The following is a 72089-nucleotide window of genomic DNA, read 5'->3' as shown; positions in this document are numbered from 1 at the left end:
GCAATTCAAATCCTATTCTTTGGCGAAACTGGTGGGCATCCTAAAATCTCAAGAAAAGATCGTGTTGCAGGAGAAAAATGTGGTTTCAAGCCTAGGTTCGTTGGCCCTCCTGTCCAAAAGCAAAGCGGTGATGGAGGACGAAGACCTCAACTTGGATGACTATGACCTCACTTCTGAGGACTATGCTATGATGGTGTCAAACCCCAAGAGGTTCATCAAGAAGAGATTCCCCACTAACAAGAACCGAAATTGGCAAGGGAGTTACAGTTCTGAAAAGGTCAAAGATGAACTGAAGGCTGAAGAGTCAAAGAAGGAACCGAAGGCTGAAGGAGATTCGGGAGTGAGCTGCTATTATTATGGAGGAAAGAACCACTATGCAAAAGATTGTGTCCTCAAAAAGATGGCAGAAAAGGATGAGGAAAAGGATGAAGAAGCTTTGTTGCAGAAAAAGCTAGATGAAATCAGGAAGAAGAAATCTACTGCTAACCCTCCTATGAATGCGTTAATTGTGCAGGGTTCGGTAGCTGATGATGAGTTCGGTGGCGTGGAGGTCTGGTCAACCGACTCTGAAGATGATGAAGTGAGGAAGCCTTCTCATGGAAAGGCTTATGTGGCGAAAGAAGATAGCAGTGGAGGAAGATGCTTGATGGTGTCCGACGTATCTTAGATGAGGGGATACAACACTGATCGTGGGAATGATGACACGAAGGAGCAACAGAACTTGTGCTTTACAGCCAAACCGCTCAGCATGCAGTTCAACGAGCTTGATGAACTGATCAAGAAGGTACAATCAGTTTTTGTCTCATTTAAAGTCCCACAATGTTCATATGAAAAAGAATTAAAAAGTGTTAATTCAAGAATCTCTCATCTAGATAGTAGTTTAACTCAAACTCGAGTTACCAATTCTAACCTAACTGACCAATTAAGCAGGGTGTCTTCGAAGAGTGAGGAACGGCAGATGTGGATTGAACTGAAGGAGTCGGAATTAATCAAAATAAAAGATGAAAACATTTATTTGCAAAGAGACAATTTAAAGCTTTTGAAACAGCGAAATGTTTTTGTTTGATTGCCAAACGTCTTTATAGTAATATTACTCAGCTTCATTTGGATTGTGAAATAGGACAAAAGATTCATCGCATGATTTTACCCTTCCTTGAGTTTAAGGAGGATGAAATTGATGCTGAAGCATATAATTGTGAGAGTGTTATTTCATCTAAGGATGTTAATCCAACGTATATGTATGGACTGGACAAAATCGAATCTTTCATTAAGTCCAAGGACCATAAGGACATGCTTAAAAACCTTTTGGATGAAAATGATAAACTGAAACTGAGAACCGAAACCATACAAAAATTTGACTCATTGAATGCCAACTTGAGCTCAGAAAATAAAATTGATGTTGAAAATGCATCTGAGCTTAATGAGGACGACAATATGAGTGAAATTTCTGTAGAGGACACAGTTGATTGTTCAGAATTTGTCAAGAGCGAACCCGAGAACCAAAAAAATCTCATTTCAGAAAATTCAGTGGAGTTCGCTCGTATGTCCCAACAAAAGTCCCCGATCCTTGCAGAGAAGGCAGTCGTATACCAAAAGGTTAGAACCACTCCAAATCAGGTGTACAAGGTAACAGACGTAACCGAACATCAGACTGCTGAATTCACAGCCATTGTAAACGAAGACAATGCTGATGGTTGTGACGAGTTCTTCTGGTCAGCTCCCATTGACAATGCTGATGAAACGGTAGGTTTGTCCGAAAGGACTTCATGGAAAAGCAAAGGCAGATATGTGCCAAAACCTTTGAATAAACCTGATAGCTTCAATGTGCCAAGTACTAGTGGTACGAAAGATGTTCCTCAAGAAAAAGAAATTCCTGCAAAATAAGTCATATCCCCAAGTGAAACTTCATCAGTTCAGAGTGAACCAGCTAAAGAAAAACAAAAACCGAAAGCTAACATCCATCATCAACCGAAGCAGATGAGAAATCAAAAACGAGAAAGGAATCAGAGATACAGGAAGAATCTCTCTGAAAGAAAACAGTTTTGGCAATCTCAGAATGCCTATTTCTCACATCAAGACAGGAACTTAAAATCAGAGAAAATTCCTGTTGGATCGAAAGAGAGCAACAGCAACCGAAAGCAGAGGTTCGGTTCGGAGAAAAACATCAACCGAAAGCAAAGGTTCGGTTCAGAAAATGATTCCAACCGAAAGCAAAGGTTTGGTTCTGAGAATGATTACAACCGAAAGCAGAAGTTAGGTTCAGCGAACTACATCAACCGAAAGCAAAGGTTTGGTTTGGAAATCAAAAGAGATCAAAACTCTAGGGTCGGTCCCACTGATGATCAAAAGCAACAGGGTCACCTAGAATCTTCAACCAAGAAGTCATCTCAATCTAAGCTCTCTCATTCTAATTCTTCTAATTCTTCAAACTCTTCTATCTCTTCTCCACCTCGTCCTAAATACCATTCTGTTCCTTCTCAAAAATCTCAATCATCAGCTGAACAAAAAGGAAAACAGAAGGTTTCAGTGGTTAAACCAGAGTCAAAACCGAAAGCATCGAATCCCAACAAAATTAAAGTTTTTACCATCAAAAATTAAAGTTTTTACCATCAAAAAAACAACACTAATAAAAAGAACATATTTAGTTGACATCTCTCTTACTATTCCTGTTCCTGTGAAAGGCTCACGTGGACCCAAGAAGCCTTGGGTTCCTAAATCTGCTTAATTTTTGCAGGTTATCAGTGACGAGCAGTTTGACGAAGAATGGTACATTGATAGTGGCTGCTCGCGTCACATGATAGGAAGGAAGGACGAGCTAAGGGAATACAGGTCTCTTTCAAATGGTGGAAACGTCAAGTTCGGGAACAACTCCTTCGGCACCATAAAAGGCTATGGAATGATTACAAACGGTGATTTCACGATAAGGAAGGTTGCATACGTGGAAGGACTACAACACAACCTCATCAGTGTATCTCAGCTTGTTGGAGGTACCGGTCTCAAAGTCTCATTCGACGATGAGGGTTCTGAAATAATTGAGAAGAAGACGAAAAGAGTTATTCTCAAATCGGAGCGTAAAGCAAAATGTTTCCTTTAAACCTCAAACCCATCAAAGGAAACCCAGCTATCTGTCTTTTATCCAAAGCACAATCTGACGAAAGCTGGCTGTGGCACTGAAGACTCTCTCATCTCAACTTTAAAGATATCAACAAACTTGTTACTGGAGGTCATGTTCGAGGTCTTCCATTGCTCAAATACGATAGAGATCATTTGTGTGTTGCATGTGAAATGGGGAAGTAGAGTCGTCAAAGTCATCCATCTATAATAAACACTAAAGTTGTTGAACCACTACAATTACTTCATATTGATTTGTGTGGTCCATCATCTATCGAAAGCATCGGTGGTAGCAAGTATATTCTTGTTATTGTTGATGACTTTTCGCGTTTTACATGGGTGTTCTTTCTGAAGCTTAAATCTGAAGCGACTCACAAGCTAAAAGTGTTCATCAAGCAGATTGAAGTACAGCTGAAGAAGGTCGTTCGCAACATCAGGAGCGACAATAGATTGGAGTTCAAAAATAGAGAATTCGAAGAATTCCTGGCAGAAAAGGGAATCAGTCACAACTTCTCAGCTCCCTACACACCTCAACAGAACGGAATTGTCGAAAGACAAAACCGATCCTTATGTGAAGCAGCCCGAACCATGCTAAGTTTCGCTTCCTTACCTTTATATTTTTGGGCTGATGCTATTTCTGCTGCTTGTTATACACAGAATAGGTCATATCTCAACAAGCGCTTCACTCTCACTCCTTATGAGATCATCAACAACAGGAAGCCAAATGTGAAGTTTTTCCATGTGTTCGGTTCAAGGTGTTTTATCTTCAATTCTAAAGAACACCGCAACAAGTTCGATGTCAAAGCTGACGAAGGGATATTTATGGGCTATTCTCTCACTTCTAAAGCGTATAGGGTATTAAACAAGCGTTCGAGGAAAATAGAAGAAACTTAGTACGTGACTTTTGATGATAGCTATGTCAAAAAGCTAAAGGCCAACGAAGACACAGCTGGAGAAATCTTTCCTCAAACTGGCCAAGTCACAGCCTCGATCGCTAATCTATTCGAGAAGTTCATGGAGCTTTTTGATGAACCAGAGAAGGCCACTCTTTCTGAAGCCAGTGCAGCAGAAATAGGGTAGATCACTTAAAGCAACTTGTCGATGATGTTGCAAGGAGAATGAATGAAGGAGAATCAGGTTCTGAAGACCCTCCGCAACACAATGCTTCAGTCGAGGGGGAGGATCCACCATCATCATCCCAGCCGAGCTCACAAGTTGAGGGGGAGCTAAAGTCTCAAACTACTCCCAAAAGCACTTTGCCAACCGAAAGCATTGTGCCTCACCATCCGAAGGTGCATCAACGCCCGAAAGCTCAGCACCACAAGAAACCACTGTAGCTCAAGATTCTCAAGACATTCCTGTAAGATCATCTATCGAGAGGGAGCATGCTGATATGTCTTACGACTATGAAAGCCAGTCCGAACCAGAAGAAATGATAAACGCTGAATTAGATCCAACCTTTGATCCAAACTACCCTCCTCTTACCAAATGGACCAGAGATCATCCTGTCTCTCAAGTTGTTGGTGATGTATCTGAAAAAGTTCTGACTCGATCACAACTCAAGGCAAAACAGACTTCCTTGTTTTCAAAAGTCGAATTCTGCATGTTTAACTCATTCGTATCAAAAGTTGAACCAAAGACAGTTAACACTGCTCTCGATCACTCCGATTGGGTTCAAGCTATGCAAGACGAACTGAATGAATTTGAAAGGAACAAAGTTTGGCGACTTATTCCAACTCCTCCAGATGCCTCGGTTGTTGGTCTCAAATGGGTCTTCAGGAACAAAATGGATAAGGAAGGGAACGTTATAAGGAACAAAGAACGTCTGGTAGTGAAACGATACTGTCAGGAGGAAGGCATTGACTATGAAGAGACTTTCGCTCCTGTAGCTAGGCTGGAATCCGTAAGAATATTTCTCGCCTATGCTGCCCACAAAAACTTTGAGGTCTACTAAATTGACGTCAAGTGTGCATTTCTCAATGGAGAACTCGAAGAAACTGTGTATGTGGAGCAACCTCCTGGATTCGAGAATGAAAAGTATCCTAATCATTGTTACATTTTGGATAAAGCCGTGTATGGACTGAAACAAGCTCCGAGTGTAACATCCAAAATTTCAAAACAATTTAAACTTTTCAAAAACCACTCATTTGAATAATGTTGTTACAAAAAGGTTTTCAATACATTATTTAACAGAGTATTTCCCAGGTTCAATTCATTAAACACCAACGCGAGGACAGTACGATCACGCCTTTGCCTTGCCACAGACTCTTGAGAACCTGAAACATAAAACCACAACTGTAAGCCCGAAAGCTTAGTGAGATACCCCCAGAATACCAACCACATATACGCCTTTCCAGGCCCTGACCTTCCGGTCCATGTGTCTCAAGGGACTTCCGTCCCTGCTGGGTAACCCTTCCGGTCCTACCCACGCCGACCTTCCGGTCCATCACACAACATAATTGCCTGCCGGCCCATAACATATCGCCTTCCGGCCCATAAGCATAAAACGCATATATAGCATAACAAATAATCATATAGCAGTTCATAGACAACAGTCGATCAACAATTCACATATCATAGCATTACTCTAAACAAGATACCGGACTAGCCGGTCACTATCATAACGTTACCCTATGAATCAGTCAACATACTAAATGCATACATACGCCTTTCCAGGCCATGACCTTCCGGTCCACATAGTAATGCCTTCCGGCCCATAACATATATTGCCTTCCGGCCCATAACATATATTGCCTTCCGGCCCATAACATATGACAACTGACAACTACCCGGATTTCCATCCGATAAAAGGGTTGGCATTGATGCCATAAACCCTAGCGATATAGTGAGGATAACTCACCTCGAAACTGCCGACTGAACAGATAGCTCAAGCTGCTCCGATCACTGATACGATCTCCACTCCTGGATAGCCGCCAATGCACTGAACTTAAACGATAAACAACAATTACCAAAATACCCCTGGAACCACTGGTCAATCATTGAACAAAGACAAGGTCAAAGTCAACCCCTGACTGACCCTACTCGTCGAGTCAACCCAATGACTCGCCGAGTCCCCATACCCAGAACTTCACTTAACCCGCGACCTAACTCGCCGAGTCACCCCAAGACTCGCCGAGTTCAACGACTCTGAGTCCACTCGTCCTTGACTCACCGATTCCTTAAGATTCCCTTCCTACTCGTCGAGTATCCCCTTTTTACTCGACGAGTTTCTCCTGGAAGAATCGCGGGGCCACCCCGACTCCACTCGCCGAGTCTGAAGAACAACTCGGCGAGTCCCAGTCAATCTTCAAGCCACTCGCCGAGTCTGAAGAACAACTCGGCGAGTCCATGCCATGCAGACGAGCAACTGCTTCCTGAAATACGTATGGTCCCGAAATACACAACCATGGGACCTTCTGGACCTCTAACCATCCTATTACTGGGTTACAAACGCTTGGGTAACAATATAATAATCCATCTAATCACCAAATGGGTTTCATAAACCCTAAATTCGTGCACACATCAATATAGCAGAAATGATCCGAAATATTACCTGAGTAACACCCTCTCTGTGTCTCCAAACCTCAGAACTCGATCCCCTTGATATTCCTTTGGCCAAAACTCTTCTTCTTCTTGCCTAACAAATTCTTCAAGGTTCCAAAAGCTTTCTCTCCTGCTCTAGACGTCCACAACGATTAGGGTTCTTCTCAATCGGCCAAAAGACGGACAATGACGGCCTAAGAGGCGTTATATACGATCCAAAACCAAACGGCTAGGGTTTCTGCTGAACAGCGTCGACTCGCCGAGTCCATATCTGGACTCGTCGAGTCCAGTCGCGAACCCGCAACCAAGTCTGCGGTCCTACTCGGCGAGTCTAGGCTCCAACTCGCCGAGTCCCTTCTCAAAACACCCCTAAATCATAGTTATATCGATATTTGAAATTCCGGGCTGTTACACCGAGAGCCTGGTATGAAACGCTGACTAAATTTTTAAAGATGTCCAAATTCAAACAAGGTTCGGTTGACCCAACCTTCTTTCGTAAAAAGGAAGGTAACCACCTTATGATCGTTCAAATTTATGTCGATGATATCATCTTTGGCTCAACGAATCCTAGCCTAACAGCTGAATTCAGAAAGCTGATGGAGACTAAATTTGAAATGAGCTCAATGGGTCCTATTAACTTTTTCATTGGTTTAAATATTAGACAAGGACCCGAAGGCATCTTTATTAATCAGGAAGCTTACACGAAGACTCTCTTAGCAAAATTTGGCATGATGGGAGATTCAAAAGTCAAAGTTCCAATGGCGTTCGGCACCAAGCTCACTCCATCCCTGGATAAACCGGCTGTTGATATTACGCGTTATCGTCAAATGATAGGCTCTTTAATGTATCTTACTGCTAGCAGGCCTGACATGATGTTTTCTGTTTGTTACTGTGCTAGATTTCAGGCAAACCCACGCGAACCTCACATGCTTGCAGTGAAGAACATTTTACGATATCTCAAGCGAACCACCTCTTTAGGTCTATGGTACCCTTCCAACTCAGGCTTCTTCGTTCAAGCCTACTCAGATGCAGACCTTGGAGGTTGTGGACTCGACAGGAAAAGCACCACTGGCGGCTGCCAATTCCTTGATGGGAAGTTGGTTAGCTGGCAGTCAAAGAAACAAACGTGCGTGTCTTTGTCTACAGCTGAAGCAGAATACATTGCAGCTGCATCCTGTACCTCTCAAGTGATTTGGATCCAGAGTCAACTCCGAGACTATGGACTCAATATGAAAAAGATCCCACTATATTGTGACTCTAAAAGTGCAATTAGGATCTGTCATAACCCAGTGCAACACTCCAAGACCAAGCACATAGCACTGAGGTATCACTTCATCAAAGATCATGTGGAAGATGGAAACGTTGAAGTACACTTTGTTAGAACCACTGATCAATTGGCTGATGTCTTTACCAAAGCTCTTCCTGAAGCGTCATTCAACAAAATTCTACAAGGGCTAGGTATGATGGAATCAGAGTCAGTACCACAAACTACCTCTCAAACTCAAACGTCAGAAGCGAAATAGACTGAACGTTCGGGTTCGGTTGAATGATCTGCACTCGCTCATCTTTTCAAAGGTAGTTTTCTTGGTTGTAAATTTCTTGTACAAAGTTGTTTATCTTATTGTCATAAGTATTTCCTTCTTTTGAAAGTCTAAATTCCTTGGTTTTTCAAAATTTTCAAAACCGAAACCAACCGAACGCTCGGGTTCGGTTTTTCAAAAAATTTCAAAACCGAAACCAACCGAACGCTCGGGTTCAGTTTTTCAAAATTTTTCAAAACCGAAACCAACCGAACGCTCGGGTTCGGTTTTTTCAAAATTTTTCAAAACCGAAACCAACCGAACGCTCGGGTTCGGTTTTTCAAAATTTTTCTCAACCGAAATCAACCGAACGCTCGGGTTCGGTTCCAAAGTTTTTTTTTAATGTTTTTCTTTTCTTTTCCAAAAAAATTTTTAATCTTTTATTTTCTTTCTTAGTCTTATTTTTCTTATTATTTATCATTTTTTTATATATATCAAAACTCCAAAAATATTTTGTTCTTCATTTGCTTTTTGTCTTTAATTTTTACATGTGTGTTCGTTCGTTTATGGGGAAATATTTGTTGGATTAGTTAAGTGTCCCTAGAAGCATGCTGCTATATGTGCCCAAAGCCTCATCAGATTCTGAATAATAACCTTAATGACTTGGTATACACAAACCTTGTCTTCCCAATTAGGCTACTACTCTCTTATTCTAATCGTGAGCTACCTAACTCTCTTCTCACATGAGATAAGAGTTTTCTGCTTAGTCCTACTTTTTACAGCAGAGGTACTTTTCTTTCTTACACCATCTCCATTACATTTCTCCATTAAATTTGTTTCATCAACGTAACCCTTGAGACTCTCAGCAATTACCACTGAGGTTTATGGTTACTCAACAACTGTGTTTATGATCTTAGTTTCGTGCCACTACGAGCTGAGTGAAACCCAAAATTCAATATCAAATCTGAATTGACGGTGAACAATTAATTTGCTCAAGTTTTCACTAATGAATTGACGGACGTATCCTCATGAAATCTCAAATTTTTCTTTTGTGTGATTCCTATGAAATTGTTAAACACCATAACATTTCTTCCCTTGGGATCCAGTTTTATTTTTTTTAGAGATTTTATATTTTCCAAGCCACTTTAAAATCATTTCCTACCTACTTGTTTAACAGACTACACCGGTCTCACAAGTACCTTGTTCACTTTCTATCTTATTTCAAGATTAGGACTGTTGAATCAAAGCTAAAGCCACCCTAAGGAGCCTAATTAAAAGAAGCCTTTCAACACTTCTTAATAAGTGTTTGATCGTTATTCAACGGGAAACCACACTAACACTTTAAGGTCTCTCTTGACTTTGAAGGAAGAGATTCGTGCCCGGGATCATTTGTTTCGTGTCTTTATTGACATCACAATTATTCCTAAAAAGATTTGCTTTATTTCTTTTCTTTTTACACCCTTTGCACGAAAATCTTTGATTTTCCAAAATTCTGGTACTAATAATTACATGCTGTTTCTTTGGATTGGTAATTAATTATAAGATGTGGTCAATATTAATCCACGTGGGCGTGTTATTCAAAGGATGCCGTTACATACTAATGGGATAAGATGAAAAGTTGCTGACTCAGGCGGGAGATTAATGGATTTGATTTCAAACGGCGGAACAGGGAAAGCGTGCGAATTTGAAGCGTCTAAACTGACGTCGCAGACGCGTGTGAGAATTTGAAACGATTCCTCTCTGGCACAGAAAGGCGCGTGTGAATTTGAAACGGGATATCAGAAACGGCGCTTGATGGGAGGCGTGTTCTTCGGAATCTGACACTCTCTCTCATGCGTGATCATCGGTTCCACAACTCTCACACATCAGTCACTCCAAAAAACTCTTGGTATTTCGATAGATGATTTGGGAAGATTCTTCTCTCTCCTTAAACCCCAGTATAAAAAGGCGTTAGCATCTACCCTCTACCTCTTTACTACAATCAAAATTCCCAGAGCAAAAGAATTTCCTGAACCCTTACTGTTCATCATCTTCTTCCCTCTCTTCAACAATGGCAGATTCATCCTCCGTTCACGCTACCTCTCACATCCTGCCCATTCGCCCTCAACAGTGTCTCATCATTGACTTAACCCCTCACGTATATGACTCCTACATGGTTCCCATCATCGAATGTTTGAAGTATTCGCAACTTGCACCTGCACTTTCAAGAGCAGAATCAGTGCCAATGGAGTTCCTCTCACAGATCTACGCGACGGCGCATTACGATAAAGTCGTCGACAGGATCTTCTTCGAAGTTGCTCATCACAAAGCCTCCATTTCCAAGCAACGATTTGGCTCACTGCTAGGTTTTGAAGCTGACCCTTCAAGGGTTAATCCAGAGACTATTCCGTTGGGGCATCTCTTCAACATGTTCTATAATATGGGGTACACGGAGGTGCTAACCTCCGTCGCAAAGTTCAAAAAGTCTTGTTTACCGCCACAGTGGAACGGATTGTTCACTGTGCTTTTCAAGGGTCTTTCAGAAAGGAGCTAAGGTTCAGATGGCTCCAGTCGACTATTCCTGTCCATTCTGTACGGAGTTTACAACGGCGTTAATGTCGACTATGGGTTGGTTCTCTGGCAACAACTCATCCAAAGTTTATCTTCTTCTTCACGGCATTCTGAGGTGTTGTATGCAAGGTTTTGGACCCTGATAACGAAGTGGGTTATGGACAAGTACAGCATTCCCACTGTCGCCGACGCACCGATGTCTTCGATTGGTACATTTCATACCACGAAGATCATCGTTTCAGATGCTTCGAAATTCCCTTTCAATGGTTCCATTCCAGAGACCATGTACACTGATGTTCCAGCTGACAGCAGGATCATCCGGACCTACAAGGAGTTCAAGAGGTCTGGTCCAAGGGATCTCACGCTGGAGATGCTAAAGTCCATTCACGATGCCGATAGACCTGTTCCGAGAAGCAAAAAGGCAGATAAAGGCAAACAGGTGGCGAAAGGGGCTACAGGCCCTTCTCCTAAAAAGAGGAAAGCTACTAAAGCTGCTCAGTCCCCGCAGCAGAAGAGGCGAAAGACTCAACCAAAGCGAAAGCTCATTATCGCTTCCTCTTCAAGTGAGTCGGAAGGTGAGAGTTCGGATTCGGCTGACGACTCTCCAAGAGGCAACACACCTCCAAGGGGCAACACACCACCCAGATCACCTACCCCTGATATGCAAATCCATACCTCTCCACTTCCCTCTCCTACTCAAACAATTCCTACTTCCATTCCCACCATAAACCCATTTACCGACATTCCAAACACCTCAATCCCTATACCACCACCCATTTTCACCGATACAACAACAACATCTACTGCAAAGGTTACAACCAACGTATCTGATACGGGGGTTCATACCGATGCAACCGAACCACCGCCAGCAACCGAACCCATACACACAACCGAAACCCAACAACCACCCGAACCTACCCCCACTCAAACACAACCCGAACCTACCCCTACTCAAACTCAACCTGAACCTACTCATACCACAACACCACCAACTTCACCACCACCACCATCTCCCGGTCATGCCTCTGACGGAGATAATCTTTTCCTAGGCGGGGAACACATGACATTTGATTCAGTCTATTACAGTCCGTTTCAAGTGCAAAGCGACGATGATGAGGATGCTTCGGTAACAAAGAAGCACCTTAAGGAGCTCCATGAGAAGGTCGACTTGCTCATTGCTTCTTCCTCCAATTCTCAATCATCTCTCTTTGAAGCCACTCTTCAGAAGATTGTTGATGCCTTCTCTAGGGCTCAGCAAGATTCAGTCGCTTCTGCCACCGCCGCCATAGATGCCTCGACGAAAGCTTGTGAGGCAGCGACCGAAAAAGTCGATAAACTATTCTCTGACGCCTCTACCCTGTTACAATCTTTGCAGGAGAGTGCCACTGCTACCAAGACAACGTTGGAACCAATTGTTCAACAGTTGGCCATGTTTGTTTCCACGGAGTTGAAGTCATTTGCCACACTTCGCCAATCGATCTGTGACGACAACTCTGCCCTTCGTGCCTCTATCGACGAGCGCCTCTCTAAACTCCAAGAGGATCTGGCCGCTGAAAACTCGTTGATGGACATTCTAGCAAAGAAGACCACTGCCCTAAAGGTCAAGAGTGCTCAACTCTCTAATTCTCAACAACAAATTGACACTCTTCGATCCGAACGGGAGGTAATCAGGACGTGTGTTTCAGATGTACACTCAGCTATATCCAACATCCTTGAAGCGCACGATCCGATCCTGAACCATTCTGTGAGGCGTACCCTTGCAGAGAAACTCGCTCCTGCCCTGGATCTGCTAAGTAAAATTGAAGGGCTACCCAGTTTCGTGTCCACTCCGAAACAAGGGGGAGAAAAGGAGTCCGGATCGCAACCACCTCATTCCTCAAAGGCAACTCACACAACCAAACCTCCTTCTACAGGCCAAGCCTCTGGTTCGGGTGTGAAGGATAAAGGCAAGAAAATTGCTGAGGAAGAAGGGGAAGAAGACAACAAAACCATTGCTGACTTGCTGAAACGCAAAAGTCGACGCAATGCTGAAGACGATAATGTTCGTGTGGCGAGAGAAGCTGAAGAAGCTGAGCGCAAAAAGAAAGAAGCCCACGACCTCCTCGAGAGTAGGAAGACTCTGTTTCCTGCTTGGACTCAAGAGAGGATGATAAAGGAGGCAATCGATACTCCAAGTATCTTATGGCTTGAACCGGTAATCTCCTTTGACTGCTACAATTCTATCGACTCTCAGTTCGACATGCCCTTAACCCGAAAGGCGTTCATCTTTCACGCCTTCGCCAACGTTGCCGAGATCCCTCATCCTCATCCAGAGGTTGATCGGGAATTGATTGAGTTCTATCTGAAGGCCGCTCAACCCCAGTACCAAACCTGGAGCGCTCAGAAGATCATCAACATTCGGGTTCTGAAGCCATATACTGAAGGGAGATTTATCAACGTTCAGTTCAAAGTGCTCAGAGGGTCTGCAAAAACCGAACATGCCATCTCTTTAGCAGATCTACCGAACCTCAACCCCCATGATTGGATCGTTTTGCACAACATCCTTCTGACTAATGAAGTCGAATATGGTCCGATCATTGACCCTCTCAAGAGGATGTTGGTGTGTTATATCATGGAGGTCGCCCTGATGGATCAGGAGATTGCAAATGTCTTCAAGAAGAAACCGAAGATCTCTCCTGTTGGCTCAGCCAGTGATCTAAACCAAATGAAGATGGGAAAAATTGACCCGAGGCGTAATTCGGTCATGTTCACTAGGAGTGAAGGACAGAAATGTCTCTTTGCCTTAACTGATAAACATCTTTATACCACTGCTTGTCTTGAGCATGTGTTGGGGGTCATCCACAGGTGCAAAGAAAATACAGCGGATGATATCAAATATTTTGACGATATGATACAGTGGTACATCCGATTCAGACAGAAAATCCTCGCGCTTATCTCTCGTTTGTTTGAGACTGTAAAGAAGAAGGTTCCTGCTGCTGCTGCTGGCCCAAGTAAGAAGACAAAGTGATCTCGCTCCAATTTGACGCAAAGGGGGAGATTGTTGGGTAGCATAGCATAGCATTTTTGATGTATTGCGTCCATTGGGCTCGGTTAATAGTCCATGTTTTGTACTCCGGTTTGGCCTGTCCAACCGTGAGCTAATAGGGTTTAGTATATAATAATGTGCTTGCATGCATATTAGGTTAACGATTTGATAGCAATTACGATAGCTTTACAGATTTTCTTCATCGTTCTTGTAAACCCTAAATCCTCTACAGTAGAAGTTCTTCATCGAGCTCTTCTGAGGATTGTTTATTAATCATTCGACATCTTTTGATCCATTCTTGTGTTCTTGTTGTTTATTCGTTTATTTCTTTACCCGTTTTATAGATCTAATCGATCTTCAAGTTAGTTTTAACTTATCAGTTTCTGTATGGTACGCTCACTCTAACCATCCATCTGTGGGTGGTAGGCAGTGCTCATATCTAGTTGTGTTCCCATTGCCTTCTGAAGAGCGGATTTTCCATCTTGTAGGATTCTTTTATTGGTAGGAAATGAGCGGATTTTCTTAACCTATCGATGATTACCCAGATAGCATCCAATCTGTCTGCTGTCTTTGGCAATTTGGTCACGAAGTCCATAGTAATCATTTCCCATTTCCACTCGGGTATCACTGGTTGTTGCAGTAGTCCCGAGGGCTTTTGGTATTCCACTTTCACTTTGGCGCAAGTAAGAGACTTGCCCACGAAAGTGGCTATATCTGCCTTCATATTAGGCCACCAATATCGTTTCTTGATATCCAAATACATTTTATCTGACCCCGGATGAATAGAATATCGCATCTTGTGGGCTTCATGCATGATTACCTCTTTGAATCCCCTAATTTTGGGAACCCAGATTCTTTTCATGAAGTAGTGAGTTCCATCGTCTTTAACTTCGAGCTCCTTCTCCATTCCACATAGTGATTCACTAGCGACATTCTCCGGCTTCAATGCGTCCAATTGGGCTTCCTTGATCTGTGAGGCTAGATGGGATTGGATGGTGATTGATAGAGTCTTCACACGACAACTTGAATACTTCTTTCGGCTCAGGGCATCAGCTACCACATTAGCCTTGCCTGGATGGTATTTGATCTCACAATCATAATCATTTAACAGTTCAACCCATCTCCACTGCCTCATATTCAGTTCTTTTTTATTCAAAATGTGTTCGGGACTCTTGTGGTCTGTAAAGATGGTGCACTTGGAACCATATAGGTAGTGCCTCCAAATTTTCAAGACGAATACCACCGCCCCCAGTTCAAGATCATGCGTGGTATAATTTACTTCATGTGTTTTCAGTTGTCTTGATGCATATGCAATTACCTTCCCGCATTGCATAAGGACACAACCTAAACCTTAATTCAAAGCATCACAGTAAACTATGAAGTCTTCGGTTCCCCCCGGTAAGGATAGCACTGGAGCACTACAAAGGGCTTGTTCAAGGTTTGGAAGGTGGTCTCTTGCTTCTCAGTCCAGTTGAAAGGTACGCCTTTCTGTGTCAATGTGGTGAGGGTTTGGCTATCTTAGAAAAGTTCTGAATGAATCTTCGGTAATAGCCTGCTAGACCCAAGAATTGGCGAATTTATGTTGGCGTTGTCGGAATTGCCCAGCCTTCAATGGCCTTGACCTTGGAGGGATATACATGGATTCCTTCCTTGCTAACAACATGTCCCAAGAAATTTACATTGCGGAGCCAAAACTCACACTTGGTGAGTTTCGCATACAACTTTTCAGCTCGAAGGGTCTCTAAGATATCTCGGAGATGTTGACTATGCTCTTCTTTGCTTCGAGAGTATACGAGGATATCATCGATGAAAACGATCATGAATTTGTCAAGGAATGGGTGGCAGACTCGATTCATAAGGTCCATAAATGTAGCGGGGGCATTTGTTAGACCGAAGGGCATCACGACGAATTCGTAATGACTGTAATGAGTTCAAAAAGCAGTCTTAGGAATGACCTCATCTCAAACTTTGAGTTGATGATAACTGGATCACAAATCTATCTTTGAAAAGTAACTAGCCCTTTGAAGCTAGTCAAATAGATCATCGATTCGTGGAAGTGGATACCGGTTTTTGATGGTGAGCTTATTTAATTCCCTATAATCGATGCACATCCTAAAGGATCCGTCTTTCTTTTTAACGAAAAGAACCGGAGCTCCCCATGGAGAGAAGCTTTGTCTTATGAATCCTTTATTCAAGAGTTCACTTAATTGGCTTGACAATTCTTGCATTTCAGCAGGAGCCAACCTATAGGGTGATTTAGCATTAAATTTATTTGGAAAGAGTGGTTGTTTAGTGTTAACGTACATCCTATATAGATATCTTTGTTTGTTTCAGTTTTCCCATTAGCCATTTCCACCGTGAAGGCTTCGTTGAGCTTCTAGGGTTGTTGATTTAGCAAGTATTTTAATTTATTACTAACGAAACTTCGCTCCGCCCCACTAGCAAGTATTTTAATTTTTTCCCACATCCGTAATAGGTATAATTGGCCCCAACATTGGTGTTGTTGTTATTGTTGTCGTTGTTTGGCATCTGGTTTTGTTGAAGTTGAGCCCTACAATACTTTGTTGTATGGCCTTTCCGGTTACACCTACTGCAAATCATCTTTCTGCATTCCCCATGATGGTGGAAGTTGCATTTGTTACACTTGGGAGATTTCCTAAATACTTATTTGGAGCATTTGGCGTGGATAAGGCTGGAGCATGTGTTGTGGTGGTAGCTTGAGTTGCAGCATGGACAGTCACAGTTTGTTGCTTCTTAGATGATTCCGAGTTCTGTTTTCCCTTTCTCTTGTTTTTTTCCCTTTCTTGATCTCTCCTTCTTTCTTAACCTCTGCTTCCACTGTTTTGGCACCCTTCTTGTTGCCATGATCATACAATTTCTTGGCCAATCTCTTGGCGCTATCAAACATCTCAGGGTTTGCCGCAATGACATTCCCTTGGATAGGTGCAGTCAATCCCTAGATAAACCTCTCAATCTTTTTCCCTTCTGAGGTGATCATTCTAGAACACAGAAGAGATAGCTCACTAAACCTGGATATGTATGCGTCGATATTGGAGTTTTGAACTGTGAGGTTCCACAACTCTTGTTCCATCTTCTGAATTTCACCTTTAGGACAGTATTCTGCCAACATCATTTCCTTAAGCTTTTCCCGGAGCATCGCGTTCGCCACCGGTAGTGTCATGGCCTCTACGTGGCCATTCCACCAGGAGAGGGCTTGATCAACGAATGTGCAGGCTGCGAACTTGACCTTACACTCATCTGGACACCCGCGGATTTCAAAAACGGATTCTACTTTCTCAATCCATCGCTTCAGGGCTATTACGCCTCCTGTCCCATTAAAGGTTCGAGGTTTGGCATTGGTGAAGTCCTTGTAGGTGAATGTTCAAGCGGCTCCGTGGTTTGTTCCTTGATTTGTGCTTCTGGTTCCCTGACCGTTGCCTTCTTCGTTGTTTCCATTACGAATCTGCACAAGTGTTGCAGTGACCGTAGCGGACACTGCTGCTTGGAATGCAACCGAGTTTATTTCCGGCAGGGTTGGTGTTGCGTTGTTTCCACGGTTGGGTCTTTGAGGCATCTTTCTGTCATGGAATGGAAAGATGTTGAGTGCCTATTGTTTTGCCAGTTTGGAATCCCATAGACTAGGCGTATCGAGTGTGTATTTAAGTAATTTCATGCATTAACATAAAACAAGGAAGTAAAACACATAGCGGATAACAACATCATGATAAAGCATAAAGCATTTTCATTAATACTAATTGTTTTGATACATGAAAATACGCCAGAAGGCATACAGTACATGGGGAAATATAACATTCATCAGCATGACGACCCTATGAGTAGTGTGATCACTTAAACATAAGGTCGATAGTACATAGCATAGTACACCTAAGGGAAACCTAATACGATTAAGAGATGCTACTGATCCTGATCATACTGAGAAGTTCCTACTAGTGGTAGAGAATTCATATCCCAAAATGTTGTGCTAATAACTAAGCCATCTCGGTCATTTCTTCGATGACCTCATCCCTTTCTTGCTCAGCTTGCACGGCCCGTGCCTCCATAGCAAATTGTTGTTGCCTAAGTGTGGCAACCTCTGCTTCCAGCGAACGATCCTCATCAACGGGGTCCCCTGGTGAAGCAGGGTGGTCATGGTGTGCCTCATCATTAGGTGGTTCGATGGGGGATTCATTTGCGTCCCCATCCTCCTCCATGTCTCCGTCAGTCCTATCAAACTCATAGTCTGTATCAGTGTACTCATCGGGCCCAATGCCAGGGGCTTCCCCTTGTTCTTCTTCGGGACTCCTCAAGCATCCCATGAGCCACTAGGGCTTGATAAAAATGTACTCCTTGCTGAGCATCATCCATGGTGACTGCATGAGGGCGCAGGAATAAGTCATGTTTTGATTATTCCTATAGTATATTTTAATTATTTAGGTTTGGGTTCCCTAGAGTTATTGGAGGGTGAAGTAGGCTTTTGGATTCATTTCCCGCTATGATTACTCCCAACACATGTTGGTCATATTCTGAATAAATATAGTTGATCATGCTACATTTATCCCTAATAGGACTACATAACTGCCCAAGTTTAATCATAGCGTTCAAGTTCCTCCAGAAGCTTTTATTAAATATTGTTAGGTTATTAACCTAATATGCATACATAAGTGTGAATTTTTGTTTTGTTCAGATTTATTTAGTCCCATTGTGTTTATAGTTGCATATCATGTATGGTTAGATATGCTAGTTCACTATAAACATTACTCTGATACTAACCTGTCACACCCTCGAACCAGACGACGGAAACGTCTGAGGGCTCGTGTGACTAACAATTGAATTATCATCACAATGAATATACATGAAACATAACAGATTCATCACCAACATTACATATCACAACCATATTGTTCAAATCAAGTACATTGTTATAGATGACATAAATTAAAAGTATTAATAGTACGATGAGTGATGTTACACAAAATACATCCATACACACTTGAAAATCTTCCTGCTTAACGATTACCTGTTAATACAAGTTATTTTGAAAACGGTCAACATATATAATGTTGGTGAGTTCATAAGTATGTTTGAATAAAAGTCTTTGCATCTTTTGTAAGCCCATAAAATCCGATATTTTCTATAAAATGTCTGAAAATGTTGTGAAAATCGAGTATAAATGCATGTGTGAATTTCATAGTAGTAGCATATAGGAATGCACTTTAAATTTCTTTGTATTGTAAGTAAGTGGTAATCGAATATTAGTATTTCCCCAGAAAATCTCATATTTTCTGATTTATAATAATGTCGTGGTTCTTGTATCATCAAATAAGTTGTTTTGTATTGACACGATGGGAGGGTTAATCTCTGAAACATTAGATTGGTATTGGATCTCTATATGAGCCGTTATAACCATGCATGATAATGACTAGATTTCCTGTCTTGGCATTTTTCCAAACGCCGGTATTTGCTCAAGGTTTTGTCGCCCTAGACTGGCCTAGTCTAGCTGTAGCGAACAACTAAGGCGTGGGGGGGTCACCCCGTATAGATCTATACACAAACTCCCGCTCTCCCTCCAGGAAACTCTGGTTATAACTACAGGCTACGATTGTACACTCAAAGGTGTCAACTGACATGTCTCACTAGATTCTCAACCTTTCATGTTTGTTATGTTTTTCACCATGTTTAATGTTTACGTGTATGTTGTAGGTTTTCAAATCCAAAGGTATCTATATAAGTATACAAACTTCAAGAATTATATAAAGGTATAGTTACGACCTACTAAGCATGCGGTTTTCAGTCCAAGCCCAATTAGCATGTAAATGGACCACATAGGTCTAATAACATATAAGAGGGTAATTTAGGCCCAATAGGCATGTAAGTGGACCACCAAGGCCCAACAAACATGTGACCCATAGCTCAGGCCCAAATTAACATGTAAATGGGTCGCAAGGCCCAATAAACATTTCATGGAAAATATTAGGCTCAATATACACTTGAATGGGCCATTAAGGCCCATTGGCCGTGTAACGTGGATATTAGGCCCACTGAAAATTTTTATCAATGTATTTTGTCCATTCGTTATTATTTCGTTGTTTGTTTAAGCTCAAGGTTTACCAAATTGATATAAAAAGTCCTCTTTTTGTAAAAACGACGTTCGTGACCAATAAGCCTCAAATTTTCAATTAAGGCCCAAATTTTTGTAAAAATAACACTTTAGTCCGTAATTTATAAAAATTTGAAGTTTCGTCCCAAATGTTTAGAAATTTGCGGATTTAGTCCAAAAAATCATATTTTGACATTTTTGGCCGAGTTTTGCAGAAAATTACATTTCATCCCCTTGTTTGTAAAACTGACACTTTCGGCCCAATTTTTATAAAAGTTACATTTTTAGCCCAATTTAGAAATAAATGTTATTTTCACCCCTAAATTTGGTTTATTTCCATTTATGACTCGAACTTTGATCAAATGACATTTTTAACCCTCAAAACTCTCATTTTTTGCACATTTGGGCCCAAAACCATGAGGCCCAATTATTAAGCCCATTAAACTGAAATTTACATTTTTGGCACTTTGGAAAGCATGTTTATCATAAAAATCCATTTTTATACAAGTAGGACCTGTTTGATCGTTATAAAACCATAAATGTCACTTTTTGCCCTTATCTTTTGTTTTCTTGAGAATTATGACCGTTAACAAGATTTTTGCTTTAAATTCTTATATCTTCAACATATAAGCACTTTTAACTTGATAATATGATGTATAAGGTGTCTTAGTTTATGGATTTTTACTTAATGTTGCGTAAGATGTCGAGATGTGTTAAGATCTAACACATTTTACAAAATAAACTAAGAAATCACACAAGACATGCATATAACACATAGATCTACACATTTTCCTTGCATTCTCCGCCAAAAATCATATGAAAACTGAAAGCAATAGGATATGAACTCACCTTTGCTTTGATGTTTCGGTTTTGAAGAAGGAGTGGAAGAAGATCTTTAGTCCTAACAACACCTTGAAGTAGTTTTCGAGCTTATGAAGGTTCTAAGGTGTTAGATCACGAAATGAAGCTTCATAAGAGAGTGTTCTAAGCTTAAGGATGAAAATAAAAGATTTAAGTATGATAACAACTTACCAAAGAGTGATGATCTAGATGAGAACCTCTTGAAGACATACACCAAATCTCGAAATGTTTATGGAAGAAGTGGGATATTCTTGAGAGTGTTAGAGAGAGTCTTTTGAAAATGTGTGTGTATGTGTGCTTATCTTCGGCCGCGAGGAAGAAAAAGGGGAGGGAAGAGGAGTGGCTTACCTAGATACTTGGTGAGTAATATCCCTCCTAGGAACATGGTGGGTTTGTGCATGGATACCCCCCCTCCCAATGCATTAATGAGGTTTCTTCTTTTTTTATAAGTATGGACCGAGAATTGGATTAGGAAGGAGGAAGTGAATTAATTTGGGCCCAATCTTGGTCTTCACTCGAAATTATAAAGCCCATAGGAAGGTTTTCGGCCTATTGGGCCTTTAGGGTAGTTCACAGCCCAAAATGGCATAAAAGAATGGGTTTTATGGTCCATTAGGGTTAATTGGAGTTGTTATGGCCCAATAAGGCCCATTAAGGGTAAACCAATTCATTTTAGTCCCATTATGGCCCAAAACATTGAGTTTTATGGAATTGGGTCCAATTAGAATCCAAATAGGGTTTTCAAACCCAATATAGTTGAATTGGATGCTTATTGGTCCGTTAGGACCAATAAGGAAATCCTAGTCCAATATGGACTTAAACCGGGATTCTTAGGGTTTTCAGACTCTTTGTTGAACATGAGAGGTGCATTTAAATGAGCACTGAGTGATATTTACTTAAGTATATGTTTTACAATAGTTGAATGATTCACAAGAATAGAATTTCCTAGCTAAAATGCTAGTTGTGACACGCTAAGTGTACACATGTATTCATGGCGTACTCCTAAACTTCCCAAATTACGAAAATGCCACTAGGGCTTCCAATGCACACTTCCTTCTACTTAGGGACCAAAATGGAACATTATTAAATTATAGGGTTAAAAATGGAAGTACCTTCTCATCGGGATGTTACAGTTTAGTACAATATTATGACATCAAATAGTGTTGAGTCCGTCAATGCATTAGCAAGAGATGAACAAAAATTATTAATAACAATGTTGATTGATTTCTTTCAAGCAACTATGCAACAATGGTGGTGCCAGCGACGTAATGTTGGAGGTAAGTGTTTCCCTATAATGTAATACTTCCATGATAATTGTAGTGTAGTTTACTGTCCATGACAACATATACGTAAATGTTTTTATAGCTGAAAGCAAAAAACGATGTTATTGAGTATGCTGAGAAGGTCATCGAGAGAAGGATCAACAAATCCTTAGCTTTTCAAGAATAAAGTAGATATAAGGTGACTGACCAAATGAAAAATGGTATAGTAAACTTGGAAAGTCGTTATTGTACGTGTGGGAAATGTAAATTGTTAGGTATACCTTGTACTCATGGTATGGCGGTATTCAAGGAACTGATATATATCAACACTGCATTGCATGGGTGTCATCGTACTTCAGAGTGGAAACATATCGATCAACATATGTCGAGGTTGTTTCCTGTGCCAGTTCCTGTTGAATACGAAGAACCAGATGAAGTCATTGTTGTATTGCCACCATTGATGGTAAAACAACAAGTCGGACGACCTAAAAAACATAATCGTATCCTATCCCAAGGTGAAGGTCTAATTCAGAAAAAATACAGTCGTTGCCAAAGGATCGGTCACACAAGAAGTAACTGTGACATTATGTTTCCCGTAGAGTCAACAAAAAGTGAATCTTCAAGTAGGACAAAGTCAAGTGCCAAAAGTAACGTTAAGTCTAAGAGTGCATCAAATTTAATACTAGTAAAAAAGGTAGCTAACAGTATGATACGATTGATCTAAAAAACCCATAGTGATGTTTGTACGATATCATAATATTCTACAACAATGTTGTTCGGAATTATAAACTTGTTTTTGCTACATCTTCAAAAGGAACTTGTTTTAAAACATTGACAAAGAAAACCATAACTTAAACATTAGGGTAAACTGCAGCATCTATCCAATGGACGCTCTCAATCCACCACAAAGCAGCACGTTCCTACGCGGTAGGTTGCAATAGCTCGTTGGGGGGACACTACATAAAAACAATATATGAAGGTTAATATTAAGTTATTTATACAATATCAATTTATAAATTATAAGGCGGACTAAACTACATACATTAGTAACATCGAGAATACGTTGACAATCAGGGGTCCGCAAACGCCTCATCCTATGGTATGCAACTGCCCGAGGGATAAAACCCGGTATAGGGGAACCACTATACTACTGTTGGGAAATGTCTCCATGATCCAAATCCACAAAATTAAGATTTCAAACAACTTACCAACTTAACAAAGTTACAATACTTGTTTAAAAACTCTTATTAAACATAGTGTACATACCTTAAATGCATAGACAAATCCTTGCAGCGTATATGTTTCTCTACTACCGACTCTTGGGGATTTGGGGTTCAATATGGTCCTTAATCTTATCAAACACAATACGCATCTGTTTGTAAGTGAAATCCCATATCAATCTGCCTCATGTGTACCTATGTCAAAAAAAATTACACTTAATAAGTATATGTATCATTTTTATATAATGTGAGTAAAAAACTGTATACCTGTTAAACTCGTCTAAATTATAGACGAGTGTCATATGTTCATTAGTAACTGGTTGTCGAGGGTATTCCCCCAAAAATCCTTGCTCTAACATATACATCAGGGAGACTCTCACCACATCTTCATTACTTAATTGATGAAGTAAGTTATTGAACACGTGCATAAGGTCAGCCACACTCACCGAACATGAAAGTGGCACAAATAGAAACACATGTTCTCTGAATTCTGCAAAACCAGAACTGAGATGGAAATAATCCTCGAACCGTTAGTCGGTGACCAAGCATAATGCTTTCCTGTCAAAGCAAACCCGATAGTCGCCAACCGGAAATAAAAGCTCTTATAGGTAACTAGATCAAAGTAGTAAATTTCTTGCACATAAGATAGTGACATAGTAAAGGGTGACATTCGACACCCATCGGCATGTTCACGTAATCACCAAAACATGATTGCCTAAACATAACCCCACAAACTGGTCGGTTTTGTAAACGCGCCATGATTTTGCGCCCAAGTTTAGGCATGCAGGTTGTATTAACAACCGCTTCGTATGTTCTATTGTGCTACAATCAAAAGAATTATTAATTAGGGATTTTTGTATGTATGTTCCGGACAAAAAATCTGGAACACTAGTCCGGACCATAAATTCCGAACAAAAATTCTGGAACCGGTTCCTTATTCCAGAGCGTTTTAAGTATTTCGTACATGTTCCGGATTAGTGAAAATTAGGATTTTTTATAACAATTTATAATGTAGTATAAATGTATAAGTAAATGTAATCCTATAATTGCCTTAAATGAATAAAATTTACAAAAAATCTTATAATATATGTATAATTGCATAAACTAAACATGTTTTGACGTATAATCTCAAATAAATGCATATAATTAGAAACAAATTTGAAACTTACATAAAAATTGCATTTCTTCACTACTATCAGAAGACATTTCAGTTTTAGTAGTGTCCAGAATACGATGTAGGAGAATCCAAAACAAAAGAATGGCGAAATCTAGTCCGAAAAGGTTAAAGAGTATTTATAGGATAACCAAATTATCGGGTCGGAATTATTTACCCATTTACCGAATATTAAATCGGGTCCAGAATACTCCATTCCAGACCAAGTGGTCATTTTGAAAAAAAGTTATATTTTTAAAAATTAACCAAAAAATGTGAGATTACTCAATTTCTCTATATAATAACCACTATAACATTATAACTCGTAATTTACAAAAGCAACTGCATCAAATAAAAGAACACATAAATTTATGCATACAACCAAAACTTTTAATGTTAAAAAGGTAAGTAAGTTTAGTATATTTGAATAGCATTTAGTAAAAATACAAATAGTTAGGGAAAATCTCAGAAAAACTCTATGTATTATAGGTCAATGTTTAAAAAAAAACCCTTATATTATTTTTTTTGTCCAATTTAACCATTATTTAGTCTAACCTTGATTGTTTTAATGTTTTGTGACCGGCCACTCTTAACCAACCGGTCATTTAATAAATGACGTGGGTTTTAATAGATCTGGACCTCAACGAAATGGACGATTCTTCTCTTCAAACCTTGTGTTCCTCTACTTCTTCTTTTGATTTCTTGTTGTGCAACTGAAATGGGTGATCAATAATATGGTTCTTCTTCTTCCTTCTCAACTTCTAGCTACAATAACGTACTCTGTAAATGTGGTGAACAACCAAAGATCTGGACTTCAACGACCAAGAAGAACCCAGGCCAACATTTCATTCGGTGCCCTAATTCTCTGGTATACGAAATTCTTTAAGATTGATGTCGTTTCTCTAATGTTTACTCAAATACTTTATTTTTTCTAGGATTCTTCAAAAGATTGTAAATTTTCTGTATGGGTGGATGAGGATTTGGGTCTTCATAGGTATAAGAGTAAAGTTAATGAGTTGAATAGGGAGAATATGGATTTATTCAAAGATAATATGATCCTTTCCAAGAAGAATATGGAACTGAAGAAGGAGAACATATGTTTGCAGAAGAAATTGATGAAGCTAGAGGTGATTGAAAAAAAAAAAGATTGATATGTTCATGGTTAAGGTGCTGTTTGGTATTGTTCTTGTTAGCATTTTCATTTACTTTATAATTACGTAATATGGAAAGTTAGGTTAATTTAATATCGCTAATTATGTAATAGGGCAGGTTAGGTGTGTTAAAGTATTGCAAGCTTGTTTAAGCAATGTACCTTGAATCAATGTTTAACCAATGTATTTTGAAACCATGTAATTTAAATCCCCTGCACATTCTAACTATCTTTCTGGTGTGGTTATTTTGTTTATGTTTGTATGTAATTATCTTTTTTATGTAATTATCCTTGGAATTAATAAAAAATACATTTTTCCTAATGGGTAATGTTTAATTGCCACGTATAATGTGAAAAAACTATGTGTACAGACAATAGTGGGAGATTTCTTTTAAGTAATAACAAGTTGTCAATATTTAGTAAATTTGTATCATAAACTTTTAACCAAATAGTGTAGCTAATGAGTACTTAATTTTTTAACAAACGTAGCTTCCATTTTTGCATTATTTAATCTTTTTCAAGGCGTTTAGAAGCAAAAAAAAAAAGAACATGTTATTTGGAGCAGGGGTAAAAATGGAAAACAGAAAAAATATTAGGAAAAGGAAATGGAAAACAGAAACAAGGAAACAGAAAAGGAAAACAAACACAAGAAAACATATTGGAAACGATTACACGTTTTCAGAGTGTTTTTAACTCACATGTGCATAGTGAAATCCCCATTTTTACCCTCCATTTCAAGACTGTCACGAGAAAGGAAAACAAAAACAAAAAACTACTATAATGCCCCTAATGTGGAAATGATTACAGGTTCACAGGAAAGGAAAAAACAAAAAACAAGAAAGGAAAAACAGAAAACATGAGATGACCATTTTGCCCTTGGTTTAGGTCTTTAGCTACTAGACATAAAATACAATCGTTATGGTAGATTACACCCTTTTCTAAACATAATAAAATGGAACAAAACAACTTATCTTGCAAGAAAGAAAAAGATAAAACTGGAGATGACCGTTTTGATGGGTTTTAGCCAAAAGACATCCTATATGCTCATGCAAACCCTAAAGCTTGGATCTAGGTTTCTCTATTGTACATGCTTTTAATCCAAGACTTAAAACCCTATATCTAATCAATATAACATATGAATTAGGGTTTAGATCATACCTTGATTGTTATATAGTAATAACAATCTCAATTCCTTCTTGTATTGACTTTAGAAAGCTTAGAGTCACAAATGTCACTCCTCTAATGGCTCACAAACACCAAGAGCAAGAGGATGAAAAGGAGAAGAGAAGGAGAGACCCAAAAGCCATCCAAAACCCTAAGGAATTACTTGCCCACGTTTTTGGTGCTCTAAGGATCTTTAAATAGTGAAGCTATTAGGGTTATCAAACAAGGAAACCCTAATTGGGATGCTTAAGCCCTAAGCAACCCATGGACTCCTTCCTTAAAGGCCCTTGGGCGATTTCTAATGGGTTTCCCCATAGAATTCGTCCAACCTTATATCATAAGGCAACTCATAGCCCAATTGCAATTATCTTATAATTACAATTCTAGTCCCTTAAGTTTAATTAATATCTTTTAGCCACAAACTTAATTCTTATTAATTCTTGACTAATAATAATTAAATAATATGATTTCTCCTTTAATATATTATTCTCATAATATATTAATAAATCATATTTAATCCTTTCTCTCCATAATTCATCCTATCAAGTTGCTTTGGTGAAGGCAACCCAAAAGGACCATGCACCATCGGGTCAAGTACATACCAAAATAGTTATGGACTTAGACACTAATCCAACAGTCTCCCACTTGGATAAGTCTAATAACTATTCAACGTATGACTTTAGATCCTGATCTGCAATCGTTGCTTTCCAAAGCCGCTGTCAACTCTGATCTTATCAGATACGCATGTCCTTTAGATAAGGGATCATATATTCCTCCATTCTAGATATTATCGTTAAGACTGAGACATGGATCTAATCATTCTCTCTGTCTATGTGTTATTTCCCGAATTCAGATTTATGACGACTGACAACAGACTACAATTGAACACATCAATTTAGTACCGGCTTGGCCAAGCGCTTAGGTGCCATCACTAAATCATCGAGGGGCCCACAGATATCGCTTTTATCCTACTTTGGATAAAAGGAACGGATAAACTTTGACTCAATGCTCGCTTGCACTCACTCATCAAATCACACACAACAATATGTTTTATAACACTAAGTTACTGGAGCGTTTACATATTATCAATGTGCAACCGACTCGCAAGATACAACTCACACATCTCGGTTTTAAGAATATAAGATGTTATCGTCTCACTAATCACTTGTGATAAAAATCCATGAAGTGATCCAAGTGAGCGTGGGTTTAATCCAATGCTCAAATCATATTCATAAGCACTCATGAACATTGCAGCAAACATTTGCTTATGTCTAATACTTCTTTAGACAATCCGCACACCAATTCACGACAGTCTTCTTTCATATCTACGTCCAACATATGAATGATTGTGGCCCGTTTGAATAATTTGACTGTTCTCAACCAATTAAATTATTCAGGAAGTCAAAACATGCAAAGTGAAACACAAGAATAATACTAATCCCATATGGCCTCAAACCTTTGAGTATAAATAAAACACCTTTTATTTATCACCATATCGATTACTCATTATTTGTTGTTTCGGGTAATCAACTTCTTACTTGAATTATTACCACACTTGTCCCATGCTCTTAGCATGCACATAATGTTTGCCTATGGTTCTTACTTTGTGAAATAGATCAAATGAACACATTTCCCATCATACTCATTTCACAACTCCTAATCCTTTTTCATAAGTATAAGAATATCAAATTATTGCCACTTATAGAATATGTTAGATTCTAACATTTTATGCAATGATCCTTTCGTAATATCACTGCACTAAAGTCACAAGGACTATTGCCAATGAAAATACAAATTCCTCTATCGGAGATTGTTACAAGACAATTCCATAGATGTGATGTCTCTCACTCAAAGTACATTCCTTTGAATATCCATCTTGCATAAACGTTTCTAATCTAGACATTGATTTTCAATATCCAACTCCCAACATGGAAACATTTCCATATTTTTCCATATGACAACTCATTCTTAATAGAATCTTATCTATTCATAATAATGTCGATATGGTCCATCCAATACTATACTTCCAACTACTCACAAGCGACCAATCCTCGGCTAACTCTGGATTGTCCTTTGATAGTTGTTTAATTATCTTAGTCAAAACCGATTCTTGTCCTTTTTTCCTCTAAATACGCTAGACATTTGGAAAAAAATTTGAATGAGAAAATATTATAGCATTTGCAATCGATCCTATACCCGAGACGTATGGGACACGATGCATAATGTCTTACATGAAGTTTTAATACTTTATCAATCTTCTGCCGTAATATTTTATGTGTCTCGTTCTTACAATTCGAACTATGAAGAGGGATATCATGGTCATAATCGAAATTTAAGAGCACACTATGTATCCTTTGACTAAATTTATTAAAATTTATCTAAGCTTTAGATTTTGAAACGAAGTACAATATTCTCTCCCTTAATTATAGCAAAACAACTATTCAACCTTTACGACTTTGCAAAGTATAACTCTTGTTTTCTATAATTAATATTGCTAACTTGCAATACTTGCCTTAATAATCATACAATCATAACATTTATGCTCCCACTATCATGATGATTATTATAAACATAACACTTATGCTCTCACTAGCTTTGACTTGTATTTGGAAAAACAGCTTAACTTTCAGAAATAACAATGCCTATTGAATTCCTTTAAGTTCATATTTCTAATACTTAATGCTTTGATAATCTTTTATTTATGCTTCTTAATCTCATACACCTTTATCCAAGATAGCTCATATGTGTGTCTTAAACAATTCAGACTAATTGCCAAATTTCACAATTCGAATTATGGAGAGGGATACCGTAACCATAATCAAATTTGAGAATGCAATTTTACAATTGCTATCTTCTTAAAATCTCTCTTAGTGAAAGCATTTTCTCACAGTCATTTTCATGAAGGAGAAAATCTTATGACACTTAGATTTTAATGGTGTATGTGTTCCTATCCATGTGAATTTGTCAAAAAACAACAAAGTTTATGACAAATTCAAACTCATATGGACCGAACTTTTTCAATCTTGATTTTTGCCTTATGGTAACACGGCTGCCCACCATGTCTTCCAAGTAGTTAAGCAGCTCACCCTTTCCTATCAATGTACTTTTCATTGATTAAGGTGCTTGCCTTTTATGCGTTCAAATGAGAACTCATAGAACTTACATGCATAATTAACTCAATTGGAACGACATAGAAACAAGATAATGTCAACACGATAGGTTGTAAACCTCAAGTCGTGTGCTAGTGATGATCGATAAAGTTTATTCTTGATTAGTTCTTGAAACTTTTCAAGATCATTAAGACTCCCACTGACTCCTTGACATATAATATTCTCTTGTCAATAAAACATTTCTTGACAAACAAATATTCAAGAGTTAGTGTAGTTTTTATCAAGACAAAATATTTCATAAAATTTTGGTCCTAGTTGGTCTTTGTCTTATCCAAGACATCACAGTTTTCCGATTTCAAGTGTTCAAGAATAAGAAAACCTTTTTCCAAATTCTACATTACATGAATGTTATAAACCTTCTTAAGACTTGTCACTTAATGTCACAATCTTAACTTTAAGACTTGTTATGGAATGAATTATGATTGGCTTCTTGATTTAACCATTTCTTCAATTCTCGATTCCTCTTCTTAGACATACAATTGCACTAAGACTCACTTAGAGGATCAATTGAGATATGGTTCTTAATCATTAAGACCTATCATAAAGCATAAAAGATACTCTCCCTTCTTCTTAGAATAGAGAAACTTTTATCTTTCTGCCTACTTGATTCTTCTTATTCGTTCTGCTATTGATTTAAACTATTTCAATCAACTAAGAATTATACTAAATCTCATAAGTGTAATCATATTTACTTAACCTTAGTAAATCATGAAGAATATCTTTGTTACTCTTGTGGTGGACTTGATCAACACACAACCTTGTGTACTTGATCCCCTAGTCCTTCACTTGACACTTTGTCAACGAATTAGTCTACTTTTCCCAAATGTGAAAGTTTTTCATTCATCATACAATACTTGTTGTATGATTCCAAGTCTCTATCCAATTGAAACTTGGGCGTTGAGAAACTTTCCCTATTTGGTAAATTCTTGACCTTTCCACAATTTACATAATTAAGAATCACATCCATTTTGTTGTAGAAATATGCAAACATCAATTTTTCATAACGATTTCATTGCAAGGAAATAAATAAATAAATGAGTCCAACCAAAATATATTTTATTCATAAAAGCAGCGGATAACATTTTGTCCTTACAATCCAAAATCATCTGAAAGACTATGTAATCAAATATTTCTAACAACTCTATCATAACTTTCTAAGCTCAAAATCTAATCTTCGAATCCATGCGATCGAGATCCATTTCTTCGTGATTAGACTCATCTTGCTCCTTCATCAAGCTTCCTGTAATACCCTGTTTATTTATTAGATAAATAAATAAATTGATGAACGAATAGTAGCCCTAAAATAAATAATTATATAGCAAGGTGTTGGTCTCGAGGAGCTAATTGTCATAATTTTAGAAGTTAGGGGTTAAAAGTGTGAAATGCGGACTTAATTTGTAAGCTTTATGAAAGGCAGGGACTAAATGGTAACCTCTGGGACTTATTATGAAAGTTTTTGGAGCTAGGGGCTATTGGGTAAATTCTAGATTGGATTTGTAATGAATTTCTAAAATTAGGGTAGATATGGTAAATTCGAGATGTTATTTGGTAAGAATATTAAAGAGATGGACCATTTCTGCGATTATGGGAAAGAGCATAAACAATCTGGGTATATAAACCCGCTACCTCCTAGGCCTAACCCTAATGTTGGAAAGCAGCCGTCACCACCTCTCTTGTGCATCTCAGCCGCCATGTGTGAGCTTTCCCAGCCATCGTCGCCACTGGTTTCCATCTCTCCGACCGCTAACGTCCCCGAACGACCATCGCGCCACCGCTTTATGTCAACTCTGACCAGCCGCGCCGTCACAGTCCATATCCTCCGGTGAGTGCAGTCAACGACGTGATTTCCACGGGTGTCCGTTGCCACCCCTTCTGCCGCCTCCTCCTCGTTTGTGAAGCCGGAGAAACGAGACCATGGTGGCGCCGCCACTGTTCGCGTTCGAATGCGCATCGCTATCACCACCGAACAGCCATCGTGCGCTGTTCCTGTTGGATTCAAGGACCGCCGATGGGAGCTGAGGTGGCAAGTAATCGGAAGAAGAGAGTTGTTGGATGTCGAGTCGTGTTTCACGGGTGTTCCTGCTCGTGTTTGTGTTGGTGTGTGTGTATGGAGTGTTCTGTCGCCGGAAATGTTTTCTGCCGCCACTCACCACCGCCGGCAACCAAGGTGGTTATGTGTGTGTATGTTTAGCTTAGTTAGTGGGTGTGTCACTTTGGTATTTTCATTGTAATTGTAGCAAAAAAAATGGAATAATGAAAGGAACTTGAAAACCACCACCTTAGGGTGGTGGCTGCCGCCACCGGCCGCTGTGTCGGGTTGCGGTGTGCTTGTCTTGTGAGTTGACTCGGTTGGGGATGCTAGAAACCCTAATAGGCCTTGTTAGCCTAATGGGCCAAATGAAGCCAAATGGGCTTAGTGAAAACCCTAATGAGTCTAATGGACTCTAACTGACCCAATAAAACCCTAATGGGCTCAATGATATTCTAGTGGGCTTGGTAGGCCCGATAAAGCCCTAACTAACCTAAAAGTCTAACAAATTAATAATGGGCTAGTATTTATGTTGGAAAAACCCTAATGCCAATAAATCTTAATTTGGGGAATTAAGCGTGACACACGAGAATTATTTAATAACTTGGAATATTAATTAATAATCATTGGCGGAAATTAATCTAAGTAATATTGGACTTAATGGATTATGTCCTTAATGGATTAAGTCCTTAATTGGTTAAGTAGGAAACTTAACCCTAATCATCATTTTATGTGAAACCCTAATTTCACTTAGGTTTATTGTTGGGCCTTAATGATTTGGGTTATTAAATGGACTATCCAAGATCAAACAAATGGTCTAGAGTAATTTAATGGGCCTAGGGTAAGGCCCATGTAAAGGGCTTGGGCCCAATTTGGAAAATTAGGCCATAGATGGGCCATAGTTTAGGCCGTAATGAGTATATGATGTTGGGCCTTAGAATGAGACCATGTATAGGCCTAGGCCCAATTTGGAAAATTGGGCCATGTGTTGGGCTTTGATTCCTAGTTGACTTTGGGCCTACGGATTGGGCCTTGGGCTTGAATAAGCCAAGCTTGGGGTAATGTTATTATCCAAAGTAAGTGTTTATGGTTATGTAGTGGGACCCAATTATTAATTGGGTGATGTTTTGATATTGACAGATCGGGAATCTGTCATCCAGCAGCTGGAGGTTGAGTCTGCAGGACTTCAGTAGTGTGGGATTGTGTCTACGGGACTTCAGCAGTGTGAGGTGAGTTACCTTCCAGTAGCGGTGGGTCTACGGCCACAATGTCGGCCCACCAGTAGGATTTTTATGTTAGATGATTGTCTTTGTGATATCATCTAGGTTTGCTACTACCTGATATGTTATATGCTGGCATGATATGTATATGTGATAGTAGTAGAGTTCGGTTGTTAGGACCGAAGGGTAGGTCAGACACCCCAGATATGTCTGACAGTATGTGATGATATGTTTATATGCTGGCATGATATGTTATATGTGATAGTGGTAGTAGGAGGGGAATAGTCCCCAAGTTCGGTCGTTAGGACCGAAGGGTAGATCGGACACCCCAGATATGTCTGATAATATGTTATGTTATGATTTATGTGATAGTAGTAGTAGGGAGTGAAATAGTCCCCGAGGATCGGTTTTTAGGACCGATGAGTGTTGGATTAGTGTCTAAGTCCATAACTATTTTGGTATGTACTTGACCCGATGGTGCATGGTCCTTTTGGGTTGCCTTCACCAAAGCAACTTGATTGGAGAAATAAATAAAGAGAGAAAGGTTATTATGATTTATTAATATGTTATAAGAATAATATATTAAAGGAGAAATCATATTTGTTTAATTAATGTTGGTCAATAATTAATTAAGAATTAATTTTGTGATCAAGTGTAATTAATTAAACTAGAGGGGCTGAATTGTAATTATGTGATAGTTACAAAATAAGGTAAGGATTATCTTATATATATGGTGAACGAATTTGAGGTGTAAATCACTTAGAATTCGAGTATGATAAGGATTCAAGGATTATCTTATTGGTTGCTTAATGGATAATCAACTAGATAAGGATAATGACTGAAACCCTATCTCTACACCTATATAAACAACCCCAAGGTCATGAATTCGTGTATCCCTTCCCAAGAAGTCCCAAATACGAATTCTAACCTCTCTCCTCTCTCTATATACCTTCTCCACTTGCTTATGGTGTTTGTAAGCCATTAGAGGAGTGACACTTGTGACTCTCTGCTTTCCAAGGTCAATTCAAGGAGGAATTGGATTGTTATTGCTATATAACAATCAAGGTAAGTTCTTAATCTATTTACATGTGAATTATGATTTCCATATGCTAGAATTAGGGTTTATACTCTTGGATTCAAAGCATGTACAATAGAGAAACCTAGATCCAAGCTTTAGGGTTTGTATGAGCACATAGGATGTCTTATGACCAAAACCCATCAATGGGTAGTCAGCACCCCAGAATGGCTTGACATGGGTAGTCAGCACCCCAAAACGGATTGACACGGGTAGGTCGGCACCCCAGAATGGCCGTACCGGGTAGGTCGGGCACCCCATAATTGCCCGGCAGTATGTATGATATGTGATTGTATGGTATGTGGTATGATGGGGGAACTCACTAAGCTCCGTGCTTACGGTTTTTAGTTTTGGTTTCAGGAACTTCGTGTTTAAAGGAAAGGAGCCGGCTTGATCGCAGCGCATCACACTATGGTTTTCCGCACATGAGATCTTTGGGATTACACTCTGATATTGTTTTATGATCAAATGTTTGATTATTTCCACTTTGGTTTTGACATGACATGATATTACAAATGTTTCATTACACTGTTGGTTTTATAATGACATATTTAAAAATGAAATTTTTTGGCCTGTATTTTTGGGATGTTACACTTCCTCTTCTTTTCATTAATCCTGCAAAACATTCAAATGCAATCTTATCACATTATGTATTAAGAATCAACGAATAAGAACTTAATTGAGTTAGATATTGGATTTTACCTGAAGCACAACCATACTCTTTGACTCTCCCATCTTCTGGACTCTTCAGGCTCTTAGGGCAGACTTGTATCCAACGCCCCTTCTCTTGGCAGCAAACGCAGGTCAGTTCTCCTAGAACGTCCTCGGAAGCATGGTTGGTTGACTTTCCCAACAAATATGTTCCATTGCTTTGCCAAATCATTTCTGATTCAGCAGCAATGAGCATGTAAGTTAGGTCAATGAGGTTTGCGTCATGATCCATCATATAATACTTTCTTTTGAACTCATTATATGATTCAGGGAGTGGCTGTAGAACCCAGCCTATAGCCAACTGATCATCAGGAAATGATGCACCCAACATTATCAACCTATCGATGTGTGATTTCATTCCTAGAACGTGGGCACACATGGGTTTACCATCTTCATGTTTCATTTCCAATAGGGCTTTAGTGACATTGAACCTTTCAATTCTTCGATCTTGTGGGTTAGGGAGAACAATGGGAGGAGGAGGAGGAAGTGAAGCATGATTTCTTGTTCCTCGATCGAATCGTGGAATATCATCTTCATGTGGAATGCTTGTTCCACGGGATTTGGGAAGACCATAATTGTCGTACTTTGACATCTACAAAACGGGAGAAAAAAAAATTCAAGTTAGTTGATTGATTGAGTCCTTAGTAAATCACCCAAATGATATACTAAGGCTAGGACCCAACACAATATTCCACAACTCAGGAGAGGGATGTCGTAACCCTAATGGTAGAACATTTGAAGGTAAGTAAATGACGATTCACTAATTTTCCACCATTAAAAACGAAAAAGAAATTTAAGTTTTAAATTTATGAAAACTCTTAGATCATTTGAGATTCATTGAACATTTCAATGCCATGTTTAAATCTCGATATGCCCCTCTAGTTTGTGACTGGGATGCCGAGGATCACAAAGCGGGTGTGAATAACCATGTAAATCACATGGTGCCCCCACATGTTACAGTCACCTATTTGATGTGCCGGTTAACCACACACGCTCTACCGAACTATGAAAAACATTGAGTCACCCTTTGCTACCTTTGCTTACAACCCTTTAGTGTGCCGGTTAACCACATACGCTCCACTAACGTCTTCGCAAGGGCACAAAGTGTAATTTCATGGAATTGCACCAATTCACTTTTGCCTAAAGTAACTAAGATTGGGAATTTTATGAAAACATTTAGTTACTTTTATACTTCATTATACTTATAATGGAATGTTTCTGTTTTATCCTACCCGTTCGGCTAACGACCCTCCACTAGTCAAGAGTGTGGTGGGTAAGAGTGGATACCCATTCAATCGCCATTTTATAGGCAATTTCCTTAAACACCCCTTATAGACCAGCTTCGTGAATGAGGCCTACTAACGGTAAGACTGACTTTTACTTATACATATATATAATGTTAGACTTTTAATGATATATATATATATATATATATATATATATATATATATATATATATATATATATATATATATACATACATACATATATAGTATAGGGTGTATTTTACACTTTTAAAATACTAGGTGATCTAATTTAACAATTATACTTTTAATTCAATTAAATTGTAAACCAAAATTTTATGGATTTATTAAACCTCTTTTAATTATACACCTTAATTAATTAATAAAACCATAAGGGTGTGATCTGAACTTTTTCAAAACAATACTAGGGTTTTAGAATTTAACATTTCTAAATTAAACTTTTAATAAACTTTTAAATTCCAAAACTTGAGGGCAAGTTTTGAAACATTTCAAAACATTAGGGTTTAGAATTTAAATATTTCAAAACCAAACTTTTTAATCAAAATTTAAATTCCAAAACTTAAAGGCAAGTTTTAAAACTATTCAAAACATTAGGGTTTTAACTATTTAAATTTCAAAAACAAAACTTTTGAGTTCAAATTTAAACTATAAAACCTAAAGGGGAAAATTGAAACTTTTCACAAGATAATTCAAATCTAAATTACAAATAATCAAATTTTATCTAATAAAACAAGTGATTATCTAAATTTTGACAATTATCTTCTATTTAGTTAAGGATATTCACCAAATATTGATAAAATTCGGATTATATAACAAAAACATATTTAAGGTAATTATCCAAACCCAAAACAGGAAGAAAATCGCGAAAATTAGCTGTCAGACGTTTCGACTCGTCGAGTCTGGACTTGGACTCGTCGAGTACACCTGACTCGGCGAGTGCACCAAGTGACTCGGCGAGTCAAACACTCAGAACCCAAAAAATTTCGATTTTCAGTGCTGATTTCGATCAAATATGCATCAATACAATAGAAACCAATCTAGGCTCTGATACCACTGATGGGTTTTAGCCAAAAGACATCCTATGTGCTCATGCAAACCCTAAAGCTTGGATCTAGGTTTCTCTATTGTACATGCTTTTAATCCAAGACTTAAAACCCTATATCTAATCAATATAACATATGAATTAGGGTTTAGATCATACCTTGATTGTTATATAGTAATAACAATCTCAATTCCTTCTTGTATTGACTTTAGAAAGCTTAGAGTCACAAATGTCACTCCTCTAATGGCTCACAAACACCAAGAGCAAGAGGATGAAGAGGAGGAGAGAAGGAGAGACCCAAAAGTCGTCCAAAACCCTAAGGAATTACTTGCCCACGTTTTTGGTGCTCTAGGGATCTTTAAATAGTGAAGCTATTAGGGTTATCAAACAAGGAAACCCTAATTGGGATGCTTAAGCCCTAAGCAACCCATGGACTCCTTCCTTAAAGGCCCTTGGACGATTTCTAATGGGTTTCCCCATAGAATTCGTCCAACCTTATATTATAAGGCAATCCATAACCCAATTGCAAATATCTTATAATTACAATTCTAGTCCCTTAAGTTTAATTAATAACTTTTAGCCACAAACTTAATTCTTATTAATTCTTGACTAATAATAATTAAATAATATGATTTCTCCTTTAATATATTATTCTCATAATATATTAATAAATCATATTTAATCCTTTCTCTCCATAATTCATCCTATCACGTTGCTTTGGTGAAGGGGCAACCCAAAAGGACCATGCACCATCGGGTCAAGTACATACCAAAATAGTTATGGACTTAGACACTAATCCAACACGTTTTGCCCTTGGTTTGGGTCTTTAGCATAATATAACATGTTAAAAGAACAAAATGCAAAACAAATAATATGGAACAAAATGCAAAACAGTTAACATAACTTGTTAAAGGGACATAATTGAATTACATTTCAATAACAAAAGAATAGGAATACTAGATTCCAAGTATCAAAATTCATCACAAAATACTAGAGTTTTGTCGTATTTTGGCTCCTAAATCTAGTATTTGTAACATCCCGAAAAATCAAGAGTAGAGTTGAAGGGGTAAAAGAGTAAATTGGGAAAGAGTGACCCGGCGAGTCCATGGATGGACTCGGCGAGTGGAGTCGCGACTGGGTCGCGTGCTATGTAGCCAACTCAGCGAGTCAATGAGGAGGACTCGGCGAGTAGACACTGATTGGAGAAAACCCTAATTCTCGGGGTTGAGCCCTATATAAAGAACATTATATTTTCCTCCCAACCTCCTTATCACCCCTTGAGCCCCAGAAAACCCTAAATCGCGGTGAAGCACCATTGTTGAGTGGATTGGAGCTTGGAGAAATAATTGTTGAAGGAATTTTGGGAGATTGAAGGCTTGGAGCAAGGGGCTTTGCTTGGATTCGAATTACATTGCAATTGGGGCATCTCTTGGAGGTAATATCTCGTTCTTGGGCTGTTGTTATGTTGTTTCTTCATTTTGGGGTTTATGGGAACTTGTTTATGGATGTAATGAGAAGTCTAGAGGTTAGATCTGAGGTTGCTACCTCAGATCTGGAAGGGAGAAGAATCAGAGAACATGAAAGTCCCTGTGTTGGAGTGTTTAGTGAAGCTTTCATGTCCCAAACCCTAGCCCAATGTGCAAATGGCCTAGATCTCTTTGGATTCACGCAAAGTTTGCCACTTTACGTGATGGATGAGTGGTAGGAGGCTAGATCTATGTTTTAGAGCAATTGCATGGCCTGGAATGCTTCTGAATGGATTCAGACCGGTGGTACTCGGCAAGTCACATGGGTGTACTCGACGAGTTGCTTGAAGATGAGCTGGGACTCGGCGAGTTGGAAGAACAACTCGGCGAGTTGGATGAAGATGGCCTGGAACTCGGTGAGTTGTATGAACAACTCGGTGAGTAGGTTAATGATAGTCTTAGACTCGGCGAGTCTGTTCTTGGACTCGGCGAGTCTTGTCGAGGAGTCCCGATATTCCCTGGTTGAGTCGAGAATCGGCGAGTCAAGGGATGACTCGGTGAGTTGTGTGCGAGTGGACTCAGAGTTGTTGGACTCGGCGAGTCTCGGAGTGACTCGGCGAGTTAGGTCGCGGATTGAGTGAAGTTCTGATTATAGGAACTCGGCGAGTCATAGGGTTGACTCGGCGAGTAGGGTCAGTCAGGGGTTGACTTTGACTGAGGACTTTGATTTTGACCAAGGGTTGACCGTTGACTTTTAGGGTTTGGTCAGCGATGTGGCCTTTGGGCCAAGAGAGGGGTAAAATAGTCTTTTACCCTTAGGAGGGTGCATTGAGAGAGGATTGATTCTAGTCTCGAGAGTTATAGTCATGAGAGTTTTGCCTTACGTGTTAGGCGGTGGCGAGTTCGAGATTCAAGTATGGAGATACCTGCTTTCTGCTTGCCAGGTGAGTCTTCTCACTATACTTTACCTTGAGTAGGTAACCAGAGTTATGTGACAGAGTATTTGTATGTTATGTATGCTATATGTTGTACTGCATTATTTCTATGTGATTATGTTGTGCATGTTTACAGAGTTGGAACCGGAAGGTTCCTAGAGTTAGAACCTGAGGGTTCACGGAGTTTGGGTGCACGGACCCATAGAGTTATAGCCTCGAGTGGCTAATATGTGTTCTATGTGTGGTATTTTGGGGAACTCACTAAGCTTCGTGCTTACAGTGTTTTGTGTTATGTTGTTTTCAGGTTTCTTTCAGTATCACGGGACGGCACCGGCTTGATTGTACACACCAGAGAAAGATTCATATTTTGGAGGATCCTGGTTTTCTATGCAAGTGAAAATGGAGCTATGTTTTGTAATTCGATTATGAATGAGATTTTAAACAAGTGTTCTTAGAATAAAATGATTATTTTAAATGAAAATTTTGTCTTGAAATTTACGGTGTTACAGTATTCCAAATTAACAAAAGACTTGATTTGTGTCCCATTTCGGCTTCTAAATCTAGTATTCCACCTACATCCTCATCTAGATGGCTTTCTTGGATTGAACTTTTCACGGATAATAGGTACATTAATTGCTATCCCGCCAACCACATGAGATTGATCTTCCCAATTAGCTGCAAAAGTTATGAAAGTATTACATTTAATATAATTATAGAATACATACAAATGAAATTATTCCTTACCATTTTCAACATCAAACTGAGTTTCAGGCACTCCATCATCTTGAGTTATAGGAACTCCCTCATCAAATTGTGATTCAGGGAATTGCATCATATGTGAACTTTCTCCCCTTTCCATTTCAGCCCTTAATACGTCTTCCTCAAAATTATCAAACATGTTTATAACTTCATTTTCTGTTGGTGAATCAAAGATTTTATCTATAAGTGACCTTCCTCCTTTACCACCACTTCTACCTACAGATGATCCTCTTCCACCTCTTTCCCTAGTTGGTCCTCTTCCTCCTCTCCCACCACTTGTAATTGGTCGTTTTGAAGGTGCTTCATCAGAATGTGGTTTTTTAGGCCTACCAGGAGGCTTCTTTTCCTTAGAAGGGGGTACAACTTTTTCATTCTTGCATGTCCTAGCATTGTGCCCTTCCTGTAAACAGTTGTGACACTTCTTTATTTTTCCTTTACCCGAAACAGTTGAATACTTTGTCTTTTTTTCAGTTTGGTCTCTTTTTCTTTTAACAGAAGGCCTTCCTGGCATCCTGCATTCTTTTGGGGGCAATAGCTTATCATATGGAGTTTTAACCCATAAATTATTTCCATTTAAAGGAACAATGGAAGTGTTATAAGCCAAGTGATACTTTTCCTTCTTGAACCAATCACTTACATAGTCAAGGAGATTTTGGTGGGTATGGTTTATAGTCGCGCATGCATGTACACATGGAAGTCCAGACAAAACCCATAGCCTGCATGTGCATGTCCAACTTGCCAAGTCTACCATATATCCTTCATAACCATTTCTAACCTCCAATAGAGGCCCACTTGGGATAACCATCCAATTCTTATCGAATATAAAAAGTTAGTATAATTTTTTTACATTTTATTACGGAACAATCCAGTTTGTAAAGGGGAAACAATCCATACCTCATGTTTTTGTGCCATTTTTTCATCTTTATAAGTATCTTTGGAGCAACAACAGTTTTCCATGAATTTGTACTCCTTTTCATTACATCAAACCTCTCCATCACATGAAGTCTAATCTCTTCTAACATGGTTTTCAACGGTTTCCCCCTAGCACCAACGATTGCAGATTTAAATGACTCAGATACTCCATTTTCTACAGCCTCGCATGCCCTATCTGTTGCAAAATAGGACCTACACCATGTTTTAGGATTTCTTTTCATGAGATCATCATATGCGTCATTGTTCAACTCTTTCATCTTTTCCATATTGTTTTTGAACTGTTGATCTGTTGTGGACATTGCAGCTTCCCAAAACAAGGTTTTATAAATCTCTCCACTGAAACGTTTGTAGAAATTGGCACAAATATGGCGGGCACATTGCCGGTGCTCAGCATGTGGCATCACCTCCTTCACGGCTTCAAGAAGACCCTATATTTATATACAATATAAGTAGGGGCTGTTTTGATATAATAAGGGCTCTTTTGCCATAAGTAGGGGTTGTGTTAATATAGGGTTTGTTTTGTCATTTATAATATGTCAAAATTTGCTAAAAAGTGTCCAAAAATGTCCATAGGGGCTGTTATAACATAGGGGCTGTTTTTTCATTTATAATATGTCAAAATTTGCTAAAAAGTGTCCAAAATGTCTATAGGGGCTGTTATAACATAAGGGTTGTTTTGTCATTTATAATATGTCAAAATTTGTTAAAAAGTGTCCAAAAATGTCCATAGGGGCTGTTATAACATAGGGGCTATTTTGTCATTTATAATATGTCAAAATTTGCTACAAAGTGTCCAAAAATGTCCAGAGGGGCTGTTTTAACATAGGGGCTGTTTTGTCATTTATAATATGTCAAAATTTGCTAAAAAGTGTCCAAAAATGTCTATAGGGGCTGTTATAACATAAGGGCTGTTTTGTCATTTATAATATGTCAAAATTTGCTAAAAAGTAAAAAATTACCTTATGTTTATCTGATATTAAAGTAACCCCGTTTCCTTCAACTGTTTCAATATCCGATTGTAGTAACTCAATGAACCACTTCCAATTATCTTTATTTTCTACATTCACAACTGCCCATGCAATGGGGTAAATTTGGTTGTTTCCGTCTCGACCAATGGCAGCTATCAACTCCCCTTTAACTTTCCCTTTCAAGAAACATCCATCTAAATCAATCACCTTATGACAACCTTTCAACCATCCTTCTTTTAAAGCCTTCAAACAAATGTAGATTCTTTTGAAATATTTTGCATCCGGATTGACATCGACTCCAATTTCAACAGTGTTTCCTGGGTTTGATCTCAAAACTTCATTACCATAATCCCATATCCTAGCATAGTGATCAGTCAACTTGCCATCAATTAGTGTAAATGCTAATGCCCTTGCCCTTTCACACTGACCTCTGCTAAGCTTTAAAGAATAATTCTGTAAAAAATCAGCTTTCATTTCTTTGACTTTCGTTTTGGGGTTGCGAATTAGGTCATTAAGATAATGGTTAGCAATCTAACCCGGAGTTATCAATGAACCGAGGCTGTATTTTCGTGCACAAACATGTTTCTTTTCCAAAGATTTCACTTGCCAAGTTAGTTCATTCCCCATCCAAGATGCCCAACATCTAAATGGACACTTATTCTCGTCACTTTTTTTTCCGCATCGTACTAATTCCTAGAACGATCACACTTGCCAAACCTCAATTGGTATCCATTAGCCACCGCATAATTTGTTAGACAAAGCTTGAACTGTTCTGGGCTTTCGTATTTTCCCCCCAAGTGTGGTTCCATTTTATTCCAAGGTATCCTAGGGTTGCGTACAAGATATTGGTCCCAAAATATCTGACCTATATTATCTCCTTTGTCAGTTTCTTCATTTGAAAAGGTCCATTCAGCATCATCAGATGATATGTCAAGCCATTCCACTTCTCCCTATACCAAATCATTCAAAAAAGGATCCCATATTGTCTTGTCCATTGTAGAAGCAACATATTCTTCTCCATCAGACTCATCATCTGTTACATTCAAATCCTCCATATAAACTTCAACTTCCATATTTGAAGTTAAAGTCATAGCTGTTGGAAATCAGCCTCTTAAGACCCAGAAACACACGTCTGAACACCTATCAAAACAGCAATTTGTATTAACACTAGTATATTACTTTCAAATGGGAAACTTCTACTAGTATTTCTTCTCATCTAAAACCTACAATTACATCGAATATAAACGTAAGAGGTTAGAAAGATGTAGCCCTATGTATGTTTGGGTTTATTCACAGGGATGTTCCAACAATAGCTGTTGGTTAAGATTCCTTAAAGAATCAATGCAGACAAAAACAAAGTAAATAAAACATGTTATCTATGGAGTTAAAGTCACAGTGAACGAGAATTTTAAGTCACAGTGAGTCAATGCACACAAAAAAAAAAGTAAGATTCCTTAAAGAATCAATGCAGACATTTGAAGTTAAAGTCAAAGTGAATGAGAATTTCAAGTCGATTACCTTTTTTTCTTGTGATTAACCACTAATTTTACGGATGATTCCACGAAGCTTTCCCTCAACAAACCTTTTTTTTTTACAGAATGATCGATTGGAGGTGAAAAAAGGGGTTGATGTATTGGAGTCGTATGCCACGTACACTAAAAAGAACGGGTAACCTAGGTTTACCGACTAAAATAGATATATTACACGGTTTGAGAAATAATAGTAGTTAAATCGAACAAAGAAATAATATAATGGTTTTTTTAAGCATTTACCTATAATATATAGGGTTTTTCTGGGTTTTTTCCAAATAGTTCAACCAAATAATGGATTTTTAATAAAGAAAAAAGACTTTCATAATATTAAATTATTAAAAGTTAAAGAAATAAACATCTTAATCACAAGTATAGATAACATACGATAAAAGAATTTTAAAAAATTATATCGACCCTACATTAATTTAATATTATCCACAAATTACACAACTATGCATGCATATTTTCGAAACAAGTGTTAAAAAAACGTGAACGAGTATGCGGCTTAAACTTTTTCTTCTATAAGAGCACGACACGTGGCACACTGACTGTACTTTCCTCCTCTGTTTGGCCAATATATCATCCATCTTCCTTCTCCCCCAATTCAAATCATCTTAAACCCTCAATTTCCTTTATCCTAAACTTTCTATCTCTTTCAAATTTTATCCACTACGCCAAATACTTTCAAAACCAACATGGAAATGTCGTTGATCGTAGCTTCTCCGGTCAAGTTTTCTCAATTAGGCAATAATAACAACAATAACAGCATTCCGATGATCATTTGTTCATCTTCTACCAAGTCGCGGATTGGTTTTTGTCAAATAACCAAATGCCCTAATGTGTCTCTTAAGGTTGCAACTCGATCTATTTCTATTTCTCATTCTCATCATGCAGTATCCATCAAGGCTTCCGAGGATAACGCCATATCGAAACCTGTAAGTTCTTGATTTTTAATTGTTTTGAAATTAGTTTTGATTGATCGGAGATTGTTTGTTACCTTTTACTTAGGTTTCTCACTTAGGTATTTCGAAATGAAATCCTTCTAGTTCTTGCTTCACTCAGTTAATCAAAACTTATAATTAGATTTGTTTTGTGAGCTCTTTTTGATCTATGGATACTTGTTAAATGTACAGAAAGATGGCGTGAAGTTATATGTTGGATTACCGATGAATTCAGTGTCTGATTGCCACGCAATAAACCATTCACGAGCAATATCAGCAGGACTTAGGGCTTTAAAGTTATTAGGAGTCGAAGGTGTAGAGCTCCCAATTTGGTGGGGAGTTGCAGAGAAAGAAGCAATGGGAAAATACCAATGGTCAGGCTACCTTACTCTTGTAGACATGATTCAAAAAGCAGGTCTTAAGCTTCATGTTACCCTCTGCTTCCATGGCTGCAAACAAGAAAACATCCACCTCCCTAAATGGGTTTCTGAAATTGGGCAATCTGAACCGGATATCTTCTTTGCTGATCGCTCAGGGAAGCGTTATAAAGACTGTTTGTCTTTTGGTGTTGACGATCTTCCTATTTTTCATGGCAAAACCGCCATGAATGTCTATCAAGGATTCATCGAGAGCTTCAAGACATCCTTCTCTCCATTCATGGGCTCCACAATCACAGTAAGTAGTTGATGAATGAGTATCTTGTTTCTGTCAATGTCATTGTTACTGATGGATGAATTTTTACAGGGTATAACAATCGGTATGGGCCCGGATGGTGAGCTTCGATACCCATCTCATCAAGATCAAAACAAGAATAAAATCAGTTTAGGAGCAGGGGAATTTCAATGTTACGATCAAAACATGATGAACAATCTCAAGAAACATTCCGAAAATCATGGAAACCCTAATTGGGGACTTTCTGGTCCACACGACGCCCCAAGTTACAACCAACATCCCATCATCAACACCTTCTTCAAAGAAGGAGGATCATGGAAGACCCCATACGGGGATTTCTTTCTTTCATGGTATTCAACCCAACTTGTCTCTCATGCTGACAAGATCCTGTCAATGGCTGCCTCATCTTTTAGCGACACTCCAGTCATACTGTCGGGAAAGCTTCCTCTTATCCACTCATGGTACAGAACCCGGTCCCATCCAGCTGAGGTGGCAGCAGGGTTTTGTAACACCGTGAACAGATATGAAGAAATTATAAAAGTATTTCATAAAAACTCGTGTAGAATGATATTGCCAGGAATGGATCTTTTGGATGAACAACAGCCAAATGAGTTGTGTTCGAGTCCTGAGATGCTTCTTGAAGAGATAAGAGATGGTTGCAGACGGAATGGAGTTGAGGTTTGTGGTCAGAATTTGGAGATTGCAGGAAACAGTGAGAGTTTTGAACAGATTAGGAAGAATTTGGTGGGTGGGAATGGAATTGAAGTGTTTGTTTACCAGAGAATGGGGGCTGAGTTCTTTTCGCCTGTAAACTTTCCTTTGTTTTCAGCATTTGTTAGGAGAATTAAGGAATTGGAATTGGAATTGGATTCCGATGATTTGGCTGGAAATGGGAGAGACAGTGCTGTATTTGTACCTGGTAAGAACCGGAAAATGCAAGCTGCATAGAGTTGTGATGATTTTAGATGTATTCCTGGAGAGTGTATAGAAATTAGTTATCTTTGAAAAGTTGTACATTTGCATGCAATCATTAGTTAGTGTTCTTGTCTACATGTCACGTATTTGACTTTTCAAACTCACTCATGCACACTTATTATACATTGTTTTCTGGAAGTGATACAATTTGTGAAAAGATATTAAGTATGAAAGAATTATAATCTCTTTTACCCATTTATTGTTGAAAGGAAATGTCAATAATAAAAATTGAAATAAGTCTTAAGTTTATGATTATAATTAATCTATTTCATTTGTTTCAATAAATATAAGTACTATATTTTGGCTTTTCAATAAAAAAAATATTAAAAAGAAGGATTTGGACCTCAAGTGATCTAGAATTTCCTCTTAAAACCCAACTATCTTACTTTTTACTTTTAACCTAAAACTGATGAATATTGATGATCTAGAATTTCCTCCTAAAACCCAACGTCGTACTTACTTTTAACCTAACACCGATGAATATTGGAAAAATACAGCACCTTTCCACTCACAATAGGTAATTGACGTTAACTAAGCAAAAGAAGACTTAGTTCATTCTAGAGAACTAACAAATGAAAAGGAATAGAACTCACCAAATATATTGATTTGAAAATATGGTGATTACAATCCTTACGAACACACCTATTTATAGGGACAAAGGTAACCCCTATAATAAATTCATCGGGAAGGTTTTGTGTTCGGTGAACTTTATTTTTGGCACGACAGTGATGTAAAAAGAAAAAAAAAACTTTGTAAACCTTTATTGGGTAACTAGAGAGTGTTTTTAGGGTATTACTTCTATGAGAGAGAGAGACCTTTTGAGCTAATTTTTAAAAAAATGTCATTTTAATTCATCAGAACATTCTCTTCGACCTTTTGACTTAACTTTTAAAAAATATCATTTTAATTCATCATAACATTCCTTCGGACCTTAGATCAATACAGAGTTTCCAACGGACATTGCTTGACATGTTGGACCCCACTAACCAGAAAGAGATGTATAACCAATGTTTCAAAAACCAGTTTTTTTTATTGAACCGGTTTGGTAACCAGTTTCCGGCTCAACCGATTTGACCACCGATTACATCTGGCAATGGTACGCGTTGACTTTCGATTTGTGGCTTCGTGTACATTCCGAAAATGTTAAATTTTGTTTGAAAATGAGTTGTTTTTTAACGGACTAAATAAAATCCAACTATACAAGTTCAATAAACCAGTTAAAACAGTTTTTTTACTGGTGTGATACAACCAATTCAACCCAATTTTTGAAGAAACCGTTCGGTTCGATCCAGTCTAAAAATTGACATAAAATCAATCATGATTGCACCGCTCACATCCCCGGTTTTCCTATCCAACCGGTTCGGCTAGCCGGTTCGAACTCATTTTTAAAACATTGTGTATTGTAAATTTATCCTGCTAACTTAACAAACTAACCTAAAATTTTAACTTAACAAATAGTTTTAAACGACTAAAAAAATCTCCCAAATACTTTTACACCTACTTTAAAAAATCAGAATGTTACAACATTTCACAATCATACCAAGGTGATGCTGACATGTGCACACCAATATTATAAGAACTGCTAATGCAATAAAAATCAATAAAAACATGAGAACCTTATGGTCCACTAGAAAAATAGGTCGAACATTATCCTCGAAATGAATAAATTGCAATTAATATATAGTCGAATAATCAAGTATTGTTCAATAGTAATATATTTATTTCAAATTCACTAACCTATAAAACTCCTTCACCAAAAGAAGAAAAAAAACCAAGAACATTTACAGTACCCAAAATACCCTTTCTCACCATATCCCATAAAACAAAAATTAAAAAATAAAAATAAAAACAAGAAACGAAAAGGAAAAGGAAATAAACAAAATAGCTTTACCTCTTCATTCTAAATGTAAAAGGGTTTCCCGGCAAGTGAAGTGAAGTCTTAGTTTTAATTATTATTCTTTGATGAAGAATCATTTTGATTTTGATTATGATTATGATTATGTTTCTTTCTTCTTGTACCAGTAGCACGCCCTCCTGTGGGTCCCGCTTCAGCCAATGGTCCAGACCACGTCTGAATTGGCGGTTTTCCGTATGAAAAATTTGAACTGAATGGGACATCGGGCGGGTCAAAACTTGGATCCATATGATGTGAGGAACCCAATGGATATCCGAGGGTCCCGTCTTGATGAGGTGGCGGAAATTTTTCACTTTTGCTCTTTGCATTTGCATGTGTGATCAATCGGCGTCTCTGCAAAAATATAATATAATAAATAAATAAAATCAAAAGTTGGATTTCGATTGGAAAATCAAAGTTCATTAGCAATCAATCTTGTACTTTTACTTTATTATTTCTTATGTATGAATTATACTTTGGAAAATCCACAAGTAAGTTGAGTGGATTTTTCAAAGAAAAATGTTGTAATACAACAAATGAAAATTAATATTTTAATATAAAAAATTAATCTAAAAAAGGAAGCTTATCTGGCATACATCAATGTTTACTTGGAGCTCCGCATTGGCTTCTGGAGCAGCCATAGCCCTTGCAGATCTTTCACGTGTGCGACTCTTCTTCGCTCCATCCGCATTTGTTTTTCCAACAGCTCTCAATCTACAAATAATTTCACATTTAAGTTAATAAATAAAGAATAACAACACATACTTTCATTTCATATATGTGTTTATGATAGCATACTACTTTCATTTCATTTAATTACAGCATTGTACTTAAAAAAAATCTACCCAACTATAGCAACGTCATTTTCTTTTCCAAAGTATAATGTCCTATTGAGAAAAATAAAAGATAGTAAAGTGCTATGGTTGGGTATATTTTTCAAAGTAAATAATTTTTAAATTTCTTTTGCATTTGTAATGCAAAAGCATACTGACCTTCTAGCTTCTTCATCACGTAATTTGGCATCCATCTCCTTGCTAGGTGGATATTTTGGAAGGCTTGAAGGATCACAGGCATACGGTTTTGTTGTAAAAAACTGCAAAACAATACACTGTAAGAAAATAATATTGGTAGCAAAATGTAGTTACGTTGCCATTAGTAGTAAAAAGAAAATACAACATTGCTATTATGGGTAAAAACCTTAGAATTAAAAAATGATGAAAACCTCTTGTTTCCTCTTAATGGGTTGGCTTTTCAAAAATTTCATTTTAAAATTTTTTTAAATATTTTAACAATTCATAAGGATAAAACTGATAGATATAAATATCTTAACTGTCAAACAGTTTCAAATATTTTTACAGATAAATTATACTAAATAGAAAGGAGAAAAAAAAAATGTAAACATGGATACTGACTTCACTTCTCAAAGCAGCAGTTGCATTTTGACGTTCAGCAGGATCAATTGCAAGAAGGGTATCAATCAAAGGCAATGATGAAGGTGGGAAATTTTTAAAAGTTTCAGCTATGCATCTTTTATATGACTGTTGAGGCTTAAAAATAGTTGCATGTGGCAACTTTGACCTTTTCCAATATTCATCAGAAGGGGACCCACATAACTTGAAAATCTTGTGAAGCTGCTCCACCTACAACAAGTAATATGACAAAAAAAAATTATTATATTATTTTCAAAAACTAACTAGAAGGCATACTTATATTATAATCTTATTTTGCTCTTAATAAGCTTTAACTATGTCTAATTTTATAATTCTGTTAACAAAAAACTTCACTACTTATAACATATATATAAAACCATTCCTTTTATTGTTTTCATCCAAGGGTCAAGATTGAATTATGTAGTTCTCTCATGAAAACTAGTTCTTTAGTGAACATGCTTCTATATATAAATCCAATATAAGAAGAGTAAATTTCATTTTTGGTCCATGGGTATAACTAATTTTTTCAATATTAGTCCCAAAAAGTGCAGTTGCAATTTTGGTCCCTTATTTGAGGTTTTTGTAACATTTTTGGTCCCTGTTCAAAGTAAAATGACTCCACATTTGGGACCAAAATTGCAAAAATCAGCAATACTCATGGACCAAAAATAATCTTTTTACTTACAACAGGGACCAAAAACATATCAGGAACTTCAGAGAAAGACCAAAACTGCAAAAACACTACAAGAACCTTAAATAGACAAAAACTGCAAAAACACTTCAAGAACCTTAAATAGAGACAAAAACTGCAAAAACATCACGAGAACCTCAAATAAAGACAAAAATTGCAAAAACATTACAAGAACCTCAAATAAGAACCAAAAAGCCAAGAAAACACTTTTTTGGAACCAAAATTGCAAAAACCAAATATACTCACAAATCAAAATAGTCATTTTACTTGGAATATAGACCAAAAACATTAGAAGATAAGGACCAAAAAGAACGTTTTTGGGGGACCAAAATTGCAAGAAGCAGCTATACTAAGGGACAATAAATGTAATTTTCTTGAAACATGATGATGGAATATAAATTTAGTTACCTCTGTACGACCAGGCATGATAGGTTTTCCAGCCAATAACTCTGCTAAAATGCACCCTGCACTCCATAAATCCACCCCTACACCATAATCAGTTGCCCCTAAAAGAAGCTCAGGTGGCCTATACCATAATGTAACAACTCTACTAGTCATTGGTTGTTTGTGATTAGGATCAAAAAAGGATGCAAGACCAAAATCAGCAATCTTTAAACTTCCTCCATTATCAAGAAGAAGATTCGACCCCTTGATATCACGATGTAACACATGTCGATTATGACAATGTTCAAGCCCAGATAACAGTTGATGCATGTAGCATTTCACCTAAAAAACAACATTCACAAATTGTTAAAAAAAATAAACACCCCAATCACAATTATTTAATATGACCAAGTTTCTTAAAAATCTAAACCTGGGGTTCTGTGAATTTGATTGTAGGACTAGCAGCAAGTCCAGCTAAATCATGCTCCATGTATTCAAAAACAAGATACAAACTACAAGACATTCTTGATGTAACCAATCCTTCCAATTTCACAACATTTGGATGATCTAAACGCCTTAATATCAAAATCTCTCTTGCCATAAACTTCACACTTTCAGGCTCCAAATTGTCAAATCGAACTTTCTTTAATGCGACTATTTTTCCTGTCATTGTATCTTTGGCTTTGTACACGTTGCTGTATGTGCCTTGCCCAATCTATCAGATTTTCATATCACGTTTTAGAGAATTTGTAATATCAAGAAATTTGATAAATGAAATTATAACTACTTACCTTGTCGATTTTCTCAAAAGTATCAGCCCTCCTAGGAATCCAGCCATTAATGGCTTCTCCGGCAACAGCAGACAACCAAGCAGGCCACCCAGCAGCCACCTGTTCGCCATGGATGTTCTTCGGTGGATTACTCAGTCTAGGATTAGGCTTTGAGCGTCTTCTCTCTCCTCTCGGCCTCACATTCGCGTCTTTTTCCACCTTTTGAGAAACCCCATTTTGTGGCTCTCCACCACCACCACCTCCGCCATTGTTGCTGGTGTCGGGATTTGCTGCAGAAGCTCTCTCTTTCCTCCCGGACTGACCATTCGAATCCTTATCTTTCTCTCGCCTCTTCTCTACTACGATTTCAGAACTTGGTGGTCCAGAAGACGCAATCTCTCTTCCAAACACACACCCCATCTATCCCAAACTTTAAAAACCCTAACCCTCATTTCTCATGACATTCCGAGCTAGTTTCCTTTCAAACACACCCTGAAAAACAAAACGAATCAAATCCAATGATTTGGTGAAAGACAGACTGGATTTCAGGCTTCCAGCAGCAATAAATGAAGAAAAATAATTGGGGTTTTGGTAAAGATGCAGTGGTTGATTAGAAGAACCCTAGCTTTTTCTCTTTTTTGCCCAACAAAGCAGGGGCAGCAATCATAACCAATAAAGCCCTCAAACTTATATCGGTCAAACATGAACAAAAACAAAAGGGTTGAAGGGAACAGTGGAGAATAAAACAAGAAGCTTTAATTTGTTCTTTTGAAACAAGTGTGATTGAAGATCTAAAAGAGGAACTCTGTAACTTACTTACTGATTGATGACTTGTTTTCAAGGTGGGGAAGATCTGTTGAATTGGGCTGTTCGTGTTCCTTGTCTCTCTCTACACGAGTCAATCACTCAAACTGCATATGCGTATTTCGCTATTAAACACCTTTCACCATCCAAATATATAAATATGAAACCTTCATTTACCTACGAAACCTTTCCCTCTTTAATGATATTTGACTATTATGTGTCAAATCAATTCCAATTTCAAATTATAAAATGTGTTTCTTTGGAAAAAAAATAAATATATTCAAGACAAAAAAAAACTGCATAAATGTTCCCTATGTTATATCAAAATTTGTCATTTTAATACAAAAAGGTTTAAACTAGCACCAGTTGTCTAAAAGTTTGATTTTGTTGTCATTTTGGTCCAGTTTGATTTAAACATTTTTATAATGACCTTTTTGTCCTTGTTTTATTTTTTTCGGTTTTTTATTTATCTAAATATATTCAAAGAAAAAAATACTCATTTCCTCTTCCCTCTCTTTCTCTCTCTCGTTTTTCACAAAAAGGAATCTAACACAACCACCATCACTTGCCGGAAAACATGAACAACCACTACCACCACCTGTTGGAAATAGGGATGAGAATTTGGCCTGAAAACCCGAACCGAACCGAATTAGACCCGAATAAGCAATTCGATTCGGTTTTCGGGTATCTATATAATGCTTATTCGGTTTTCGGGTTATTCGGTCCGGGTTACCCGAATAAGGGCTTATTCGGTCCAAATGGACCGAACCAAATATGAAAAGTCACATTTTTTTTCCATTTGTACAATTGCTTATTCGGTCTTGTGTTCTATCAATCGTTACCCAAAATACTCACATAATGTTTAATGTTTAACTTATATACTTATAGATAGTTTTTAGGTGTTCTGGATGTTTAATGTTTAGTGTTTAATATGTTGCTTAATAACTATATCTTAAGATTGTAGTGGTCGGATTTTACATTTTATATATCAAGAATAGTTAATCCATGTTATTCGTGTTTATCATAAGCTACAAAAGTCATACAAAATACAATATTTATAATCACATTGTAAATGTTATTTGGGTTATTTGGATTATTCGGCTCCTTAATCATCTTGTACATGTTATTTGGCTTATTCGGGCCGGAACCGAACCGAACCGAATAATACCCGAACCGAACCGAACACGTATTGCTTATTTGGTTCGGTTTTCGGTTCATACAATTACCCTTATTCGGTTTTCGGTTTATTCGGGTTCGGGTCGGTTCGGTTCTGTTCCGACCCGAATATCATCCCTAATTGGAAACCACTGCCACCGACTGGAAATCGTCGCCAACAGTTCAACACCACCACCAACATCTATTTCAGGGAACGACTAGTTGGAGTTGGATCTGGAAAGACGAGGATGATTGACACTGGGGACGCAATAGAGAGAGAGAGAGAGGGAGCGACGACTTGGGACAGATATACGTTCAACACATATCAACAATTGTCGACTTCGCCGGTATCGTTTCATATAAGAAACCCTAGCTAATGACTTTGCGTTTTCAGAAACCCTAGTTTCGCCTTCTTCTCTCTTCGTCTCTATCCTTCTCCGACGATGACAACGATCTATGAGCTATAGAAACCCTTGCTTTGCCACTCTGATCGGTCGTTTAGGGCTTAACGACACTAGGGTTATGATTTCCAAACGGTGGTAGAGGTGTTAAGGTTAGGGTTTGCTAAAGAAGTGGCGATACAAAACTAATCCATTCCCACTTCCTTTTACCCATCTTCATTCTTGGTGACGGCGATTTGCATATGCAGTGTAGATTTGGGGTCGATAGTGGTTATCTCTGAGGAACCAAAGATCTGCAAATAACTAACTGAATTTAGGGTTCGCCTGATTAAAATTGTAGTGGAAAAGGGAGAAAGACGTCTGAATGGCGTTGTATGATTTGATTTTCCAGCGAGAGAATGGTAGCTCCGGCGATATGATATACTATTATTTGATTTTCGGCAATTATATTATTGTGAAATGGAAATGTAGAGAGAGAGTGTGTGAATGTGGGGGGGGGGGGTAATTCTCCTTTTGTTTTTTTTTATTTCTGTAATAAAAAATGAAAAATATATATACAAATGGCAAAATGGTCATTATAAAAAAGTTTATATCAAATTGGATCAAAATGGCAACAAAATCAAACTTTTGGACTACTGGTGCTAGTCCAAACATTTTTTGACCAAAATGGCAATTTTCGATATACCACAGGGACCATTTGTGCAGTTTTGTCAACTTCATAAATAGTCCATGAAGTTTTTAGAAATATAAGATATAGCCTTTTAAGTTTAAGAAACTTCATAGATAGTCCTTTTATTTTCAAAAGTTTTAACAAATAATTCATCACTCATATAAAAAGACTTATATACATTTTTAACATATTTTTAAGTTTCTTTATTTAAATCTATTTAAAAAATAGATAAAAAAAACAAACATCTCTCTCTCTCACACACACACACTCAAAAAGTCTATCCTTTTTCCATCATTAAGATATTGTGTGCAGTTGGAAAAGAAAATTCGTGTTGATATTTTTATCAATGTATTTTGTCCATTCATCGGCGGTCCTAACATCGGCGGTCTTAGGCCGCTTCAGCGCCGGCTGTGTCAATACCGGGGCCGACAGCTGCTCCCTTAGCTGCAGCTCAATCTCCAACTCCCTCCGTCTGGCGGCCTCCTGCAACTCTAGAAGAGTATCACGTCGCTGGGTAGATACAAACTGTCGGATATCAGTCTTGAGCATACTCAGATAACGGGTCATCTGAGACTGCTCGGAAGCAAACTCCGGGCAGAACATCGCCTGCTCAGTAAACATATGGGTGATCTCCGTCACCGACTCTCCATCCTATCTTAAACTCAGAAACTCCTTTGCCAAACGTTCCCGCTCAACCTTCGGAATGTAACGAGTGCGGAACATATCTCTAAACTGCTCCCAAGTAACAGCAGCTGTCTGATCATCAGTGTAAGCCCCAGTCGCAAGTCTCCACCAGTCCTTGGCTCCGGACCTAAGCAGGTTTAGAGCACACCTGACCTTTTGGTCAGTAGGACACGAGCAGGTGAAGAACTCATAGCCTTGATGGGAACATGCGTCCCGTCAAAAGTAGGGGGCTTCGTGTTGTCGAAGTCCCGGTACTGAAAATCCCTACCTACTCCTCCCCCTACCATAGATACAGCCGATGTAGCTGCTGTGGCGACTGTCTCTGCGAGGGCTGCGTAGCGCGCATCAAAATACTCCACCATGGCGGTCTTAATCGACCCGAACATTTCCGGCAACTCGGCCCGGAACAACGCATCAACCTCATCATGCAGGATCGCTCGGATCCTGTCATCCATCTAATCTGGCCTCATTTGGCCGATCGTCTCTGGTGCTGTCAGCTCCCCCTGTCCGCCCTCTCCTGATCGCGATCTTGATCCCGAACCGGATCCCGTCACAAATCACTTGGTCATCACCATTCTGAAACACAACACAAGGTATCAGATAACTCATACAACAACTGGGGACCAACCCCCAACAAAACCCTAAGGGTTGTGACTTCCTTGTCGCGCGTATGGGTCCTGCGCTTTCAGTAGTACGGGCCCATACTACCTTCCACACCTACCCATATTTGTTCCAAGTATCACCACAACACCCTAACAATACATATAATCACATCGAGCACTCAAGCCTCACTCCTAAAGGAAGGCTAAATGCCTCGAAGTCGGCGGACTCATCCCAACAACCTACCCACGAAACTTCCACCAACCCTGCAGCACTAGTGTATGCTAGCCATACATAATGTTGGACCCGATAGACTTTCGAATATTCAATCCTACCCTAACCTCCCAATCAAACAAGAGCAGAACCTAAGGCTAAATCAAACATTCTCATACTATAAGATCTTAATTATGTATAATCGTGATGCATACACTAAATCACTATAGTAATGATGTTAATTTCATATAAGGGAAACCCTAGGCTAGCAGGCATCACGTAATAAGACAATTCTATCATGCAATTCCTGAAGATCCCTAGCCTAATACTGGCTCTGGCTGATCGTACACCCTGCATCCTCCTTTATTTATTTTAAAAAACCAATTTCTTAAAACATTTTTGAAAACCTTTCCTTGATTTGAGACTGGATTCACATGAATGTTCCTCCAATTCACTCAAACCAAGGCTCTGATACCAACTTATAACATCCAAACAAATTTAAACTTTTAAAAACATGTCAAGTTCATCAAATTCTGCGACCCCGCGTCGACACTACTCGACGAGTAGGGCATCATTACTTGTCGAGTAGGGCTTAAAAACTAAAGAAATTCTTAATCTAATACTTGGAAAATCGGGGCGTTACAAATACATACCAGGAACCAGACGTTACAATTCTCCCCCGCTTGTCTCAGACTTCGTCCTCGAAGTCTACTGCCTCAAATAAATCTGGGTAATGCTCCCTCATCTCCTCCTCTGTCTCCCAAGTCCACTATGAGCCCTTACAATGTTGCCACTGCACCTTCACCAACTCTACCCTCTTGTTCCTCAAATCATTCGTCTTCCTTTCGAGGATGACTACTGGTCTCTCGATGTAATTCAGGTGGTCGTCGACCTGAATATCCTCCAAAAGCACGAATGCGGAATCATCCACTAAGCACTTCCGCAAGTGGGAGACATGAAAAGTACTGTGGATCTAACTAAGCTCGACGAGCAGATCCAGACGATAAGCTACACGACCCACCCGATCCAAAACTCTAAAAGGACCAATGTACCTGGGGCCCATCTTGCCCCTCTTCCAGAACCAAATGACCCCCTTCCATGGTGACACTTTCAGGAGAACCATATCTCCTACTTGAAACTCTAGGTCCGATCGGTGCCTGACAGCATAACTCTTCTGCCGACTCTGGGCCGTCTGTAGTCTACTCCGGACCTGTTGGATCTTCTCCATCGTCTCGAGTACCACTTCGCATACTCCCCATGTAGCACCTGGTTCCTGGTATGTAAATCTTATTGAGTATTTTTCCTTCTTTTTAGCCTTGGACTCGGCGAGTCATAGGTCCGACTCGCCGAGTAAGGACGGGACCCGGGACATGTTTAAGTTGGCGACTCGGCGAGTCCATATTCCGGACTCGACGAGTCACCGCTGTTGGATGAAACCCTAAGTTTCAGGGGTTTCACCCTATTTAAACGACGTTGTGTGCCTCATATCAGCCCCCATTGCGTCCAGAACACTCCCTCTCGAAGCTCTAACTCCTCTTTTGGTAATTTGGGTGATTTTGGTGCATTTCTTTGAAGTTTTGGAGAGAAGAAGAAGGTGGATCAAGAGGAGAGGAAGAAGATCCAGAATCTTTGTGCCATTTCAGAACTTCTAGAGGTATTGGACTCGAAACTCTCTCTGTCCCTTCATTATTATCTCGTTGAGAGCTTGTGATAGCCATTTCAAGGCTTCTTCTAGTCTTGACCTTTGTGTAATGAGCTTATAGTGTTGAGGGACTTCGGATCTAGGCATGTTTGGGCTCTAAGGGCTCGGATCTGTAGCCTTTATGGACCCTCATTGCTTGAAGACCTTGGATCTACCATTTTAAGTACATTTTGAACCCTAAAATACGTATTGGTGAATATCTACACGTAAAGTTGGAAACTTTACGTGTGATTCGTGTTGTAGGAGTCCAAATCTGTGAATGGCATGGACTGGAATCGAGCAAATCTGTGTATTTAGTGGGTGCATGGCAACGACTCAGCGAGTCGTTCATGTGACTCGGCGAGTCTGTTCGCGAGTCTCTGAGTTTGTCCCCTTTTCGTAGTGTCGAGTGAGCAGTGAGTCACGGGGTGTGACTCAGTGAGTCGGAAGCTGAACTCATCTATGGAGGAACTCGGCGAGTCAATGCCCTGACTCGGCGAGTTCAAGGCAATCTCCTTAGATCAAGAACAGACTCGGCGAGTTGTTCATACAACTCGGCGAGTCGCAACATAAGTGTTCTTCGGATGAAGATGAACTCGGCGAGCTGTTCATACAACTCGGCGAGTCTTAGCATAAGTGTTCATCGGTTGAAGATGAACTCGACGAGTTGTTCATACAACTCGGCGAGTAGGATGAAGGACTTGAATATCAGTTTAGAAGGAGAACTCATCGAGTCGTCGCCTAACTCGACGAGTAGAAACGGGATTCAGGACAATCGTTTGGGTAGGGCCTCGACGAGTTGGAAAGCCAACTCGGCGAGTCGGGTCAACTGAAAGTTGACTCTAACTTTGACTTAGGGCATGATCAGGGGTAAAATGGTCATTTTACCCAAAGGACAGTTAGCAGTGTTTGATTGAGTATGTTGTGGAAATTGCAGCCGGAGGATTTCCGGAGCAGCAATAGACAGTCAGTTCCCGATCAGATCAGCAGCTACTTCGAGGTGAGTTACCTTCCAGTAGCGGTGGGTCTACGGCCACAATGCCGGCCCACCTGTAGGAGTTGTATGTAGATGATTGTCTCCGTGATATTCATCTAGGGATTACTACTACCTGTGTTATGTTTATGTGCTAGTATGATATGATGTTATGTGCTAGTGGCAGTAGGGGGAGATAGTCCCCGAGGTATCCGGTCGGTAGGGCCGAAGGGGTAGTTATACCCAGCCATGTTAGATAGATCTAATATTGTGATACATGTTATGTGGTAGTAGTGGAGGGGAGGAATAGTTCCCCAGTATCTGGTCGAGAGGACCGAAGGGGAGGCCAGCACCCAGATATGCTAGGCAATATCCGGTCGAGAGGACCGAAGGGGAGGCCAGCACCCAGATATGCTAGGCAATACCCGGTCGAGAGGGCCGAAGGGGTAGGTCGTGCACCCAGATATGCCTGACAATATATGTATGTTATGAGATTATATGGTATGTGGTACAGTGGGGGAACTCACTAAGCTTCGTGCTTACGGTTTTCAATTTTGGTTTCAGGTACCTCCTCAGCTAGGGGAAAGGAGTCGGCGCGGTAGCAGCATGTCACACACACACTCTCTTGTTTCCGCAGTTACGAGTTTATTCTGGGATTGATACTCTGATATTTGATTGATCGAATGTTGTGGTTTTCAATTTGGTTTTTCGATGTGAAATGGTTTAATCAAATAATGTTTTAACTATTAATGCTTTCATGTAATGTTTTATAACGAAATTTTTGGACGTGAAAATTGGGTCGTTACAAGTTGGTATCAGAGCCCTGGTTTGAGGGATTCGGACACACCTTCGGGGGTGTCTGAACTCAAATCGAGGGATTAAAAGATTTTCTAAAAGAAAATGTTTTCTAAAAACTGAGAAAAGAGTTTCGAGAAAGAACGAAGTGTGTGATGTGCGCGACCGGCCGAGCTCAAGTAAGTATTCCCCAAAGTACCCATACGAGTTTATGTTATGTTTATCAGCTTTTGTAGAACAACATGCTAGAATAGGACTAAGGATATAGGAGTGATGCCTTATGTGCCTGCTTTATGTGTTTCAGTTGTATGAGAATTGCATGCTAGTTATTGAGTAGACAGCAAGTAGGATAGCCTGATTAGGTTATGCTTGATAGCATGAGCTTAGCACTTTATGCTAGTACAGTTCCTGTAAGCAGATAGAGTTGATTGAGATTGTTACCCTTGTCTGAATGTTGCTTGCTTCGTGCTATGTGGGACTCTGAATAATGGGAGTTAGCCATTAGGCGAATACGTCACGTCACATGTGATCAGGGTTGAATAATCTTAGAGTGCCGGATTTGATCCTACTGCGCAGCTCTTGTTTGAGTCCAACCGTTGTAGGGACGAGTCGGGTACTCGAAGGATTATCTGAGCCTTGTCACATGTGATGGTATTCAAGTAATGGCTAACTGGCATTATAAGGAGGCCTGCAGCAGCTGAGGGCTGGATAGAGTAGAATCAGAGATTTCCCTAGGGCAAGCCTAGGATGAGTATAGCAGTGATCAGCAGTAGTGAAAGGGATCTGGTGGAGTCGAGGCATTCCTTGAAGAAGGTACGGATAGATGTGGAAGGCAGTATGAGCCCGTACTACTGAAAGCAGAGGATCCGTACCTGAACCAAGGAAGGCCAAGATAAGACCAGGGAACTTGTAAGTAGCAGTGATCCCTCAGGAAGTATCAATATCACTAATGATTGTATTATGTATTGCAGAATGGTGGTACTTCGATCGAGGCCGGTAGATGGCGGTTCAAGAGAGGGGTCAGGTTCGGGATCAGGTTCCGAGCCGGTAGATGAGGGACTACGCGAGTTCATCGCGTCAGAGATCACCAGAGGCATCCTTGAGTTGACCCCCATCCTCTTTGGGTCGATCAAGGAAGGGATCATGGAGATGATGGAGGATCGTCTTCAGGCATTCAGGAGTGATATGGCATCTAGCCAGTCGGGATCTCGCACACTGTCCTTCAAGGACTTCAGGGGCTGTGGTGCGCCGGATTTCCATGGGGTGAAAGACCCCATTGCTGCCAGGCGATGGATTGCGGACATCGAGTATGCACAGTTGACTAGCTTCTGCCCCGAGGGGTCGAAGGTGAGGTATGCAGCCGGGTGTTTACGAGACCGAGCCCGGGATTGGTGGGAGTCAGTGGGTGACTCGTTGGGAGCCTCAGCTATCGAGGCTATGACCTGGTCGGACTTTGTGACCAGGTTGAGGGCAGAGTTTGCGCCGGCTATCGAGCTTCAGCAGTTGGCCAGGGAGTTTCTGGACATGAGGCAGACGACGGAGACTGTGGCAGAGATCACCGCCAAGTTCCGGGAGAGGGCTTTGTTGGTGCCCCAGTATGCTGGTGACAAGGATATGAGGAGGACCCGCTATCACGACATGCTCCGGGCTGATATCCAGAAACACGTTAGTTTTTCAGCTTGCCCCACCTTGGACTCCATGATCGCTAGGGCGAGGGAGAGGGAGATAGATTTGGAGCACATCCGGAAACGGAAATCAGAGGAGGGTCAGACCGGAGGGGCTTCGGGGAAGAAGCCCAAGGGATTAGATGCGGGGCCGAAAGGCCAACAGGGACGGGGACGCTGCAGGAAATGCGGCAAGACGCACGAGGGAGCGTACCGGTTGGGATCATCAGGCTGCTACAAGTGAGGCAACCCTGGGCACTTTAGCAGGGATTGCACTGCTCCGGCAGCAGTTATTCAGACATCAGAGTTGCTATGTTTCCACTGCAACCAGAGGGGCCACAAGAAGGCCAATTGCCCCCAGTTGACAGTTTCAGCGTCGGTGAAGGCGCCAACTCCAGCGACCCTGCGGATCACGGATGGCCGGCAGGGCAAGGCAGAGGCTCCGGTGGTGAGGAGCCGAGCATTTCAGTTGACTACCGAGGAGGCACGCGCCGCACCCGATGTGGTGACGGGTATGATTCTTTCCCTCTATTTTATTTTTATGATGTTATGATATTGATATGTGCTCCGTATGTATATGTATGCATTAGGATCGTTCCATGTGAACGGCATCCCAGTTCAGGTGTTGTTCGACTCGGGTGCATCCCGATCATTTGTTTCCCTTGCGCTTAGCAAGAAGTTTCATGAGACTTCGAGCGAGTTAGATTGCCCTTTAGAGGTAGAGATTGCTGATGATCGATCGGTGCGAGCATCGATGGTGTTTCGAGATTGCGTATTGCGTTTGTTTAAGGAGCGCTACTTGGTAGACTTGGTTCCCATTCCGTTGCGCGGGAACAAGGTGATTATAGGCATGGATTGGTTGAGCCCTAATGGGGCGGTGATAGATTGCGCGCAGCAGCTAGTGCGGGTCAGGACCTTAAGCGGGGGAGAGTTAGTGATTCATAGCGAGAGGCCGCAGTGTGGACCCGCAGTATGTTCAGCAGCAAGGGCGAGACGCTACCTTCAGCAGGGATGCGCAGGATATGTCGCTTACGTGATGGATACCCAGGAGGCGGGTAAGGCGACAGTGAGCGAGGTTCCGGTGGTGCGGGAATTCGCAGATGTTTTTCCAGAGGAGCTTCCTGGGATACCTCCGGAGCGACAGGTTGAGTTTAGGATTAACCTCGTTCCTGGTGCGGCTCCGATAGCCAAGGCACCGTATCGGTTGGCTCCTCCTGAGATGCAGGAGTTGTCTACACAGCTGCAGGAGCTGTTAGACAAGGGATTCATTCGACCGAGCAGTTCACCCTGGGGAGCCCCGATTTTGTTCGTGAAGAAGAAGGACGGGTCGCATCGGATGTGTATAGATTACCGGGAGCTGAACAAGGTAACGGTGAAGAACCGTTACCCGCTCCCGAGGATTGATGACCTCTTTGACCAGCTTCAGGGAGCATCTTGGTTCTCCAAGATTGATTTGCGTTCGGGTTATCATCAGATGAGGGTCAGGGAGGAGGATACGCAGAAGACCGCATTTCGGACGCGCTATGGCCACTATGAGTTTGTGGTGATGCCGTTTGGGCTCACCAATGCTCCTGCCGCGTTCATGGACCTCATGAACCGCGTATGCAGACCGATGCTGGATCGGTCTGTGATAGTCTTTATCGATAACATCTTGGTTTATTCCAAGACTCAGGAGGAGCATGAGGAGCATCTGAGAGAGGTGTTGGAGACCTTGAGGAGGGAGAGATTGTATGCCAAGTTCTCCAAGTGTGAGTTTTGGTTGCGCGAGGTGCAATTTCTCGGACACCTTGTCAACCAGAACGGGATTCTGTTCGATCCGGCCAAGGTCGAGGCCGTGATGAGATGGGAGGTTCCGAAGTCTCCATCTGAGATTCGGAGTTTCCTGGGATTAGCAGGCTACTATCGGAGATTTATTCAGGATTTCTCCAAGATAGTCGTACCCCTGACGCGACTGACGAAGAAAGCCATGCTCTTTCGATGGGGACCCGAGCAGCAGGCTGCATTTGAGACGCTGAGACAGAGACTGTGCGAGGCGCCGATCTTAGCCCTGCCAGAGGGCGTAGAGGATTTTGTGGTATACTGCGACGTGTCCATTTCTGGGTTGGGCGCGGTACTGATGCAGAGGGGGCATGTCATTGCCTACGCTTCGAGGCAGCTCAAGCCTCACGAGGCGAACTACCCGACGCATGATTTGGAGTTGGGGGCGGTGGTTTTTTCCCTCAAGATTTGGTGGCATTACCTCTATGGGGTTCGATGTACCATCTACACGGACCACAAGAGTTTGAGGTACCTCATGAATCAGCCGAATCTGAATATGAGGCAGCGTCGGTGGTTGGACGTGGTAAAGGATTATGATTGCGAGATCCTCTACCACCCAGGGAAGGCCAACGTGGTGGCCGATGTGCTCAGCCGCAAGGCGGCGCCGATCAGGAATATCTGCATGAGGATGACCGTAGCGACTCCCCTGTTGGAGCAGATTCGGGAGGCTCAACAGGAGGCTATCAAGGAGGAACATCGGAAGAGCGAGCGTGTGGTGGGTCAGGTTTCCTCCTTCGATTATGATAGCCGAGGACTTTTGACACTACACCGTAGGGTGTGGGTGCCGTACCATGGGGGTGTACGCCAGATCTTGATGGAGGAAGCGCATAAGTCCCGCTTCTCTATTCATCCCGGGGCGACGAAGATGTATAGGGATCTTCGTCTAGATTATTGGTGGCCCTGCATGAAGCGGGATGTGGCATGGTACGTTGAGCGGTGCTTGACCTGCAGGAAGGTCAAGGCCGAACATCAGAGACCGCATGGCTAGATGCAGCCGTTGGATATTCCACTGTGGAAATGGGAAGATATCACGATGGATTTTATCACGAAGCTTCCTAGGACCGCGCGTGGAGTGGATTCGATTTGGGTCATTGTGGATCGATTGACCAAGAGTGCTCACTTTATCCTGATTCAGGAAAGCATATCGGCCGAGAAATTGGCCGACATCTATATCAGGGAGATCGTGGCGCGGCACGGGGTGCCAGTTTTGGTTATCTCGGACAGGGATGTGCGTTTTACTTCCAGATTTTGGAAGAGATTTCATGACGAGTTGGGCACTCGTTTGCATTTTAGCACCGCCTTTCACCCGCAGACGGATGGTCAAAGCGAGCGGACCATCCAGACTTTGGAGGATATGTTGCGGGCATGCATGTTGGATTTCGGTGGTAGCTGGGATACCTATCTTCCCTTGGCCGAGTTCTCATACAACAACAGCTACCACGCGAGTATTGACCGTCCCCCATTTGAGATGTTGTACGGTCGGAGGTGCAGGACCCCGATATGCTGGGGTGAGGTTGGCCAGAGAGTCATGAGGAGCACCGAAGTGGTGCTCAAGACGACCGAGAGGATCCAGCAGGTCCGGAGCAGGTTTCAGACTGCTCAGAGTTGGCAGAAAAGTTATGCCGACAAGCGTCGATCCGACTTGGAATTCCAAGTCGGGGATATGGTTCTCCTGAAGGTGTCGCCTTGGAAGGGCGTCATTCGATTCAGGAAGCGAGGCAAGTTAGGTCCGAGGTTCATCGGACCATTCCGAGTCATGGCTCGGGTGGGCAAGGTGGAGTATAGACTGGATCTGCCAGTCGAGCTCAGCCAAATCCACAACACTTTCCATGTTTCCCAGCTGCGGAAGTGCCTAGTGGACGATTCAACAGTAGTGCCTTTGGAGGATATTCAGGTTGATGACAGCCTGAATTACATTGAGCGCCCAGTCGCAATCCTCGACAGGAAGTCGAAGGATTTGAGGAACAAGAGGGTGGAGCTAGTGAAGGTGCAATGGCAGCACCACAAGGGTTCAGAATGGACTTGGGAGCCGGTGGACGAGATGATGGAGCATTACCCCGAGCTGTTTCAGGATCGAGCAGCAGACTTCGAGGACGAAGTCTAAAATAAGTGGAGGAGATTTGTAGCACCTGGTTCCTGGTATGTAAATCTTATTGAGTATTTTTCCTTCTTTTTAGCCTTGGACTCGGCGAGTCATAGGTCCGACTCGCCGAGTAAGGACGGGACCCGGGACATGTTTAAGTTGGCGACTCGGCGAGTCCATATTCCGGACTCGACGAGTCACCGCTGTTGGATGAAACCCTAAGTTTCAGGGGTTTCACCCTATTTAAACGACGTTGTGTGCCTCATATCAGCCCCCATTGCGTCCAGAACACTCCCTCTCGAAGCTCTAACTCCTCTTTTGGTAATTTGGGTGATTTTGGTGCATTTCTTTGAAGTTTTGGAGAGAAGAAGAAGGTGGATCAAGAGGAGAGGAAGAAGATCCAGAATCTTTGTGCCATTTCAGAACTTCTAGAGGTATTGGACTCGAAACTCTCTCTGTCCCTTCATTATTATCTCGTTGAGAGCTTGTGATAGCCATTTCAAGGCTTCTTCTAGTCTTGACCTTTGTGTAATGAGCTTATAGTGTTGAGGGACTTTGGATCTAGGCATGTTTGGGCTCTAAGGGCTCGGATCTGTAGCCTTTATGGACCCTCATTGCTTGAAGACCCCTGATCTACCATTTTAAGTACATTTTGAACCCTAAAATACGTATTGGTGAATATCTACACGTAAAGTTGGAAACTTTACGTGTGATTCGTGTTCAAGGAGTCCAGATCTATGAATGGCATGGACTGGAATCGAGCAAATCTGTGTATTTAGTGGGTGCATGGCAATGACTCGGCGAGTCGTTCATGTGACTCGGCGAGTCTGTTCGCGAGTCTCCGAGTTTGTCCCCTTTTCGTAGTGTCGAGTGAGCAGTGAGTCACGGGGTGTGACTCAGTGAGTCGGAAGCTAAACTCATCTATGGAGGAACTCGACGAGTCAATGCCCTGACTCGGCGAGTTCAAGGCAATCTCCTTAGATCAAGAACAGACTCGGCGAGTTGTTCATACAACTCGGCAAGTCGCAGCATAAGTGTTCTTCGGATGAAGATGAACTCGGTGAGCTGTTCATACAACTCGACGAGTCTTAGCATAAGTGTTCATCGGTTGAAGATGAACTCGACGAGTTGTTCATACAACTCGGCGAGTAGGATGAAGGACTTGAATATCAGTTTAGAAGGAGAACTCATCGAGTCGTCGCCTAACTCGACGAGTAGAAACGAGATTCAGGACAATCGTTTGGGTAGGGACTCGGCGAGTTGGAAAGCCAACTCGGCGAGTCGGGTCAACTGAAAGTTGACTCTGACTTTGACTTAGGGCATGATCAAGGGTAAAATGGTCATTTTACCCAAAGGACAGTTAGCAGTGTTTGATTGAGTATGTTGTGGAAATTGCAGCCGGAGGATTTCCGGAGCAGCAGCAGCAGCAGTAGACAGTCAGTTCCCGATCAGATCAGCAGCTACTTCGAGGTGAGTTACCTTCCAGTAGCGGTGGGTCTACGGCCACAATGCCGACCCACCAGTAGGAGTTGTATGTAGATGATTGTCTCCGTGATATTCATCTAGGGATTACTACTACATGTGTTATGTTTATGTGCTAGTATGATATGATGCTATGTGCTAGTGGCAGTAGGGGGAGATAGTCCCCGAGGTATCCGGTCGGTAGGGCCGAAGGGGTAGTTATACCCAGCCATGTTAGATAGATCTGATATTGTGATACATGTTATGTGGTAGTAGTGGAGGGGAGGAATAGTTCCCCAGTATCTGGTCGAGAGGGCCGAAGGGGAGGCCAGCACCCAGATATGCTAGGCAATATCCGGTCGAGAGGACCGAAGGGGAGGCCAGCACCCAGATATGCTAGGCAATACCCGGTCGAGAGGGCCGAAGGGGTAGGTCGGGCACCCAGATATGCCTGACAATATATGTATGTTATGAGATTATATGGTATGTGGTACAGTGGGGGAACTCACTAAGCTTTGTGCTTACGGTTTTCAGTTTTGGTTTCAGGTACCTCCTCAGCTAGGGGAAAGGAGTCGGCGCGGTAGCAGCATGTCACACACACACACACACTCTTGTTTCCGCAGTTACGAGTTTATTCTGGGATTGATACTCTGATATTTGATTGATCGAATGTTGTGGTTTTCAATTTGGTTTTTCGATGTGAAATGGTTTAATCAAACAATGTTTTAACTATTAATGCTTTCATGTAATGTTTTATAACGAAATTTTTGGACGTGAAAATTGGGTCGTTACACCCCATGACTCTCTGGCCAACCTGGACCCAACAAATTAGGGTCATACACTTCCTCCCGTAGAGCATCTCAAATGGAGGTTGATCTATGTTGGCGTGATAACTGTTGTTATACGAAAATTCCGCTAACGGAAGATACGTATCCCAATTGTCGCCAAAATCCAATACACATGCGTGCAGCACGTCCTCGAGAGTCTGGATCGTCCTCTCACTCTGCCCATTCGTCTGAGGGTGAAAAGTTATGCTGAAGTGAAGACGAGTGCCCATCTCATCATGAAACTGCTTCCATAATCTGGAAGTGAAACGAACATCTCGGCCTGACACAACCAAAACCGGCACTCCATGACATGCCACCACGTCGCGTACGTAAATCTCGGCTAGCTTCTCAACCGATATACTCTCTTGGATCGGGATGAAATGTGCACTCTTGGCCAACCAATCCACGATGACCCATATCGAATTCACTCCACTTGCAGTCCTGGGAAGCTTTGTGATGAAATCCATGGTGATGTATTCCCATTTCCACATAGGAATATCCAATGGTTGCGTATTGTCGTGAGGTCGTTGGTGCTCGACCTTGACTTTCCTACACGTCAAGCACCGCACCACGTACCAAGCTATGTCCCGCTTCATACAGTCCCACCAATAATTAGGGCGAAGATCTCAATATATCTTCATCGCCCCGGGATGGATGGAGAACCTAGACTTGTGGGCCTCCTCCATCAAAACCTGGTGCACATCGCCCCAGTTAGGAACCTAGACCCTCCGATGCAGGTTCAACAACCCACGACTGTCATATTCGAATGAAACCATCTGGCCTATGATCCGCTCATACCTTCGACGCTCCATCTTCATACCCTTGACTTGCGCCTCCCGGATCCGCTCCAGCAATGGTTTAATCACTGTCATCCTCAGGCATATGTCTCGAATCGGAGCTGCAACCGCCTTGCGACTAAGAGCATCTGACACCACATTGTCCTTCCCCGAGTGATAAAGGATCTCATAGTCGTAATCTTTCACCACGTCCAACCAACGACACTGCCTCGTGTTCAGATTCGGCTGATCCATCAGGTACCTCAAGCTCTTGTGGTCCGTGTAAATGGTACATCGAACCCCATAGAGGTAGTGATGCCAAATCTTAAGGGTGAAAACCACATCCCCCAACTCCAAATCGTACGTCAGGTAATTCGCCTCATGATGCTTCAACTACCTCGAAGCATACACTATCACGTGACCCCGTTGCATTAGTACTGCACCCATACCCGTGATCGAAGCATCACAGTAAACCATGAAATCGTCAACGCCCTATGAAAATTCAGAATTGATGCCTCGCACAACCGCTGTCTGAGAGTCTCGAAATTTGCCTGCTGCTTAGGCCCCCAGCGGAATGTCACAAAATTCTTGGTCAGTCGGGTCAAGGGAGCAACAATCTTAGAGAAATCCTGGATGAATTTATGATAATAACTCGCCAAACCAAGAAAACTCCGAGTCTCAGATGGAGACCTCGGAATCTCCCACTGCATCACGGCCTCTACCTTGGCCGGATCAACCAAAATACTCTTATGATTGACAAGGTGCCCCAAAAATTGCACCTCACGCAATCAGAACTCACACTTGGAGAACTTTGCAAAGAGTCTCTCCCTCCTCAGTGTCTCCACCACCTCCCTCAGGTGCTCTTCATGTTGCTCCTGAGTCTTGGAATAAACCAAGATATCATCGATGAAGACTATCACAGACCGATCCAGCATTGGTCTGCACACGCGTTTCATGAGATCCATGAACGCGGTAGGGGCATTGGTGAGCCCAAACGGCATCACCACGAACTCACAGTGACTATAGCGACTCCTAAAGGTTGTCTTCTGCACATCGTCATCCCTGACTCGCATCTGGTGATAAACCGATCGCAGATCAATCTTGGAGGACGAAGATGCACCCAAAATTTGGCCAAACAAATCGTCAATCCTAGGGAGGAGATAACGGTTCTTCAATGTTACCTTATTCAAATCTCGTAGTCTATACACATCCGTTGTGACCCATCCTTCTTCTTCACAAACTGTATCGGGGGTCCCCGTGGCGGATTGCTCGGTCTGATAAATCCCTTGTTTAACAGCTCTTGCAGTTGTGTAGACAACTCATGCATCTCGGGAGGAGCCAACCGATATGGTGCCTTGGCTATCAGAGCCGCACCAGAAACTAGGTCAATCCTGAACTCTACCTACCTCTCCGGAGGTACCCAAGGCACATCCTCCGAGAACACGTCTGGGTACTCCCATACAACCGGTACATCGTGCAGAGTCGCGTTACCATTCTCCCATATATCCATAATATAGGTGACATAACTTGCGCAACTCTGCTGAAGGTAACGTCTCGCCCTCGCTGCCGAACATAAAGTTGGTCCACACTACGGCCTCTCGCTTTGAATCACCAAGCCTCCCCCACTTGGGGTCCTAACTCGTACTAGCTACTGCTTGCAGTTGATCACTGCCCCATTGGGGCTCAATCGGTCCATACCCACGATAACCTTATTCCCTCGCAGGGGAATATGGACTAAATCCACGGAATACTACTCATCAAAAAACTGCAGTGTACATCCCCGGTGAACCCCACGACCCAAACGGTCCTATCATTCGTAATCTCTACATCAAGGGGGGCGGTCTAGCTCCCCCAAAGCTCCAACAAATCGCTTGCTAAGCACGAGCGATACAAAGGATTAGATGGCCTCCGAATCGAACAATACAACAGCTGATATACCGTTCACTAAGAACGATCCTATAACAAAACACATAAACATAAGCGACAAATCAATACAAATAAAGAGATAAGGAGAATATACATACCCATCACAACATCAGGAGCTGCACTAGCCTCCTCTACTGTCACCTGGAAGGCTTGCTCTTCTCCACAAGCGCCTCCATCCGACCCTGACGACCATCAGTAATCCTCAATGTAGCAGGGGAGGGTGTCGCCACATGTCCTGCTGTTGCTAAACTCGGGCAATGGGACCTCTTGTGTCCCTTCTGATTGCACTGGAAGCAAATCAGATCAGATACTGTGGTGGTGGTAGTAGTAGTACAATCCCTGCTGACATGTCCAGTTCGGCCGCACTTGCCACAACGGTTGCGACCCTGCTGGCTCCTTGATTTGTGATCTGATACCTTGGGCTTTTTGCCCAAACTCCCTGTCTGAACCCCATCTGGTTTCCTCTTCCTCTCCATCTCCAAATCCATATCCCTCTCCCGAGCTCTCGCTATCATATCCTCCAGTGTCTTGCAGCTAAATTGGCTCACAAACTGTCGTTTATCGCTCCTTAACATCTCATGGTATCGGGTCTTTTTCATCTCCTCGTCTGCCACGTACTGCAGAACAAGAAGGGCCCTTTCCCTAAACATGGCAGTGATCTCTGCCACCGTCTTAGTCGTCTGCTGGAGATACTAGAACTCCCGTGCAAGCTGCTGCACCTATATCACAGGTGTGAACTTGGTCCTGAACCTGGTCGAGAAATCATTACAGGTCATCGCATTGATAGTGGCATCATCCCCAATAGCTCGTCCAAATTCCTCCCACCAATCCCGTGCTTTGTCCTTCGGGAGGTAGGAAGCAAGTCGGACCTTGTCCTCCTTGGGACAGTGGCTGGAGCGAAAGGCGTTGGCACCATCCGCCAACCACCTACTACTAGCAATGGGGTCCCTATCCCCATGGTAGTCTTGAGCCCTACAAGCTCGGAACTCCCTGAATGTTATCGTGCGTGCCCCCATCATGGCTGCCATCTCAATGCGGAATGCACCCCAACCTCTCATCAAGAATCTCCAAAATACCCTCCTTGACTGTACCAAAGATCACAGGAGTCAGGTCAATAATATTGCATGTGATATCAAATGAGATGAACTCCCTCATTTGATCATTGAGCCGCCCACCTCTAGAGCCCGAGCCTAATCCCTCGCCTGAGCCAGAACTGCGAATCGGTCTAGTATGTAGTGTCACCATACTGAAAATACACCATAACAAACATCAAAATACTCATCATAACTCGAAGGATCTCACACACTACAAGTTCCCTGGGTTCATCTCAGCCCTTCTTAACTTGAGTACAGATCCTCTTCTTTCAGTAGTACGAGGCTATACTACCTTCCACATCTATCCGTACTTTCCTCAATAATTTCCTTGACTCCACTAAGTCCCTTTCACTACTACTGCTTTCGCGCTAATCTCATCCTAGGCTTACCCTAGGGTAACTTCCGACCCACTCTCCGCCATCAACTACATAAGAAGTCTCTGCTACCTTTGCCTACTAGCTCGAGAATACCATTATATATCACTAAGACCGGATAATTCTTCAAATGAGAGGTCTCTCCCTACAATGGTTGGACTCAGACAAGAGCTGCGCAATAGGGCTAATCCTAACCTTCTGAAATTATTCAATCCTCGTAATATGTAACTTAACGTATTCGTTTGCTAGTTAATTAAATATAACCAGAACTCCTAAAAAGCACAAACCAAGCAACATTCGAGCATTGAGTAATCAAAACCAAGCATATCCTAATCAAGCCATCATATCACTGACTAATCCGTGCTAATCTCATCCTAGGCTTACCCTAAGCATCCTTCCTAGATCCTTAGCCATAATACAACATGCAGTTCAGATATTTACAATTCATATCATAACATAAATGTGTATGAGTAATTTGGGAGAACTTACTTGAGCTCGGCTAATTGCATGCACCATGCCATTTTCTCTTTTCAAAATCCTTTAATAAAAATGGTTTTCTTTTGAATAACTTA

General features: G+C 40.6%; 2 protein-coding genes across 3 annotated transcripts; one reads left to right on the top strand and one right to left on the bottom strand.

Moving 5' to 3' along the window:
- The first annotated feature begins 44359 nt into the window (after positions 1-44359).
- Positions 44360-46544, top strand: LOC145052925 (inactive beta-amylase 9-like). Its single transcript, XM_079000849.1, has 3 exons — positions 44360-44696; positions 44895-45377; positions 45447-46544. The coding sequence occupies exons 1-3, from the start codon at positions 44457-44459 to the stop codon at positions 46320-46322; spliced, it is 1599 nt and encodes a 532-aa protein (XP_078856975.1). The 5' UTR covers positions 44360-44456; the 3' UTR covers positions 46323-46544.
- Positions 46545-47996: 1452 nt separating this feature from the next.
- Positions 47997-52491, bottom strand: LOC145052923 (putative serine/threonine-protein kinase At1g54610). Of its 2 annotated transcripts, none has more exons than XM_079000847.1 (8): positions 52339-52491; positions 51540-52010; positions 51179-51463; positions 50773-51090; positions 49656-49883; positions 49236-49336; positions 48840-48957; positions 47997-48597 (listed from the first exon to the last, which is right to left on the bottom strand). In XM_079000847.1, the coding sequence occupies exons 2-8, from the start codon at positions 51936-51938 to the stop codon at positions 48295-48297; spliced, it is 1752 nt and encodes a 583-aa protein (XP_078856973.1). In that variant the 5' UTR covers positions 51939-52010; positions 52339-52491; the 3' UTR covers positions 47997-48294. The 2 variants fall into 2 exon arrangements, with proteins under 2 accessions (XP_078856973.1, XP_078856972.1); XM_079000846.1 differs by having other exon boundaries at positions 52335-52489.
- Between the last annotated feature and the right edge of the window lie 19598 nt (positions 52492-72089).

This window comes from Lactuca serriola, chromosome 5 (assembly GCF_051521515.1).
Source record: "Lactuca serriola cultivar US96UC23 chromosome 5, Lser_US96UC23_V15, whole genome shotgun sequence".
In the NCBI taxonomy this organism is placed as follows: Eukaryota; Viridiplantae; Streptophyta; class Magnoliopsida; order Asterales; family Asteraceae; genus Lactuca; species Lactuca serriola.
Note: the sequence above shows the minus strand (reverse complement) of the source record. Positions and strands in the feature narration are given on the sequence as shown.

What these genes read in the sequence shown, in the direction of transcription:
- LOC145052925 (XM_079000849.1), top strand. Translation starts at nt 44,457, where the DNA reads ATGGAAATGTCGTTGATCGTAGCTTCTCCGGTCAAGTTTTCTCAATTA. An exon ending in ATAACGCCATATCGAAACCT is followed by an intron (nt 44,697 to 44,894) that starts GTAAGTTCTTGA and finishes TTAAATGTACAG; the next exon opens with AAAGATGGCGTGAAGTTATA. An exon ending in TCATGGGCTCCACAATCACA is followed by an intron (nt 45,378 to 45,446) that starts GTAAGTAGTTGA and finishes GAATTTTTACAG; the next exon opens with GGTATAACAATCGGTATGGG.
- LOC145052923 (XM_079000847.1), bottom strand. Translation starts at nt 51,938, where the DNA reads ATGGGGTGTGTGTTTGGAAGAGAGATTGCGTCTTCTGGACCACCAAGT. An exon ending in CTTTTGAGAAAATCGACAAG is followed by an intron (nt 51,464 to 51,539) that starts GTAAGTAGTTAT and finishes AAAATCTGATAG; the next exon opens with ATTGGGCAAGGCACATACAG. An exon ending in TCATGCCTGGTCGTACAGAG is followed by an intron (nt 49,884 to 50,772) that starts GTAACTAAATTT and finishes TACTTGTTGTAG; the next exon opens with GTGGAGCAGCTTCACAAGAT.